The 71315-nt window shown below is 33.6% G+C and overlaps 8 protein-coding genes across 15 annotated transcripts in view; 4 read left to right on the forward strand and 4 right to left on the reverse strand.

The window, feature by feature from the left end:
- Positions 1 to 1222: 1222 nt before the first annotated feature.
- Positions 1223 to 10983, reverse strand: LOC133313020 (IQ domain-containing protein IQM1-like). Of its 2 annotated transcripts, none has more exons than XM_061514321.1 (9): positions 10795 to 10983; positions 3874 to 4253; positions 3626 to 3740; positions 3286 to 3351; positions 3090 to 3178; positions 2888 to 2975; positions 2272 to 2502; positions 1977 to 2078; positions 1223 to 1803 (listed from the first exon to the last, which is right to left on the reverse strand). In XM_061514321.1, exons 1-9 carry the CDS (start codon positions 10843 to 10845, stop codon positions 1438 to 1440), a joined length of 1488 nt encoding a protein of 495 aa, XP_061370305.1. In that variant the 5' UTR covers positions 10846 to 10983; the 3' UTR covers positions 1223 to 1437. The 2 variants fall into 2 exon arrangements, with proteins under 2 accessions (XP_061370305.1, XP_061370304.1); XM_061514320.1 differs by having other exon boundaries at positions 1223 to 1857.
- Positions 9776 to 10873, forward strand: LOC133313021 (uncharacterized). Its single transcript, XM_061514322.1, has 2 exons — positions 9776 to 9892; positions 10530 to 10873. Exons 1-2 carry the CDS (start codon positions 9853 to 9855, stop codon positions 10778 to 10780), a joined length of 291 nt encoding a protein of 96 aa, XP_061370306.1. The 5' UTR covers positions 9776 to 9852; the 3' UTR covers positions 10781 to 10873.
- Positions 10984 to 13851: 2868 nt separating the features above from the next.
- Positions 13852 to 14656, forward strand: LOC133313048 (EPIDERMAL PATTERNING FACTOR-like protein 6). Its single transcript, XM_061514354.1, has 3 exons — positions 13852 to 13954; positions 14271 to 14320; positions 14429 to 14656. The coding sequence occupies exons 1-3, from the start codon at positions 13852 to 13854 to the stop codon at positions 14654 to 14656; spliced, it is 381 nt and encodes a 126-aa protein (XP_061370338.1).
- Positions 14657 to 20819: 6163 nt separating this feature from the next.
- Positions 20820 to 23846, forward strand: LOC133313033 (coatomer subunit zeta-1-like). The gene is made up of 6 exons (XM_061514339.1): positions 20820 to 20910; positions 21751 to 21910; positions 22831 to 22978; positions 23075 to 23152; positions 23233 to 23317; positions 23582 to 23846. Exons 1-6 carry the CDS (start codon positions 20899 to 20901, stop codon positions 23639 to 23641), a joined length of 543 nt encoding a protein of 180 aa, XP_061370323.1. The 5' UTR covers positions 20820 to 20898; the 3' UTR covers positions 23642 to 23846.
- A 2728-nt stretch (positions 23847 to 26574) lies between these two features.
- LOC133313031 (disease resistance protein RPV1-like) lies at positions 26575 to 30876 on the reverse strand. The gene is made up of 4 exons (XM_061514337.1): positions 30398 to 30876; positions 28681 to 29761; positions 28261 to 28584; positions 26575 to 28171 (listed from the first exon to the last, which is right to left on the reverse strand). Exons 1-4 carry the CDS (start codon positions 30874 to 30876, stop codon positions 26819 to 26821), a joined length of 3237 nt encoding a protein of 1078 aa, XP_061370321.1. The 3' UTR covers positions 26575 to 26818.
- A 12039-nt stretch (positions 30877 to 42915) lies between these two features.
- Positions 42916 to 49095, forward strand: LOC133313018 (disease resistance protein RPV1-like). Its single transcript, XM_061514312.1, has 6 exons — positions 42916 to 43594; positions 43981 to 45061; positions 45161 to 45463; positions 45559 to 47279; positions 47463 to 47527; positions 48410 to 49095. Exons 1-4 carry the CDS (start codon positions 43116 to 43118, stop codon positions 47266 to 47268), a joined length of 3573 nt encoding a protein of 1190 aa, XP_061370296.1. The 5' UTR covers positions 42916 to 43115; the 3' UTR covers positions 47269 to 47279; positions 47463 to 47527; positions 48410 to 49095.
- Positions 49096 to 52220: 3125 nt separating this feature from the next.
- LOC133313019 (uncharacterized) lies at positions 52221 to 68444 on the reverse strand. Of its 7 annotated transcripts, XM_061514318.1 has the most exons (12): positions 68371 to 68444; positions 68187 to 68287; positions 68024 to 68107; positions 66384 to 66450; positions 66110 to 66270; positions 65171 to 65210; positions 64960 to 65053; positions 64696 to 64755; positions 64495 to 64586; positions 53093 to 53168; positions 52926 to 52992; positions 52221 to 52494 (listed from the first exon to the last, which is right to left on the reverse strand). In XM_061514318.1, the coding sequence occupies exons 2-10, from the start codon at positions 68201 to 68203 to the stop codon at positions 53163 to 53165; spliced, it is 621 nt and encodes a 206-aa protein (XP_061370302.1). In that variant the 5' UTR covers positions 68204 to 68287; positions 68371 to 68444; the 3' UTR covers positions 52221 to 52494; positions 52926 to 52992; positions 53093 to 53162. The 7 variants fall into 7 exon arrangements, with proteins under 7 accessions (XP_061370302.1, XP_061370300.1, XP_061370301.1 ...); XM_061514316.1 differs by lacking the exons at positions 52926 to 52992; positions 53093 to 53168; XM_061514317.1 differs by lacking the exons at positions 52221 to 52494; positions 52926 to 52992; positions 53093 to 53168 and adding an exon at positions 57188 to 57290.
- Positions 68445 to 70812: 2368 nt separating this feature from the next.
- The window catches only part of LOC133313049 (disease resistance protein RPV1-like), a 7037-nt gene continuing 6534 nt past the window's right edge, over positions 70813 to 71315 (reverse strand). The window contains exon 4 of the mRNA XM_061514355.1: positions 70813 to 71315. This exon is cut by the window's right edge and continues 958 nt beyond it. Coding sequence (XP_061370339.1) covers positions 70813 to 71315 — 503 coding nt within the window.

The raw sequence follows: 71315 nt of genomic DNA on the forward strand, positions 1-71315 counted from the left end.
ACTTTGACCAAATAGGGTGTTTGACCTTTAAATGTAACAATTTGATTTTTGGTTGACATATTTTTAATTTCCCCTTGGGGGAGGGGCTAGTGAGTTTGAGTCCTGTATTCCTTCCTCCACGAAACTCTTTTTCTTTTCTTTTCAGATGAGTGTTGCAACCCCATTCACGAAATTTATACGGATGTGTTAAGTGATACAATCTCATTACTGTAAGCAATATCATCATCGTAAAACTTTAGAAGACTATAATTTTTTATTTGGGTATTCAAATTAGATATTTTTTTTATTTCACATAACTTTTTGAAATTTACACAATGACACCTCATTTGACATATTTCATCTCTTACAAACATAATTCGAATTTGTAACAATGGTACCAAAATCACAATAACATTTAAATCCAGAAGCTCCTGAGTTCTTTCCGAACCAACATATTAGCTTCAACACATGCCTTCGATTGATCCATTTTATCTATGTGAATGATGTTATTTAATTCATTTTCTTATTTTTCAACTATCCAACAATAACAAATCGCTCAGAGGCTACTAAACGCTCTTGTGATTATGAAACTATTGTTACACATTTGAACTATGTTCGTGGAAGATAAAATATGTCAAATGAATGCATCATTGCGTAGATCTTGAAAAGTTAAATGAAATAAAAAAATATCTAATTTGAATATCCGAGTAAAAAATTATGGCATTCCGAAGTTTTATAGTAACTGAACTGTATGTGGTAATGAGATAGTGTCACTTGACATATCCGTGTAAGTTCTTCAAAAATAGTCACGACTCTAACCTAAAAAAAAATGAGTTCCTTAAAAAAGAGAGTGCACGACTCAAACCCGCTTGGCCCCCACGCAACTTCGAGACCCCGTTGATAAAATATATTAACCATATACCAAATTGATACATTAAGTGTTTAAAGACCCCCTTGGGGTCAAAGAGCCGACAGAACATAGAATAGCTTGCTCTTTGTATATCCATATTATCTGTATGTGGAATATGATGCCAATTTCTTGCTAAACTGACGTAATGCCTCATCTTTACACTTAATGACTGGTCAGTGGTGGGGAATACTTCATGAGTAAGAATGAGGGAGGAAGAGTTATTGTGAGAATAAAAAAAATTAATTTTAAATATTATTTGACTTACAGGAATGGAAGATTGACCCAACTCCCAAAATACAATCGGGTAAACATGAGGAGATGGAAAAAAAAATGATTCATCAGAAGCTAAATGACCAAAAGAATTGGCCAAGAAAAAACTTAAAATGAAAAAATAAATCTTGGGTTAGATCCTTTGTATTGTGACCTTTATTCTAAGTTCTGTACTAATAGTCAAAATTAAAAGGAGTGCCTATGCCTACGCACCTTATTTACCTTAATTGCTCAAATATTGAACACATACCCTGAATAGGTATGTGATTTTGGGCAAACTAATTTGCTGGAGTAACATGTACTCTTGGGCTAGGAATTCCCATATGCACAAGCCTAGGGGACAGGTGTATCTTTGGACTAGGTCTAGGGGAGGGTATTGGTGCCCTGGCAGCAACTTTTCCAAGGTTGACTCTTGGTGATAGATTGAGTTGTTCAAGTGCCTTGACTTGGAGTTTTGCAGGGTACTCTCTCACACAACCAATCCTAGGGCCTGCTCCAGTAGTCCATTTGCTTGATAATGGTTTTTTCTCTTTAAGTTGTGAAGTTTCCACATTGGCACCAAAATGACCCACATTAAGTTGATTACAATTATTGGCAGTGGCAGAATCACTGGAACCAGCAGTAGCCACTGTGAGCTCAAGTTGCTGCTTCTCTTCAACAGGATTAGTAGGTGGGACATCATCATCAATTGCATAATTCTGCAAAAGGAAACCATGAAATTATTAAAGGTTACACGTAAGTTCAACAGGTTGATGCTTAGTGACTTCAAATCAAGACCAAATAGCCCAAGAAAAATAATGCCTTTAATGTGATTCACCTTTACATTTGTCAAGTCCACATTATTTTCCATCAAGAAGCCAATGAATTCCATAAAGTTCTTCTTTGTAGGACAGTAATGACCGCTATAGGGCCATATAGCCTGAATAAGATTTAATGAACATCAATTTGCATATAAAGGAAGTGAAAAGCTTTTCAACTTTTTTCCCTATTTTCTCTTTTGGGATGTGAGGCTTTCCTTTTATCACAAAATTGTAATTGTAATAGAAAGTAAATTCTTTTTATGTTATCATGAAAATTATCAATGGTATGTATGTATAAAACACGGATCATACATCAAGAACTCCATTTTGGGCAACCAATCTTCCAGATGCAATAGTAGCACCCCCAGCTAGAAAACTTGAGTGTTGAAACTGGCCTTTCTTCTTCTCCCCAACGTACAAAATTCTAGATGAGCTAAGAACAAAAATCCACTTAGATCCTTCAGTAGTGTGTACAAGGTCCTGGCTTTTTCTATAAATAAGCCTTCCTCCCTCCACAATTACTTCATATGCTTCCCTTTGTTTCTGCATTTGCAAGCAACAAAGTTGGACCTCTTAAAATAAAGAATATTATTGGTGGCTGCGCAATATTATATAAAGTCAAAACTATTAAAAAACATTACAAAAATTATTTGCCAAAAAATAATATTCGTAACAAACTCAAAGCATTATAGATGTAGTCTTTAGTGCCTTGGAAGTTGGAAGTGCAATGCACAGATACCAATGCCCAGTTGGTATTTTACTAATCAATGCAATTTGTACCTAAATTTAATTTAATACTCAACAAAGCTAGGCAGGTCCCTGATGCACTACTGGCACTCTAGAATTCACCAAGCATTGCATAAAAATGCATATAAGTCCCATTATATGTTATGTGGCATTGTCAATATCATGATGTGACACAACTTACGGGTCCAAGGTACTTTATGCATTGCCTCTGTAATTCGCTTTTTGGGCACTCCTCAAGATTTATTTCTTTTCCATCTCCAACATCCAACCTTCATTTCACCAATATGCAATAATAAAATTAGAAAATTAGTGATGAAAACTTTGCTTAGACATTTAATTTCTACAATAATCTATTTTATTAATTGAATAGTATATATTTTTACCAGTAGAAAAAAGGTTGTGAACTCTGGCTATGAAACCAAACAGCATAGTATAAGTGCAGGTTGTGCCCATAACGGTGACGAGGATCAATCTGCAAAAACACAAGGGAAATCTTAGCTTGGTTTAATCTACTTCCTTGTACTCTTTAAGTGAATTTAAAACTATGATACAATTCAAGATGTAGACATATTAGCTTACAGCTTCAAGCCAGTGCCTTAGAGCTAATTTCTGCGCCTTATCATCTTTGCACAAACCTTTTCCTACCTACCAACAGCCCAAAAAAAGGTATTTTGATAACAAAATCCCAAAAGAAAATTTTGCTGAAAGAGAATGATAACTTTGAATTCGTCTCTATGGTCCCAGTCATATATATAATTAGAAAAGCCAAATTATGTCCAGTCAATTATTTTCCAGGCAACTAATAGAGTTTACAGGAAACAAATATAATGGCCCAATTATTAAAGCAAACAAAAATAAAAATGATATTCAAGTCTTCATAATTCATTCAAAGATTCTAGCTTCTGGCATGAAAGGGTACCTTAGCAGCCTTCGTCCTAGCTCTTGCCCATTTTGAAATAGCTGTTTCTGATTTGACAGAATCAAAATATGATATAGAGCACCGGCTAAGAGCAGCATAATCTAAAGCCTTCCACCTTCAAGAGTTAAGAGAAAACATTAAATCAGTTATTGGGGAAAGTTTATTAAGCACTAATCACTGAATTATAATTGCTCATTAAATTCCTTAGCCATAAAAAAATATATTATAAACTTGGATAATGAACAAACCATAGCTCCTCACAAACAACTGCACAATCTGCTAAGTTTCTTCTAGTTCTGTAGCTCTTGTAAACCTTCTGCAGCTTTATTGCAGCAACATCAAGCTCGCCAATGGACTTTGGTGAAAACCAAGTTTCTGGTTTTGGAAACAAGATTGTGGGGCTTTGTTTGTTGAACAAGTCATCAACTTCCTCCTTCTTTGAACCAGAATTATCTGAAACTAGATATTTGAATGAGAATGTGGTTTGCAGCTTCAGATTTCCCACTTTCCTTCTCTTTGAGCATGTAGATTCTTCTGTGATAACCTTATCCAACTCATCAGGTTTATACAAGTCATCGAAATTTCTTCCTTTCTTGAAGCTCATTGTTCTGAAGGTGATCTCTCCTTCCTTGGGCTCATAATCGATTGGTCTTAATGTTACCATTTGCACTTCACTGCAAAAATAAGAAACAATGGGGCTTTAGAGTTTCACAAGTAATGGTGGCAATTTAAGGAGAAGATATATCCTTGTCTTCAATGACTTATTTAATGCATCAAATTGCTCCAAGAAGACTGAATAGTACATTTACATGGAAGTTGCAGAACCTTATATTATAAACATGCAATTCTCATAAGATAAAACATTCAGTACCCCAGGAAAAATAGTTCTAGAAAGAAATGAAGAAAAAAAGAAAAAGAAAAAGAAAAATCAAAGAAGACCAAGTCAAGCATTAAAAAAGCTTTAATGACATTCCGTACCTCTTCACTCTAGCATTTGAATCTTTTTTTTTTCTATCAGAATTTTTTTATAGCAACAAAAGAAAAGCATAAAAGAAATGTTGACGTCGTTAAACACGCCACAACTTAAATAAAAACACAATTATTCACCTTCAATTAAGGAGTAAAAATATATCACAATACAATCTTGTAAACTTCTAAAAGTCATTTAATGCATTTCCAACTGAAAAATGATATAGAAAATGAATAGAGGGTCACCTTAAGCTTCTTTATGATTCTCTCTATTCAAAGCTAGCACTTGAGTTTTAGTCTTTGAATTAAATGGGCACTTACCCACTCATTTTTATAAGGCACAAGTTTGGAAGACATGAAAGGAGTCGAAGTTTATTTTGGTGACCCGTTGGAATTTTGGTGCCACCAATGGAAACAGTTTGGTTTGAATAGAAAACAAGAAAATTTGTATGACCAGCAAGTCCCTCAAAATGGGTTGTTTTGAATAGAAATATTGGAATATTATGGTGTGACTTACAGAAAGTGTTGTGTGAGTACGTACGTGAAAAGTTAACACTTTTTCACGCGGAGATGTGAAAGATACAGAATCAGTCAAAAGCTTAGAAAAGGAAGTGCTCATAAAAATCATAATGGCATTTATTTCACAAACATAGAATTGGATTTTGTTTTGGTTAGCTCCGACAAGTACTCTTATAGTAGGATTTACTACTTCTATCTGTTCATTTAAGCCGAATTGTTATTTGCTTTAATATCCATAGTGTTATAACAACATAATAATTATACATGCTAATTTAAATCCAGTTTAAAATGTTATACATAAAATATCGATTAAAATGTTCAATAAAAAGACTGATTAAAATATTAAGCTTTTGATTTTTAAATAAAATGTTCACTTTTAAAACTTACCAAAAATAAAAGGCAATACATATGTATAATTGTATACACACACAAAATTCACTTTTGTTCTAAATGGATGGGCATATTGATAATTTCAAATAATAACATTAGCATTTCATAAATTTTAAATAAATTTATCGAAGTATTAATGTTACAAAAATAAATTTCAAAACATAAAAAACTAACTTTTTGATAGATATATAAAAAATTGATTTAATTTGATGCATAAACATAAAAAAATAACAAAAATCTCGAATCTGATTATAATCAGAGCAATAATAACAAAAAGACCATTTACATACTATTATTGGTTTGTATTCAATTTAACTTCGGTATCCCGTTTTAAAATATCAATTTGGCCAACAAAATATTAGAGACATAAAATTAATTTTAGAATAATTTTTTGATAATCACATAATATTAATTGTCTTAATAAATAGTGTTGTTTTACTATTTTTATGTAAAAAATTATAAGTTGAGAATAAAATTGATGTTCCAAGAATCTTTTGAAGATCAAAATGAGGACTTATACTCTCTCTTTTTTTTTTGGGTAAACAAAGCCTTATGCTTTTTGTTAAGAAACAATTTAAGCAATCAATTTCGTAATTCCCTCTTTACATTTACTATTTTGTTATTGCAAATTATTTAAGGAATAAAATTGTAAACTTAGTCTTTTCAAATTAATTATATTAAATAAAGTATTCAATATATAATTGAATATTGAAATTTATAAATTAATTCATTTAAATTTCAATAACATAATTAATATTTAAAAAATAATAATTATTTTAATATAAAAATTTTAATAATTTTTTTTAAATATTTATTATATTAAAGATTAAATAAGTAATTTTTATCTTGTGGAAAGCAAATTTTAAATAAATAATTTCATTGTTTAAATATATTTTTTTGATACAATTTTATTTAAATACTAATTATGGTATTGAAAATTAATTCAATTAAATTTCAATAGCATAATTAATATTTAAATAAAATTGTATCAAAAATAATAATATTTTTCAGTTAATAAAAATTTATATATATATATATATATATATATATATATATATATATATATATATATATGAGATATGATCCTTTGATACTGGTGTCAAATTTGATACCAAATCCTAACGGTTGATTTCCGTCAATCAACGGTTACCATTTATTGGAATCAAACTTATTAATTAACTATTAATTCTCAATAAATGATAATCGTTGATTGGTGGAGATCAACAGTTATGATTTGATGTCAAATTTTAAAGTTTGACAGCAGTATAAAATGATCATATATATATATATATATAGGAAAAAAATATTTCTACAGTTACTGCAGATAAGTTATCTGCATTTTTCCAAAACGATGTCGTTTTAATATTGAAATCTTAAAAAATTATAAATATAAAGAGTATTATAACCCTGAAATAAATTAAAATTACAAAATACCATGATTTCTGCCCCAAAATGACGTCGTATTAGACTTACTGCAGATAACTTATCTGCAGTAACTGCAGAAAAAGCGAACTCATATATATATTATCGAAGACTTGATATATTTATACAAGCTAATAAGTATAAATCAAACATTTTGATTTTTAAATATAGGAGAAGTTAAGTCTAGAGTATAGCCTATATTAGGTTAATAAGTCATACGAGACTCAAAATATTTTACTTAGGCCTTACTTATTTAAATCATAGTCTAATCTGACCTAGCCAAACTCAGTTCAGATCATTTACACTGCTAATTCAAAATTGTCTCAGCGATGCTTACACATGGAGGGGGGATAATTAAAAGATGGAAAAGAAGTTAAATAGTACATTAAGAGAGTTTGAATTTGTGCACTATTTTTTTTTTTTAATTTTGAGTGACGAAATTATGGTTATTTGGTTTTCAAGTGTGTTTTCATCTCAATAAAGTTGAATTTAGATTCTCTGAATTTTCTCTATAATGTTTTTTTTAAGGTGAATCAGACTATCTTTGTGTTGTTCTTAGTTTTAAATCAATTATATAGTAAATTAGATGGCACGTGAAAGAAAAACGCAAAAGCTTACTTGTACTAGGGATGAATATATAAAGACTAAGAAAATCAAACATAGAGATATATATATATATATATATATATATATATATATATATATATATATATATATATATATATATATAAATAAATGTGACAATAAAATCCAAATAGCCATGAAGCGTCAAACAAGTGTTTCCTTGGACCAACGCAAGCTGCTACACATCATTTTCATATTTCAATTTCAAACATAGCGTTTTTGGGATGTGATTTAGTCGAAGTTCATGCAATTGAAAACTTGATCGTTTTTCTTTATTTTCAGTTTTCCCCTTGTAGAACTGAGCTTTCAACGCGGTTCATCTTCATATATATGGTCATCACGAACTGTTCTGTGTGTCCCGAACAACTTTTCTTAGCTTTAAGTTATAACTTTCTTTAATTTCTCGTACAAAACGTTCAACTACGTGACTCGATCCGACCTTGACTCAGTTTCATACGCACCGTCCCATTTTTCTATCGAGCCCTGTCGTGAATTATCAGTTTCACTTTGAGCATGCACAATTTTGTGTGGTCCACGTTGTGCACTGCCACCTACATATATGTTACCTAAAATGAGTAATGAAACTTACATAACAAGTACTCACATAATCATGATTATAACTGCATAAGTAGCCCTGCCCTTTAAAGATTAGGTGAGGCTAGAGATGTAAATGGATCATTTGGCCTAATAGGAACCTACGACTCAGCTTATTATATATAGTTAAATAGAACATGTTTGAGCTTAAAAAAAAAACTATTAAAAAGTATGTCATGAGCTTTTTTTTTTACATGCCGGGTTTATAAGCCTGCAAGTTGGCTTATATTATATTTTGAATAAAATAAATATATTATTATTTTAATTATTTGAATAATAAAGTAATATTTTTTTAATTATTGAATGTCTAATAGGTTTAAACAAGCTAACTGACCTTGATCGAGATTTTTATTTTTTAAATATAGATTAGACAACACTTATAATTTGGACCTACACAGATCAACAGACCAGGTTTAACTTAAAATATTTTACACAAGCCTGATTTATTTAACCCAAAGTCTAACCTAACCTAGCCCAACCTATTTATAATCCTAAGTGAGGCAGTATGAACTCATATAAATGATACATAATATTATACTTTTAGCACTATATTAAAATATCTCACACTACCAATAAAACCTTGCAGAGTTGGTATGAATCTCTTGAACATGCTAACCAGAGTTCGATTCTGATCATATATATGTATAGAAAATTTTTTATTGGGAGGGACTATATATACCTACTTCATATTCACCGTTGGGCGTAGCAAATGATTCGGCAATAACATTACTTCATTCAAAGTGATCACTGTACATAGGTCAATTCTAAAGTCTAATATTAATTTGATTGCAATGATGTACATGTTAGTATAGACTTAGAGAAGCTTCTTCTAATAAAAAATAGTATACAAGCTCTGAATTAATGAAAGAATCTTTTTATCAAATTCCAACAATTGAGAAAATTCTAAATTGCTATATATTTGTTGTATGAGAAAAATGTTTGTCCTTCTAAATGACATAATTTATGTTATTTCATTCTCACAAAGAAGTGAGACTCACATCTTTATATTTTTTTATCACTCTCTCTCCTCTTTTATTTATTTCTTTCTCTAATTTAAAATAATATATTTTATATCTTTTAAAATGATACACATTTTTCTCTTGTTATATTATGTGTGAAAAGCCAAGAACATTTGCCTTGTGTACACATTAAACAAATTTGTTGGACTAACACAAGAAGAACACCGCACAATGAGCAAACCTAACCATGTCAACATGTGATGTGATATTGGGTGTGCAAGAGTACAAGGGCTTGGTCGTTTTGGGCCCAAAATGGAACCGAGTAACCGACTACAATTCTTCAAGTCATGAAGTACCAATGTTGCCCCTAGTTGTATAGTGCATTTGAAAAATTGTAAAAAAATTAATAATTAATAATTATATTGAAATATATACACATATTATAAATTTTGAAATTTATTTTAGTTAATAATTTTAATTGGGAGAATTGATTGATACCTATAACTTCTTTATTTTACCATCTTTTAAAACCATTTTATTATGATTGAATCAAAAGTAGATTAATGAATTTCACTCGATATCATTTTATAATTGTTAATTTAATTTTGATTAAATGATAATTAAAATAATTATAAGATAAAATAATTAATAACGAAGAAACAGCGAAACAGGTACATGGTTTTAGGAAGATGGGAAAGTACATCATCGTTTTTTTATAGCCTCAACTAGAGCGTGTCTTAAGTCACTTCAATGGCGGAAATGGAACCCAAGCCAAAAGACTCGATTTCAGGTATCATCATCCAAAAACTCTCATCTTTTTGTATTTTTCGTTTACAATATTATTGTACTTGGTGCTGTTATGGAGCTTGGTTTTTCATCTGTTGGCATTTCTGATTTTGATGACCTTCGTTTCAAAAGATAGCATTTTGATCTGTTAAAAGTTCTTATTGAAATTGATTACAATACGTTAATACCCTTTGAGTTCTAGAGTTAGAACATGCGGTGGTTTCAACTATGATGAAGAGAGAGAGAGAGAGAGAGAGAGAGAGAGAGAGAGAGAGAGAGAACTGTGAGAATAGAGAAAAATGCAAACTTTCTTATAACAGCCACTTAACAGAAGAATCCATTTATGGCTCTCTCTCTTTTTTTATTATTTTAAATTCTAATTAGTTTATTCTGCTTCCCCATTGCTGAAAGTTCTTTTCTTTTTGGTTGTGGACTTGTGGGGAAGTTGTGGAGTTTATTTGATTTCTTATGTATCTTATCTTAGGTATTACTAGAACATGGTGTGTGTAATTTTTGGTTCATATTTCTTGAGATATATGTGGACCAATTCTTGTACATTCCAAGCATATGTGATATGACAATTGATGTATTTATTTTTTCAAATTTTGGTTTGAACCCCTTTGTATTTTGCTTTTTAAAAGAAAATGATGTCAAATCTCCAAACATTTTTGAGCGAGCTAAGGAGGAGATTGAGGCAGTTTTTCATCATGACAAATCGCCTCACCATCACAAAGAAACTCATGGGAGAAGTGATGACATTGATGAGGAAACTTCAGTTGAAGAAGTCAAAGCGCCCAGTGTGTTTGCACGGGTGAAGGAGGAGATTGAAGCTGTAGTTGAGGCCATTCATCCCAAGAAAGAATCTGGCACTCAAGACTCGCCATCAAAATGATGGGTGGGATGTACCTTTATTTTGTAACAAAGACTGTGAAGACTTGTCTCAATGGTGTTAAGCATCAAAACTACTATGTTTGTTTTGTCAACTTAATTTTTCTTTTGTTGTTGTTTCCTTTAGATATGAAAAGGAAATTATTCTTTTTTTTATTAAATTGGTTATTTGAATGCTGAATCCTTTTTCTTTTTAGGAAAAAAAAAATCGCCATTGGCTAATTCTATCTGTTGACGTTGTATTTTCCTATTGCCAATTTACATCTTTGCTGATCGAAATCTAAATCTTACCAAGAATGATAAAGCTGATTTTACTGGAAAATTCACTTTACATTATAATTTCAATCCAAAAGTACCTTTGGGCATTAAAAAAGGTTTGCCTGACTTATGGTTTTGTATTCAAGATGGGTATCATTGATGGAGCAGTGGCATTTTGATGCCATAAGTTGGGTTCTTAGTGGCTCTAGTTATTGGTCGGTGCTAGGAAGGTTGGTACGGGTTGTTATGTATTTCATTCAAGAATATATTAGGCTGATAGGTTCTCCATTCTTCTGCTGTTCCCTCATTATCTGGTAAGATTACTTATATGTTTATGCACATCCATCAATAAAATATGTTAGTAACAATAATTTATTTGATGAAAAATCAAGGCAATACTGACAAGAACTAATTTCCACGTCAAATGATATGAAAGTGAATATCTGCAATATCTTTTCCTGCTTTCTTTAGTACTTACATCTTTTGCCATTCTCAATTCTAAGCAATGCTCTAATGGAGCACAAGAGCAAAGAAGCTTTATAGTTTATACATAAGCGGTGCCAGAAACTAGAAAAATTGCACCTAAGCATAGTTTATCGGTCTTGCAGACTCAACCTATTTACAAGGCTGCATTGATGATTTCCTTTCCCATTTAACGTCACCGGAATAGCCAAACATTCATGCACAAGATCCAAGCCATAATACTTACTATCTTTATTCTACCTCATTTTTTTTTCTTAACTCCTTTTTCAGTAGCCCTAAACCCTATGTAATTTACTAGGGGCCTTTTCTGTCACTTTCTTGGCAACTGTCTGTAGCTTAGTAGGTAGATAACATCAGCTTCCTTGACCATATAGCACATCAACTTACGAAAGAAACTTTTACTCAAATCACACAACTGCCCTATAACTATACTTAATAATTCCCAGATAATAGTGTATACCCACCTTGCAGAAAAGGGTATATATAGGTGTATTTGTTGTTTAGCAGTGCCTTCCTCTGATTGGCCTTTAACGTGATTGATTGATGACCTACTCATGTCATTTTGACTAACCTTTATATAATATCACCGTGCTTTTATCTATTGTCTATCTCATTGAAATGCTTATCATCACACAAACTGGACTGGCCGCATTCAATTACAGTACACGAATGTTTACTTTATAATAATGCCTACTAAGCTTAGCAGAAACAATAGGTTGTGTTTGATAGGAGGTTTCTTCAAATATAGCTAGATATCTGATATTGGAATTTTGTGTTATCTATGTTTGGTATGGTAGAGGATATCAAATTTTTTTGCTAGCTAACCTATTTCCCCAGCCATTGAAAATTGTGTGTAAAATTGGTCAAAATGGATGGTGCTCAAATCCCACTTTCAAAGTGGTATATCACATGTCTAGATAAGTGAATTTTTTTTGACATAATAGCTTCCAAAAATAACCTCTTTGTAACTCTGCTGAATGTAAGTTAACTGGTTGGACTGTTAAGAAATATTGGACGTGACAAGAACAACAGTGTAACTCTGGAGGTGGAAGGAGTTGATTTGATGAGCAATGAGAGAGTTTTGAAGGAGAAAGGGGAGAAGAATTTAATAAAGTATTTTAATAAAGGGTTATTTTCGTTATTTCAATCATTTTTCTCATCAATATTCTATCATCAACCAAACATAGACTTTATAAATCTTACCTAATTTGTCCGGTAAATTTTTTTCTAATCAAACAACTTTTTTTACATTTTCCTACCAAACTCACTTTCCAACCATTTCTCTATCAATTACATTTTTCTAGTATTCAAAAAATTTCTCATCGAACAAATATCCGTAAGAGAAATAATAGTAAATGACTACCTCACCTATGGTGAACCGAATCCTGCGTGTTTAATAATGCCTTGTTAGCTGCTCTTTCATCAAAGGTCTATTTTTTTTTGAAAATTTTTGAACCATAATAAATAATGTAACCGGAATATGCTTTTCATTAACTTTTGAAAATATCCAGCAACCAAATTCAATGCCATGTTCTCCAACAACCAGCCCTTAGAAAGTTGAGAATAGTAACTTATTCAATTAAGTAACTCATTAAATGTTTTTTCCTGCAGAACTGAATGTCTCAGACGCTTTCCACAATATATAACTGGCACTCTGTCGTTGATTTCTTTCTTCCCTATAAATGGCAATGAAAGCATCAGGAAAAGGGAAAGGGTGTGTATGTGTGTAGTCTATGCATCAAAGTTTTTATTGAAAAAAAAAAAAAAATCTGAAATATCAGATAATTATAAGGGTCTTGCAGGTGCTGCAGACAATCAGACCCAAAAAGGGTGCTGTTATTCTGAATTTGTGGACCACAATATATAGTACTACTACTTTAGATTGATTTGAGAGAGAAAGCTTTGGCTTGTATTAAAAGGTAAGTTATCCAAGGTCAGAGGCAGAAAGACAGTGGAAAAAAGACTAGTCTTTGGAATTCCTAGTGTGTTGTCAAATGAAGGTGAAACTTGTTAAGGTTTTCAACTGTGTGACAAGTAACCAAAATCACTTGTTTGTGAATCAAAATCTCTCGGCCAATGCAAAGGTTTTAAAGAGTAACCTTAGAATGTTTGGAGGTCCTGGTCTGCTTTTTGGGATTTGCAGCTGCAAGCTCCTTTGGTAGCCTTTTATCCCCTTCATATATTCCAGCAATCATGCCTAGCCACTTATTGTGAGTGTATCAAAATCTGCACCTCTCTCACAAATATTATCATCAACAACAAACATCACCATAAACGTTACCACCAAACAACAGAAATCACCACGATAATCATTTGGGCTTTTGAAGAAAGAAAATGAAGGGAAAATTCTTCTGCTTTCTGCTAGCTTTGCAAATATTGAGTTGGGTTTCTACAGCAAGGAGGCCATTTCTTCCAGCTGATGGCATTTCACACCCAGGTTAGTTACCAAACACCATTTTGAAGATTGGCTTCTTTCTATTACAGCTAAACCCAGAATTTTTCTCCCAATCATGAGTTTGTAATACCTCAGCTTCAACTTAGTAATTGGCAGTGACATTCTTAAAAGATTTTTCAAACATTTGTTGCAAGAAAAATGACATTTATAATGCTTGCCCGTGTTTGCCCTCAAACCTTTCTACCACACTGGACATTTTTCTAACATTTTTCTTAGACTCTTGATCATCTCATTTTGCTCTAGATTGTAGGCTTTATTCTTTCTCTCCTATGTTGACTCTTCTCACTCTTCTTTTCAGCTCGAGAAGAGGCTCTACAGTCTTCACCACACACTAAAGAATCAAAAAAGGTATGTCTTATCCCTATCTATATGTTTGGAGCTGGCTTGGTCTCTTTGGTGTCCTAGTGACTAACATATTGTTGCACTGTGTGTGTTTTTTCAATCTATGTTTTAAAGGGTTTGATTGGCACAGAAGGTATGTCAGAGACAAGGCAGGAAGCATATGATAGAGGAGTCAGCAAAATAGGGTCAAGTCCACCAAGCTGTGAGCACAAGTGCTATGGTTGTGTGCCATGTGAAGCCATCCAAGTCCCCAGCACTAGCAGCCATTTGGGCATCCAGTATGCCAATTATGAGCCCGAGAGCTGGAAATGCAAGTGTGGTCCCTCCTTCTATAGCCCATGAACATTGTTCATATCCATTGGTTTTTATTGATCTGATGTATTCCTATCAAGTTCATATTTAATATTTCTTGATAATTTGTACTCGCCTCATATTCAAAGAATTTTCGTAAATCATCATTATGATTACAACAAGTGGCTATTAGATAAACCTATAAGGCTAATCTCAAAAGAATGTGCTTCAACCATCTGAACACATACTTAAACACATACTTATAAACTATTAGCACTTATATACCAAAAAAAAAAAATCATTTCAAATTGTTAAGAAAGTGAGTTACCTTCACTTTATCATAAAATGTAGGAAAGAAATTCCTTTGTTTATTATTACATGGTTATGATCCCGTTGGTCAAGTGTTACTTAATGAGTTAAAGCACAAATTAATTGGCTTTTTGAGAATTGTACCCAGTCAAGGGTCTCCACAGTTAGGTAAGATTTTGTTCCAGATTAAATAAAACAATCCAGAGCATCCAACCAATGTCTCGGTCTCTAATGAGTCATCTTTGGCCATTTTGGGCTGCTTTAGGCATAGTTCAATATTCACTCTGTCAAATTCGTTAAGATTTCTACTGTTTTTGTTCACTCACACAGGCCATTTTGGTAAAGAGACAAAGTCTATGGAAGCTTAGCGCCTTGATTCCATTCTGTTCTGAATACAAAGGATGGTCCTGATATGCTATTGTCTCCAAGTTTATAGCCAAGAGTCCAAGACAACTGCCACCTAAACCTACGCACCACAACCGAAACTGAAACTTATCAAGCCAATAGGCTAGCCCTCTACATTAAGAAGCAAGTAATTGTAATACCTGCAGAATGAGGTGACAAGATATTGCATACATATTTGGTTATATGTCTGAGTTAGTTCCTTAAAACAAGTCCCAAATCCAAACAATCAAAGGCAAAATGTAAAAAGGCCTTTCAATTCCAAAGCGATATAACCAATAGATGTTTTAACAATTCACCTGTTATTAGGATGTGAAAGTTCGAAATGGCTTTGAAGGCCGATGCATGCGAGAGGGAAAAACAAAATTTTTCTTTGCGAAATATACATGCACATCAAGATCATGCTTTAGGAAAACCTTGTTCGTGAAATCACCAGATGATCAAGGCCGGTCTGAAGGGTTTAGACCCTCTAACGTTGATCCACACCACCCACCCGTCTAGGTGCAAGAACTCCTTCTTGTGAAGCCACCGGATGATCACCACAAAGAGGCTTGCTAGGCGCTCTATGTGTGAAGATGGAGGCTAGGTGAAAGTGTTTGAAAAAGTGAAGCTCTCAATGTGAAAGCTTCACAAGTGGCGCAGGAGAGAGGAGAGAATAGGCTAGGTTTTCAGAAAAATCCTTGGAGGAACAACTACCACATAGGTGCATAAGAGGAGAGTATTTAAAATAAAATACCAATCAAATTTTTCTCCTAAAAATCTGATCATTAGGCACCAGATTGGAGAAAGAGAAGTAGAGCTGTTTTATTTCAAAAATTGCTAACAGTCTCCTAGAATATTCTCTTGAGAATTAGTTCAAAAACCTATTTAAAATTCTGATCAGAAATCTTCATAAGATCAGCTATATGGTGCGCCCCATATAGCCCAAAAAGGTGACCAGATACATATGAGTAGTTGCATTCAAATTTGAATCAACTCACTCAGATTTTCTCTCAACTGACTGAATCTTCTAGAGCTGATTTTGATGAGCAAATCTTGCTCACCAACAACCCAAATCAGCGCCATATATGGCCTTGGATCTTGTCCAAAAGATTCTCTCATGATACTAGTGATTTGTTCCAACAAGATCTCATCTTATACTTTTGTTATGAAACAACCTTTCATAGGCAATTCAAATTCAAATATTTGAATTCAAACATTCAAATATTCAAATTCAAATGTTCAAACATTCAAATTCAAAATTCAAATTTTCAAATTTCAAATTTCAAATTTCAAAATTCGAATTCAAAATCCAAATTTCAAAATTCAAATTCAAAATTCGAATTTCGAAATTCAAATTCAAATTTCAAAATTCAAATTTCGAATTCCAAAATTCAAAATTTAAATGTTTGATAATTAATTTAACTAATTAAATTAATTAGTAATGTCTTGGACTATCCAAGCCCATTACAATGAACCATGCGCCCTCCACCCCTTTAGGTGGAGTTCCAAACAACTTCTTGGGCTAATAACTATTATTAGGCCCAATACCTTTAATGCTAGAGCATCTAGACAATTAGGTGTTTGTGTGTGACCCATTAGGTCTAACTTAGCCACTGACATAAATGGGCTTGGGCCCAATAAGCCCACAACTCATCTAATGACAACACAGAGCACTAGCAATGCTTTGTTGCCCCAGAACTAGTTAGATTAATGATTTGATCATCATATTAAACATATTTGGTTGCCGTACATATTTCCTTTCGTCTCGGTTACCTTCCCATAAAACCTAGGGTAAGGAAGCGTATCAACCCCTGCGGTTTAGGGTGAGCTTTATTCGAAATAGGGAATCTTCAATTTACAGACTCTAAAGGCAGATCATCTCATGATCTCTTTTACTATGCATAGATTCCCGAGTCCCTGTAAATGTCATCCCGATTTCTTCGGTTTACAGATAACCTAATCTCTCACAGAGATTTGACGAATTCCTTCAGCTTATCACTCTAGCCCTGTGTTCTTTCAGGACAAGCCCAACAGTATACCTATGAGTCTCCATGTTTCAGGCAGACGAGGTGCACAATCAAAGCATGTCTTCTAGAACACAGTCTAGGTAATAACTTCTGGTCTTAGGAAAGACATACCCAAATATAAAGAGAATACTCTAATGATACTCTCTGTGAGAGTTCCTCATAGAGTCTCTTTGTGGATCCGTTCAGTGCGAGCTATACCCTTATAGGTCCACCCACGACTTTAGCTAAGACATCTCCATATGTAGCACATGAGGTCTATACCTTGTATCCATATACAAATAGATAAGTCGTGCTAGTCTTACCCGAGATTACTGACCCCATTCTCAGTATCTCTAGACTAGGAACATAAAATTAGGAATAAACATCCGGTATTCTTGAATCCTCATGATTGTGATCTCATCACAGATACTCAAGAGTTATTCCACGGGGTTTATCAAGTTATTCATAATATATTAATATTAATATCGAGACATAATTATGAAACAAGATAAAGAGTGCTTTTATTTATTTGCGACAATATTAAAAAGGTATACATCTTGTCTTATTTAATCATAAGATTGTCTCTAGGACACCCAAATACTAACAGGATGAGGAAAAAAATTGTTATGTTATAGGAGAATTCTTTCTCCCACTAGTAATACATTAAAATGTGTGCAACAACTTTTTTTTGTTTTTATTTTTTAATGAGATGCGAGACTCATCACATTTTGTATCTATCTATAATAGGAGAAAGAATTTTTCTACAACATGAAAAAAAGAGAAACTCTATTAAGATATGCGTTAGAACCCCTCAAAATCCGGTCTCCTAGGGACATCATTATAAGCAGTATATATTTTGTAGCTAAGTACTCCTCCATTTTTAATATTATAAGAATCGCTCAACCATGGTCACAACGAACTCAGACAAAAACTTGGGCAAACCTCCACAAGCCTCGGAACAAATGAACCTCAGTTTATGTCCACTTTTGTGTGTATCAATAATGCTATTACACAATCTAAATTCCTAATTGTCCAAAATATGTTCCGTACTCAAGTAATACTTCAGTATATTTTTTATTACTTTTTTTTATAAGTGACTTTTTATATTTTACTCACTCATTTATGTTCATCTAGTCTTACCTTTTCCTAATTTTGGTAAAAGAGAATATGCTTATATAGTACCAAAGATATGCATCTAAATTTCATACAAACATGCAGAAGATATTCCACGTAAACATCTAGATTTCCCTCTCTCAAGGCTGGGTTACACACACACACACACAAAAACAATCAGCTATGTCTTGATTGGTGTAAGTGGGCTCACTTAGATTCAAGGGGTGTTTAGATTAGGATTTTAAAAGACCTTTTTTAAGATAATTTTTTTTTACAGATTTTAAAAAATTATTTAGGATGGGAGGGATTTAAAAAAAAAAAAAAAAGACTTTTTTTACAAACAAGATTTCATAAGATTGGATTTTAAAGGATCTTAATAGAATTTATAAGATTTTAAAGGATAATATGAATTTATAAGATTTTAAAAAATCATATGAATTTTTAACAAACATTCAAAATTACAAGAATCAATAAAAAGTAACAAAGAAATGCAATCATATTAATAAAAAAAGTAAAACCTAATATAATTTTCTCAATTAGTAAAATTCATGATAAAATGTCTTTTGGAATTTTTTGCAATTGATCTTGTAAACCTTGAGATTTTTGTTCTGTGTGACGAGAGTTTTTTAACCATATATCATAAGGGAAGGATCCGTTTATAAAATTTTTTTACAAATTTTTGCAAATTAGATTATGTACTCCCGAAAGTACTTAGTGTAACCTAGTGTACTTCCGAGAGTACATAGTGTAGTTTGTAAATATAACATCTCATATATTATATGCATGTTTTCATTGAGTATTTTAAGAAAATTTTGAATTTGAATTTCTGGATTTTATTACATGAAAGCTTAGAAAATTTCTCAAATTATTTTCAATCGATACATTGAAATCTTAAATTGCTTTGAGCTTTTGAAAAACAAGTTTTTAGTGATCTATTGACACAAAAATTGTTTGAATTCGTTTCATATAACGAAGAAATTTCGTTCATGAATATATTATTATGAAACATAGGATTCATATTATGAAAGCTTCAATTTTTCTTTAAATTGATCTTGTTTTATTGAAGTAAAACAATAATTGGTTTGAGAATTTTTGTTCCCATGTAGTTTTTAATAAAAAAATCACACATTTTTGTGTCAAGAAAAATCGCGACCAATAGCTTAAAAAATTATTTTTTAAACTTTCAAAAACTCTTAAAAATCTGCTATTTTTTAGATGGATTAGATTAAAATCTTATTGGGTTATTGCTTCTGGGTTGTTTTGTTATGAAAATCGCTCAAAAATTTGTTATTTTTTAGCTTTGACGAAGATCCTCCCAAGGCGGAACCTGATTTCGAGCGGGTCAACCCACCAAAGGAAGAAGAAGACGCTGCAATAGAGAAATCTCAAGAAATCTTAAGAATTATGGTGAGATTGTGAGAGAGACATCCTATTTATATTTATCACAAAAAAGTTACACGAAATCTGCACCAATAGAAAATCTATTAAGTCATCAGATTTTTGAATACTGCAAGATTATTTTTCCTTTGTTTAAAATCCTGGTTGAATACCAACGAATTTGGACGGACTCTAAAATAATCTTTTAAAATCCCAATCGAATACCACGACTTTTTTCAATCCTTTAAAATTTCAATTGAATGCTAATGAGTTTTTTTGTCCAAAAATATTTCATTAAAATCCTTTGAAATCGCAATCCAATACACCCTAAACTTGGACAAAATTCTTTAAACTAATTATATAAAATATATTAAGTATTAAATAAAGGTTAAATTTAAAAATTTAAAAAAATCTGACATAGATTTGTTAACTTATGTAAGCTTGCCTACCTAGAACCTTTTATTTTTGGTTTTCTATTTGATTTTGTGTGTATCGATAGGAGTGTAAATGAGCTATGTTAGGCTTTACTTTAAATAGTTTAAACACATGTGTAAAATACCTTAATCTTGACCTGACTTGTTAGTCTTGTGTAGACCTAAATTATAAGTCTGATCTAACTTATATGACTAAGGCTTTTTAGTATGTGTAAGCCTATTAAATATTTAATAATTAAAATAATATTACTTTATTATTAAAATAATAATTTTTTTTAATAAATAATATGATATAAGACATCATGTAAATTTATCGGCCGAGCATGTAAAAAAAAATCTAAAACCTACTTTTTGACATAAATATGTTAAAAAGACTATAGCTACTTTATTTACCTACATGTAATAGGACAAAAGTTAGGCCATAGACCTTTACTCGATGGCCTGACCCATTTAAATGTCGCTATTGGCAAAAATAAATAAATAAACTTTTGCTTTTATTATAACAAGTCACAACCACAGGGTAAAAACTTTAGAATTGTTACGTTAAAGTGGCATATTTTCCATTTACCAAATTGCCCTTCATACTTAACAACTATTCCCTCAATTCCTACTTCTAATCGCAGATCTCCAAAGTTCAGGCACTGCAACTTCTTGTTTTCGCTTCTCAGACATGGTATCCTATGTAAGCCACTTTCTCTCTCTTTCAACTTCTTCATGTCATATATCATATCATGCTCTGCACACAAATCACAATGTAATGGCTAAACATCATAGTTTCATGAAGAAATATGAAATGGATGAAATTTTGAGCTTCTTTTCTGTTATATTGGATCTGTAAGCTCATGAATCCTGGTTTAGCTTATTCCCGTAAATCTAGGAATTGGGTTTCAAAAAAGTTTGTATTTTGTTTTTGTTGGTTGGATCATCAAGTGATTTGGAGTTTGAATTAGGATATACCGGTGAATGGGTGTTTAAATGTGAGATATCTGTTTATCTCATTTCAGATCCGTTTAGAACATTTATCCTCCGAGTTTTTAATCGTGAAGCTTTGGCTAGTAAACTTGTTTGGCATCAATGTATGTATGTAGTTACTGATTTTTCATCAATTTTTGGAAGCATGGCACCTGCTACTGGGAGAATTGATGAGAAGGGAAAAGGATTTTATATTTTTTAATTTTTTTTTTGTCTTGGTGTACACTAAATCAGATGATTGGTGATAATTAAATATGCTGGAAATCATGCTTTAACTTTAACTCTACTTTATGAAGTAAATACTCTATGTATTGCTACTTTGTGGGAAGTGGGAACTAAACTAATAAAAGAAACGTGTTGATCATGAAATTTTGTTTTCCTATGAATGGTGTGTGGAACTGAATAAGTTGTACAGCACGCATCCTGCTTTTCAGTTTACCTGTTTTGACAATTTGAGAGAGAGGGGGGGAGCTTCCAATATTTGTGCAAGGTATTTGTGATAAATACAGTTCTCCTTTTTTGACTTCTTGTTATATTGTTACATCTGTAGGGCTTGTGTCCTACAATAAAAAATATTCTTCTTTTAGATTCTGAAGGGAAGCGTGTGGCAGTCAAGTATTACTCAGATGACTGGCCTACAAACAATGCAAAGTTAGCTTTTGAGAAGTTTGTATTCACTAAGACTGTAAAGACAAATGCTCGGACAGAAGGTAAGCAACAGAGTTTGAAAAACACTCATCACAATATGCTGTCACTTAATTTTGTATTTGGTGCTAATGCCCTAGGGATGGCTATATCAATTTAACATGATTCTTGATGTAGCAAATATGTAATTTTGTTGATAGGTTGTTCTATTTTGCATTTTTGTCTTAATACGTTTTGTTTGTAGGCATTTCTGCTCAAGCATTCTATTTACTTTCATTTCAGAATTTCTTAACCTCATTAGAAATTAAGTCATATGTTGGACCTTGGACTAAATTATAAATTGAAGGGATTTTGTGACTTCTTTTCTATATCATGGACGAAAGTAGATCTTGTGTCTCGCATGGTCATATCAGTTGGTGTCTCGCATCAATAAACCAAAAATTCAATGAATTCTTTTGAAACATTCTGGCGAGCCAGCATTCTTCTGCAGCATACCATGTTTAGAAAGAGATTGTGCTATTCTATACTTCAGTTCTGCATTCCTGTCTGACAATGCTTAAACACCCATATAGTATAGCCAAAAGAATAATGCTTATAAAAAGCCTTTTGAGTTTGAAAGTATCAAAATTTTGATGCAGATCAGCCATACCACCAAACATTAGTATTTGAGTTTGTCCCTTTGATTTTTATTAATTGATAAACAGTACGATTGAGAAGTTAATTAACCAGTCACTAGTTGGTAAGAGTAGTCCATTTTACTGATTTCCAACATATGATGGGAACATGCGGAACGGCCTTAAGCATGATTGCTGTTTCTTCTGTTTCCCTTTTGTGCAATCAAAATGCAGCCATCAAAAATACTTTTCAACCTACCACACTACTGATGGTATTTGTTGTTATTATTGCATAAACGAACAAACTTTTGTTAGCACTTGTGTTTATCATGTTTCTTTTGAAACTGATATTTTGTTTACAATATCTACAGCTGAGGTAACACTGCTTGAGAACAATATCATTATTTACAAATTTGTACAAGACCTGCATTTCTTTGTCACTGGTGGTGATGATGAAAATGAGCTCATTTTAGCATCAGTTCTTCAAGGTTTCTTTGATGCAGTCACGCTTCTGTTGAGGTATTTTTTGTTGTATTTTGCTATCTGGATTTAAAACCAGATGCACCTTTACTCATCATGCTTTGCTTTGTTTATTTCTTTGTGTGCCTTTTTCAGGAACAATGTTGACAAAAGAGAGGCACTTGAGAACTTGGATCTCATTCTTTTATGTGTTGATGAGATTGTTGATGGAGGGTGTGCATATGTCTTAGCTACAAATTTTCTTTTCCATAAAAGTTTAATTTATTATTTTAATAGTTCATTTTTTCTTGAAGGATTATACTTGAAACAAATGGACCTGTTATTGCTGAAAAAGTGACCTCCCATAACTTGGATGCTGATGCCCCCTTGTCAGAGCAGGTAATGCAACTCTATTGCAGCTTAGTTTCTGTCAGTATTGTGTATTTTCTGTTGGATTTTACAACACAAACGCACAAAAACTTTCCATAGAGACCAAAGATGGCTAGATTGTTCCTCGGAACTTACATTATCCTTGATGGCAGTTATATAACTGACATTTTTGCAAAATTCTGAATCAGTTTTAACTTTTGATGGATTCAATTTTAGAATAACAATGACATGTTACTTGATCTTCAATCTAATAGTGAGTTTCTGATATTGTAGACACTAACTCAAGCATGGGCTACAGCGAGAGAGCATCTGACAAGAACCCTTTTACAATGATGATTGCATGCACTGAAATGAGCTAGTTATATTTGAGTATTTAATTTTTGTCCTTTAATGAGAGTTGTTTTGTCCCCTAATTTGTTGGGTTACTGAGTTATGAGCACCATACCATTTTGCTGACAATGGTCTTCCTCCTGTATCTGCTCATATTTGACAAAAGGCAAGCCAGATATTGTGATATTCAAGTTACGGTTAAGATGTGTTTCCATAAGATTTACTAATCAAGTACGTATAATCCAATATCGAGATACTCATGCATCAATAGGTATCGTAGGGCATATACACATCCGTGTGAGACTCGTTGTTTCCACCTTAGATATCGTAAGTATTCACAAGAAATTTTCCCCGGCACGTTTTGACCAGACACTCTTAAGGACGTTTTCGTACAACTCTCCAAAATTAAATCTTCAAGGATGTTGTTCATCTTAAATTTCAAGCTTCTAGTTTATTAATGATAGGAAATGCAAGGGTCGCAGCCTTTTTTACTAACTGTTTTCATAAAAATACAAGGATTTAAGTAGTAAGCTATTATTCGAGGAAAAAAATATTTGAAAGATCCCCAACTTGTTTCCCATAAATTCATAAGACCGTACGCTGCTAGACCAATTCTTACTAAACTTTTGTAGATTAACAGCCTGTTTGTTTGGACTTTTTTGAAAGTAATTTCTATCTCTTCTTTATTTTAGAAGTATTTTTTATAAAAGTTAAAGCTATTTATATTATTATAAAAATATTTAACTTTTGAAAAAAATATTGGGTTTTTGACCTCTGCTTTTTTTAAAAATTAAAATTTTTAGCTTCTGAAAAAAGTAGATTTTTAATTTTTTTAGTGACTTCTGTTTTTTTTAAAAGCAAATATCCAAACAAACTAAAAACGAGAAGTATTTTTTTTTGAAGAAAAAAATAGCTTTTGGAGAAAAAAAAAATCCATCCAAACGGGCCCTAAGAATATTATAGATCAAAAGTTCTGTCGGCTTGCATTCTATACAAAAGATATTTGAAAGATCTCCAACTTGTTTCTTTTTTATTATTTTAGTTACAGTTGATGGAGTGGATTTTCTCATATCATATTTAACATCATATAAAAAAAATTATAATTATACAAAAATAAAAATATTTGAATAAATAATTATAAAATCATTATCATTAGTTTTTATGTGACCATATCATATTAAACAAAACTTGAGATGATTATCGGCAAAAAAAAGTAATTTATTGCAAATTAAATAAAAAAATACGAATTTATTGTTGTTTTTAAATTATTTACGAGTGTATTGCAAGATGTCACTTCTCGATTGAACGTGACTATTCACTCCCAATGTAAGGTTATGCTTAAAAAAGACGTCATAAAAACACCTGAAAAATAACCCAAGCATCAATCAGCCTGAGGGGTGACCTTGTTAGTTGCAAAACAAAACGAAAAGCAGTCTGTGATGTCATATAATGTCATATAAAATTAAGATTTTATGTTTATTATTTTACATAATATAACTTCATTTTCTTACACACACGTTAAGGATGTTGGATCCACATATTTTTCTTTCTCTTTCATCATTTCACTTTATCTCTCTCTATTATTATGTGTGCTGGAAACTAAACTTATGTTATGTAACATAACATTAATAAAATCCATAAAATTAAGCCAAGGCAATGTGTCTCACTCTCGGACGAGTATCAAATAAAGGAAAATATTTATTATGCTCCAAAATCACTTAATAATTTGGTGCTCTCTCTTACAACACTAATTTTTTCTTTCTTTTTTTACCCCTGTTATTTTTTTTCTTTTCTAATTTTACCCTCCTATTTACACTAAAAGACCACTTAAAAAATAGTGGTCCCGGTTCACCATAAATTCTCTCCAAATAAATGGCATCTTTGAAATGTTATACAACATAATATCAAAGGAATGAAGCATAGATCAGAAACCTCTCAAATCTTCTTCTGATAAATATCGTATATTCTTCTAAAAAAAAAAATCGTCTTCCTCCTTTTTTTTTTTTTAACTGTTTTTACGTTTTTTTTTTTCTTTTAGATTTGGTAGTGAAATCCAGCTTCCCAGTGTAAATTACTACATTTAAATCTTAGGGGCATTTGGTACGGGGGATATTTTTTTTATCGAGAAAAAAAAAAGTTACCTAGATTATAGCAGGTTTTTTTTATCTCAAACGAGTTACAAAAAAATATTTAGTAGGTTAAACTTGTTTAAAGAACATGTCATCTTGTTTAACAAACCAAGACGGAGACATCCTATTGTAAAAAGAACGTTTAAAACAAATTTTCAAATATGGTGGATAATTTTGTAATCTCATTCCACATTCCAACATATATTTCATAACTAACCAAACATAGCATTATAAAAATAACTCAATATTCCCAACAAAAATTTTAACCTACCAAATATTTTTTTTTTAACTTGTTAAAGATAAAAAAAAATCCCACCATATTTGGATTTGGATTTGCAACCTCTCAAACTTTCCAAGAACGTGATTATGCAACCTCTGTCAACTTGCTGTGGGTGGAAAAAATGGTTCCTCACTTTTAACTCTCCATATCTCTTTTTTGGACTTGTCCGTTTAATGCCAAGTGAGGTAACATATTAACCTTTGTTTATTCAACGACTTAATACACAAAGTGGTGGAGAACTTTTGGCACCATGTATTGTGGTATTTTATATGACATTAAATGAAATCACATATCGCTTTTCGTTTTGTTTCGCAACTAACAAGGTCACGCTTCTTATAGGCGTGACTAATGCTTGGGTTATGCTTTTTTTAAGCGTACTTTTATGATGCCTTTTAGGTGTGTTTTTTTATGGAGTATGACATCTACATTGGACGTGATATCCTGCAATAGACTCATAAATAATTTGAAAACAACAATGAATTTATAATTTTTTATTTAATTTGCAATAAATTAATTTTTTTGCCGATAATTATAGTATGAAGAGTAAACACCCTTTTTAGTCCCTGTCAATATCTACGAAGTCCTTTTTAGTCCCTGGCAATAAAAAATGACCAAATTGGTCCCTGAAATTACAAAAAAGGACCATGTTAGTCCTTATCTCAACTCCCAAATATGTAGAGTGGCCCTTTTCTTGTAACCAATTTGGTCTTTTTTTATTGCCAGGGACTGAAAATTCGTAGATATTGCCAGTGACTAAAAAGAGCGTTTACTCTAGTATGAATATAAGTGACGGACCCCACATTTGTTTGGACCGAACAAGCCATGGCGTTCCCCAGTATCAGTTGTAACACTGAATTCAAAAGAAACCATTTTTTCATCACTGCCGAGAATGCTGTCAAAATGGAACGGATCATACCATACATAAACATGATCGTACTTCATATTCATAGCAGTTTTATTATGCCATGTAGATGCATATCCCACCTTTCTTCCATCTTTAGAGTAGCTTTGACATTGGATTTTAGCACCATTACCATAGGATGGAGAAACAACGACCGCGAAAATGAATCCCAACGAGTAGGAACGGATAAGAACTCCAGTAGTTCTGGTTGATGAACCTGTTGTTTGGTAACGAAAGTACCGTGGGACGCTGCTTCCTGGTAAACAAACCTCAACACTGCTATAATAACTGTAGCTTTGGTTTCGCACAACGCTTGTTCTTAATTGTACATTGTGTATTGCAGCAATCTTCATTGTTGATAGTGCACCTTCCATAAAAAGGTCGAGTGATGATTCATCCAATCTCATAACATTCTTGAAAGAAATGTATTTCTCCCTTCCGTTCATTTTTTCTGAAAATGTCCCTAAAGTGGATACTGTCATCAATGATGTGCAGTTATCTGCATAAAACTCCTTTATGTTTTCAGGAAGCTCTGGCAGATGCCAAAGCTCCGTGCAATTCTCTAAGGACAGAATTTCTAGCCCTGAGAGATCCTTGATACTTGAAGGTAAACTCATCACACTGCTTCCATCTAGTCTTAATTCGTATAATGATAATAAGTCACTGATATTGTCAGGGAGTGCAAACAAATTAAGACAGTCTTTCAAATATAGTATTTGTAAAGATCGAAGGCCGCCAAATAGCACATGTAACTTGTCTTTAATTACTATGCTGCATTTTGAAATCCAAAGCTCAGTAAGTGATGTCAGGCAAGACAACTCATTTGGAAGATTTTCAAGTCTTAAACCTTCTAGGTTGAGCCACACAAGCTTTCTTAGACGACCGATTGATGGGTGCAATATTTCGATTCCTGCGTTGCTTAAATTCAACCTTTCAATTGAATCCGAGGACAATGAAATTTCCTTCAGACTTGAGCAGCCGTTGACACTGATCTTCTCCAGAGATCTTAAATGCTTCTCACATATAAGGCTTTTCAGTTTTGTGCACCTATCCAATAGCAAGGTAACAAGTGTGTCGTTAGAAAAAACAGATGGGTGAACATGGCGTAAACTTTCACAGCCAGAGAGATACAGCCATTTAAGTTTTGAAGCGCCAGACAAATCTGGGAGCTTTATTAACTGCTTGCATTCACTTAGGTCCATTCCTTCTAAATTCACAAGTTCCTGTTACAATTCAAAAATGAGAAGTCAAAATGGAATATCATAAAATTTCATTTCAAACCGAAATCATAAACGTACACACATGCACCCACCTGCATGTCGCGCCAAAGATATTTGACATCGCTATGTGGCAAGCGAATCTCAACAAGCAGCTTAGCACAAAAATGTGGTGGAAGAGACTTCAAGGGGTATCCATGCCATTCAAGGTACCTCAATTTATCCGAAAATGGCAAACGATAATGCATCCACATAAAAACTTTATGAGGAGGGTACACAGTCGTTGACCTCTTCTTACCCAATGGGACATATAATTTAAGATATCTTAGACTAGTCATCATGTTGAATGTGTCAGCTCTCAAGTGTAAATCTACTTTTTGAGACAAATCTAATGTTATGCCTACAACTGCATCAGTCCCCTGCCAAAACAAGCAATAATTAAATAAACCTGTAGCAAATTAGCTATAATTTATATCTAAAATCATGTTTAGAAAAAGGCCAGCTCTTTTTCTTACCTTGTTATTGTTAATTACATCACAAACTTCTTCAATATCCCTTAGTCGGCTATGTCTTCCTGGGTCTCTGCTAAATTCTTTCCGAACTATATCAAAACCCATTTCTTGTAGCAGGTCATGCATTTGTATTCTATTGCTCTTTGAAATAGTTATAAGGGCTTTATCTTCAAGGACTTTTATTCCACTAGCAGGGTAGAAACCACACGCATCTAGTATCCTTACGACTTCATCTTTATTTTCATCTTTGAAAAAGAATGCAATGTCCAGAAAGATTTCCCGTTGTAGCTCTTGTAATCCATTATAGCTTACTTGTAACATGTTTTGAATTTCCTTGAAGGATTCCTTCTTGCTCTCAAATTTATTCAATTCACATTTCCAAAATTCAGTATCTCTGGAATGAAAATGTAAACCCAATACTTTTAAAGCTAATGGAATGCCTCCTGCATATGCAACTGCCCTTTCTGAAAGATCCTCAAAACCATCTTTAGGACGAATTTGCTCGAAAGCTCCCAAGCTAAAAAGCTTTACAGATTCTGGAAACTCCCATTTAGTGACCTCATATACCTCATCAACTCTTCCACTAAGCATATGCCTATTTCTTGTTGTTATAATGAGTCTACTATCATGTTCAAGGTCATCTAATTCATCACACAAATATTCTAATTGAGCAGAACTATCCACATCATCAAGTACAATGAAAACTTTATTGCTGCTAAGCCTTCTCTTAATGAATGTGGATCCAGTAACATGAGATGTTGTAATTGGTTCCTTTAGTAGCTCAAAGAGAAGCTTATCACGTGTATATGTTAGTCCAAACTTTTCTGATTCTTCTCTTACATTTGCCAGGAAGCATACACTGTCATATTGTGGAAAGTGTTTGGCAAACATGTGTCTAGCTATGGTTGTCTTACCTATACCACCCATGCCCCAAATTCCAATTCTTGGAACTTTATTGAGTAATGAATCAATGGATTTACTGTTCTCATCAATTTCAACAAGGCCTTTCAGTTCATTAGGATACATCAGGGACAGCTTTTGCCAAACATCTTTCACAATGTTTTGGATGACTTCAGAATCATCCCTAGCCAAAAATAAAATAAAATAAAAAATAAGAAATAAAGAATAAACAATTCTAAAGGAATAATTCAATTTAGTGCCGGTGCTTTTACTCATGGCCACTCATCTCTCCTATATCGCCTCTGTGATCATTCTCTCTTGGGCAAATTCGTCATCATACTCATTTTTATTGCTTCTACAGGCTTTTGGTGTTTGCATAACATGTCTGACCTTGCTATTTTGAAATTTAAATTAAAATAAATTGCTGGTTTTATAGTCATTTAAAAAGTGGAGCTTATTGTTATGCAGGAAGTCATTGAAATTGAGAATGAATCAACCATCAGATCTCTATCAATTTCTTTTCAACATGAGAGACGACTTCGTGAAAATCAGGGTAAATTAAACAAACAAAATTTATGAAAGTTGGAATTTATGCAGCAGACCATATATTATGGGATGGGATGATTAATAATATATAGTAGATTGGGATAGAAAAGAAAAGCATATATACCGTTGTTTGGAGTGGGAACTTAAACCACTCTATATATGCGGGAAGTCTAATCTATACCATCAATTAGAATTGTCATGTTCATCACATATTCAGTATATATTGTTTCAGAAAATTACTTGTATAAAATAAGAACATATATATAATAGTTACCTATGGGTACGAGAGTCCCATCCAGATATATTAGCGGCTACAGTGAGAGCAGCTTTCCACTTAGACACTTTATCATGGTAGAATTTATTGTTCCTTAGATCTCTCTCATGTTTTGCGAACGCTTTCTCGTAACTCCCTTTCTGATGACGTACATCCGATGGATCTGTTTCATAGAACACAGGTATAACTACCTGTCCTTGATGTTTTCTGCACTCGAGTATTTGGAGGAGTTCTTCCAAGCACCACTTTGATGTAGCATAGTTTATCGAGAAAACGATGAGTGATATATGTGAGTCCCTGATTGCTTCGTTAAGTGCAGGCCCAACCTCATCTCCTTTTTTAAGATTATAATCAATGTATGCTTCGATTTTGCTGTGGCAGAGAGCACTATGAAGATGGCTAGTGAAATTGGTTCGGGTGTCCTCACCCCTGAAGCTAATGAATACATCGTACTTTTTGGCAAAGGAAGAAGAAGACATATTGCGAATGCAAAGGACTATCACACTTTCCTTCCTTTTAATGGCTTAGAATTTATACAGAAGATAACATAACAGGACTACAGGAACAAAGGATGGTTGCATTTTTTGCATTTTACCGGTCAACGCTGTCTCGGGCATTGGATTAGTAACAAGCGATAGAAAAAAATAGTAGAAGTATGATTACGACAAGAGGTGGCAAAGTTGGCGCCTGCTCCGCCATCAATCTGTCAAAAAATGAGTTAGTTAGTTTCGCCCCGTTTTTGAAAGTGGGCTCAAAAACTCAGCCCGTCCCGTCCCGTTGGGCGGGTTGGCCCGCCAGCCCGAATCTATTTTACACTGACCCGCCTCGGTCCGTCTATACCCGCTATCAACTCGCCAAAAAATGAGTCTGTCTCATCCCGCCCCGCCCCGCTTTTGAGATGAGTTGAAAAACTCAGCACGCCCCGCCCCGTTTAGCAGGTTGGGCGGATTGGTCCGCCGAGCTGAGCCCGTTTTGCCGGCTCTTTACGACCACTTTGGTTTTGAATCTTAGAAATTTTTAAATTAAGAGTAAATATTTTTAGATCCCTAACAAAAAAATATGATCTCCACTATAGTCTCTTACAAAAAAAATTAGTCAGCTGGTCCCTATCAAATTCAAAGTAGACCCATTTTAGTCCTTTTGAGGGACTAATATTATTAATTTTTTTGAATTTGTGAGAGATCACGATTTCAACTAAATGAACCCACTTTGAATTTTTTAGGGACCTCGATACTAATGTTTTTTATAAGTAACTAAAGTGGAGACCGTATTTTTTGTTATGGACAAAAAATATATTTACTCTTAAATTAATAGTGTTAATTAATATTTCAATTTCAATTTTTTTTTAATCCATTGTGATGACGATGATGATGAGTTAAGCATTTGACATTTATTGATATTGTGCCTAGTTATTATAACTCTAATTTTTATGATGATTGGACCTAATGAACACAAAGTCTGTTTATAATTTTTAACTAGGTCATTTTTCTAACTTATTTATACTAGAGTTAAGTGTTATAACCAATGTAATGTCCCACATCAGTTGGAGAGGGGAACGAAACATGCCTTATAAGGGTGTGGATACCTCTTCTAGTGTGAGGCCTTTTGTGGGGTGTCCCAAGAAACAAAACCGTGAGCTCGACGGTGCTTGTGCGCGGGGCAAAGCGGACAATATCATGCTATAGGGTTTTGGGCTATTACATATTGTAACATCCCCGTCTCGAGCCGGTTCAATTAACATACATATGATAAAACAGAAAACAACGGAAGACTTAACTTACGAAAATATGAGCTAACTTTTTCTTTTTCTTTTTAAATTCTCATTCGTCGTAAACGAAAATCGGACAGAGTTTTCTCTATAAATCGGACAACTGGGGATTTTCCAATCCCACTCAGAAGCATTTCCTGATAAACAGTTTATACAAATATAATCAAATGCTCATCCATGGGCGCATGCATAACTTGGCTCAGTGCCACTATATCTAATAGCATGCAATCCAACATGTAATCATAAACTGAATAATACATCATCATATAACGTGCCTGAATACCCAAATGTACATGCCTCCAAGTGACAGACATGTACAAAACATATACAGGCCATATACAAAATAAAGGATCAATATCGTGATCCATCAAATGCGGAAATACTAAAAGACATCAAACACTCCAAAAGGTAGTAGCCTACAACCACTCAAAATCCGATCTGTCAACTGCCTCAACCACGTGTCGTGTCCCTGCCTAGTGAGGACTCACCGGGAATCTGGGCACCTGAAAATATGTCCCCGAAGAGGGGTGAGATTACAAATCTCAGTAAGCTCCAGGTTTATAGAGAATTCTCCATACCCCTGGCTCACTCCTGCATGAAAGTCAGATACAGAGTATACAAATACAACATATAACAGATATCATAACAGAACAGAGCATATATCCATATCATATCAGAGATGTGGGCCGTCATTCCCAAGGGAGGACCCCAAGCGGAAATCAACGCACGTGTTCCCGAGGGAGGACCCCAAAGCGGAACCAGACATATCAGAGGCGTACACCATCAGTCCCGAGGGAGGACCCCAAAGCGGACATCCGGGTACTATACAATCAATGGCCAGAGATTGTTACAGAAATCATATTACAGAAGTCATATCAGAGCAAAACATATCATGTTATCAAATAACTCTATATGAATGCATCTATACAAAGCATCTAAATCACAGTCATACAGTCCAACCATAGTTCACTAACCATGGTGGAGCACTCAAGCAGGAAAAGACTCCTTAAACATAGAGCTTACCTCTTGAAGCTTTACCAATACCCTTACTTGTTGCACAAGTTACTTATATATCTTCAAGAGATTCTGATTCCTTTTTAGTCCCTAGGTACACCTAGAGCAAGAATCCACAAATACCAATTAATAAAATGCCATCATGCCTAGCTTTCACATAAGGCACACATTTTATCGCTTCTTTTCATTTCTTTGCATTTTTGCCAATCCTATGCCAATACACAAGTCTAGACCTCTTTATAACCGTTGGTGTTCTTTAATTTAATCATCCATTTCCTTACGAATTTCCAACATAAATCATAGCATTTTACTTTAAAGGACCGTGGGCCTAAAATTAGGAAATCAATATATTTTTCCATGATTTCTTTTCAAACCATTTCATTTCATGACTTATCATTTTCATACTTTGAAACACACATATTTTATTAAAATAAAATATGACAACATCTTTCCCTAAACACCCTATATGTCGAATCCTTTAAGGGGATTTCCAAGGATCCTTCTCTTTTACAATACATTTTCCTCACTTAATTTAACAACTACACGTACATAAATATATAATATATACCAAGTTCCTATTTAATTTTTGGGAATCTCAAGCTCTTTAAATCCTTCAAGGCCGAAACATCAAGGGTATGTTTCAAAGGATTTTCTTTCAAATTTAACATTCTTACTAACTCATCAAATTTCCTCTTTTTCAAGCACATTAAATCTTCCCAATACATACAATAAATCTTTGTGCATCACCCCTAATTACCCTATCAAGGCCGAAATCTAGGGTATGTCACCATGGGATTTTTTTTCCAATTTTTATACATGTTCATATGCTTATTCCACATTCCTATATCCAACACATCATCAATCCATCATCAATTCAAATTTTAAACTAATTTATTTCACACCAACACATGCTCACAATTTCTATGACACAAACCATCAAAATAACATCATGGAAACAAAGGTTTCTTACCACTAATCAACTTCCCAAAGCCTAGAAAGCAACCTCCAAGCCAAGCTCCATCAAAAACTCACTTTTTCCACCTTGGATGAATAGTGCACGAAAATGGGGTGATGAATATCTCCCTCCACAAACGAAATCAGCTCAAATGGAGGGGTGGAATGGCTTCCTTAGGTGATTTCCTATGGAATTGGTATAATGGGTCAATGATTTAGTGTAGGATTTATGGAGAAATCAAGAAATGAAACAAAGCAAACCCAATCCCTTCCCATGGCTGATCCTCGGGTAGAAGAGAGAGAAGAGAGCAGTTTTTTTAAATGTGAATAGTGATTTTTGTAAGCCACTTATGTTTTATAAATACTTGTGGCTTTATCGGATGTTTTTCTATCGCGTATTTTTACTTGAATTGACCCGGAACCAACTTAAAGCTACTGACATATTTTTATTTTTCTAAAATCATTTACATTACTTTTTAATTCTTACAAAACAATATTCATAATTCACAGTATGATTTTTGCACCATTTTTGACGAAATGCACTGTGAATCACTAATTGTACTTCATTTACTTATGAAACTTAAAACTTATAAACTTATCATTTTCTTGGGCCTATATTGACTTGCTTGGCATATATTGGACTTCCTTATTCTTATTTCATCAATTATTTATTTCTGGACTCTACCGGTTGCTTAAACAGCAGTACAAAATACCCGGTAGAAACACTATTCACGAGATTTTCACGGAAAGTGCCAGACTATACAATTTTTCGTTCTGAACTCATATTTGTCGTCAGAATTATCAAATTATGTCTCTAAAATTATTTTGCTCTTTTAAGCTCTACCGGTTAATTCACATAACTGTAAATTCTCCGGTAGAACGCACTGTTCATACCATAGTCATGATTACAGTCAAAATACTCGGAATCATTCACTGAATCTAATTATGGCATTTAAATCCTTAAATTAAATCTCTAATTAAGATTTACCATTTAGGGTCATTATACATATGGTATCAGAGCCTGGCCCTGGACCGGTGTGTACAGCGGGGACGCTGTATTCCCAGTGGGGGAGGATGTAATGTCCCACATCGGTTGGAGAGGGGAACGAAGCATGCCTTATAAGGGTGTGGATACCTCTTCTAGTGTGAGGTCTTTTGTGGGGTGTCCCAAGAAACAAAACCGTGAGCTCGACGGTGCTTGTGCGCGGGGCAAAGCGGACAATATCATGCTACAGGGTTTTGGGCTGTTACATATCACTGCTATGCACGGACACACATTATTCTGAAAAAAAAGGCGTGTCGGACATGTGTCCGTGTCGGATACGCTCCGACACGCAGTCAATATTTTAGGACACGCGGTCAATGCTCTGACACATTTTTTCAATACGCAGTCAACTTTTTTCGACACGCGATCAATGTTTCGACACGCATCTGACAAGTTTTATTTTTTTTTAAAGCTAAATTTTATTTTATTAGCTAAACATGAAAAAATAATTTCTAAATTAATTTTTTTTGTTATGAAATTTGACATGAAAAATTAACAAGGTACGAAAAATTATTTTTGTTTATATTTATGTTATAAAATTTGAAAATTTGATTGGTTATATGATTTATTATGGGCTGTTATATGTATTAAATATAAATTATATTATATATATTAAAAATATTATTTAATATCAAAACGTGTTCCAACGTGTCAAAATATGATATTTTTTAAAATTTACGTGTCGGCGTGTCATGTCGTGTCACGTGTCAGTGTCGGTGAATCATAGACCAATCATACTCTCATCGAATATCTTAGCATAAGTTGTTTCATTTCCTATGATTCTATTATGGCCTAACAAAGCATATATATTCACAACTGTAATTTTATTATTATTTGAATATTTTATAATCATATCCATAATTCAAAATTCAAATTTTATCATCGAAGACCAAAGAATTGGACGCTTTCTTTAGGGCTTTTTTTTACCACTATAGCCTTTTTTTAATAATTAATTATCAAATTGATCTTATTTATAAACTATTTCAAAAATTTAACCTCTCCATAAAATATAACATTAATCTGCCTCTGTTTGACCGTTGACCATGAAGTCTATCCGGGTAGCTCCATCCCTACCCCAGATATTTTTTGAAAATTTTATCCTACCCAAGTAGAGAAGGAGATACCCGGTATATTTCATAAATCTGAAAAAATGTTTGGATTATTTACCCGGGTAGGTAGGGTCTACCCATAATCATCTGAACAATCACCACTTAATAAAATAACTCAATCGAACTTTTGAGTGTTTCATATTTACCTGAACTTTTGATGCTTTAATAGACTTATCATGTGATTTTGCGCAGATGTTTGTTACATCTGTGAACGCTGCCCTTTTCTTAGGCTGAAGAATAGCAAGAACAACCTCGGAATTTTTGTTCTAGGAAGCTACTCTTTTTGGATTTACTCGAAGTGCGTTTTTTTGTTCATTTTTAAAGGATGGTCTTGAGTAAGGGGGAATCCCTCCCAAGGCTCTAGCCCTTGCTCTAGTGATTCTGAGTGGACGCTCTTCGTCTTTGGCACAAACTGTAATTACTTTATTCATTGTGCGTGCCTCGAAGAAGAGCAACCCAATTGCTTTAAATGAAAACAGTGCCTGAGATGCAAACAAACCAACAAAACAAAGCCTTTGATGCTGCAGTAAAAGAAGAATGGCATGATATATCATATATGTTATGTTCAACAATGGGCTTCATCTTTTTAAATTTTTCCTCTGTTTATCTAATGTATCAATCGCACAGATTAAGGTACTCTTCAAACATCCTGTTCTTGATATTTACTTGTAGGAACAGCTCGGGCATCCCCGATCTCCATACAATTATACCTAATGAAAAGCTTAAAAATGAAAGCTACACAATTTTTGAATTTGTTCGGTTGAGTTCTTTTATTAAGTGGTGTTTCTTCGGATGATTATTTACACAAGTAAACCCCCTACTTATTCGGGTAAATAATTCAAACATTTTTTTAGATTTATGAAATATACCCGGGTATCCCCCTCCTTACCCGGGTAGGATAAAATTTTCAAAAAATACCCGGGTAAGGAGGGAGCTACCCGGGTAGGTTTCATGGTCAACGGTCAAATAGGGGCAGATTGGTGTTATGTTTTTCAAAGAGGTTAAATTTTTGAAATAGTTTATAAATAGGATCAATTTGGTAATTAATTATTAAAAAAAGGCTATAGCGGTAAAAAAAAAACCCTTTCTTTAGTCCTTAGCTTCAAATTTATTATAAAACAAAGAAAAAAAATGTGGCACGCTTGTTGCTTCAATCAGCAATCTATCTTACTTTATTTCATATAATTAGTCTTATACCAAAATTTTGACCTTTTTTAAGCCTTTAGATGAGGAGTGAGGATGGCTAGATAGAGTTGATCTTTTTCAGTCTTTCATGTCTTTGTTGAAGGACAGGGGTCAGGGTAGGTAAGTTCCAAGAAGCAGCCCCGTTATATCATGTAAGTTTCATGGAATTAATAGACGTTGCAAGTCACTTTCCTTACCTAGTCATTGCCAATTGCGAATACACAAGAAAACCGGCCATTTACATTAGATTATTCCTTTTCTAAAGACTAAGTATTCTACTATATATTCTTTCAATCTAATCTTTGGTTGGACAATTTTTCTTTTGGTCAATGGTTTGACGAATTAAAATACTATGTTAACAACGATTAGTTGGTTGGATGGATTCAAATGTATATCCAAATGAACCCATAAGCTGAGCCAGTGGTGGAGCCAGGATTCTTCATTAGAGGGGGCAAAAATAATCAGAAATTTATTACCATCAAATTTAGATTATGTTCACTCAATTTTCCATCCAAGATAAACAAGATGGTTTTTTTCCTCCCCTAAAATTTGACAGTGTCACGAGAATGAATGTAATATTATACATTAGATTAAAAGTTTGTTCTGCGCTTTACTAAAAAGGATCCTCATACAGACACATAGACATAACTATAATTGCTGCTTGATGTGAATGCTGATAGGAAAAAAGTTAAAAAAAACTTTACAATGCAGACAAATAATTTTTCTTGTGAAAAATCTTGCTTTCCAATTCCAAAGAGATAAAACTGAGCAGAGGAGGGAATGAGCTTTCCAATAATCTTGCTTGCAAATTGGTTGGTAGTAAGGCTTCTGAAGGATTTTATGGAACCACTCGCTTTTCCCCCACCACCTTCAGACTTTATTGAATGTTAATTCCCCTACCAATATTTCTCTGTTTGCTTGTCTTACGCATCCATGAACACCATGGATCTTCCTGCCGCTACAAGCATTTTGATTTTTGTATCTGACAAAAAAAAAGATACAAATAAGCTATGATAAATGGGAACTCCATTACTTGTGTATTTGACAAGAAAGATATAGATATACTTCTCGAGTGAGCTCACAAAGAATAGAAAGTTAGGAAAGATGCATCGAAATTTCTGAGTGTTGATCCAACGGGTATTCTATAAATTGGATATCTGGACCAAGTTCAATTCATCATGAGGACAAAGAATAATTTAGGGAATTGCTGGTGAACTTTTTGACACCTACCAAGCCACAGAAAACCAACTGGACGGTGACAGATCACAGAAAACTCAGAAGCAAGTGTAGAAATCTGAGGGGAAAAAGAAATCACTAGTGTCCAATTAGTCAGTCCGCTAAGTCTTGAGAAATTGCAGAGGAAGCAACGTATGTCTTGAGAAATTGCAGGATAAGTGATCCTCTATTTTCCCACCGGTACGAAAAAATAAAATATCATGCCTTCAATGATATTTTTAAATGGGGTAGTATAAAACAAAATGATGGAAAAAAAATTTTTCCAAGATTATTTTTATTCTTTCTCTTACCAAACACAAAAAATTAATTTTCCTCAACCCACTTTCTCACTATTCTCAAAAAAATTCTTGTATCAAACAACACCTTTAAAATGATATACAATTTTTTCATATATATTATGGGTTAAACGAGTGTCCTTTTAAAGAACACAAATTGTATCATTTTAATTTTTTTTACTATGTATTACGAGAGTACATAGTTATAATATGAAAAGTGCTAAATTTTTGGTTGGGGTTCATTGTGGAGTGAGATATTTCTTGGAGTTGGGGTTCAAAGTGAGATTTTTTTTTACCATCCAAGATAAACCACTTCAAATCTTCTCCTTTTTCTAACCCGTAGCTCATTTTTTGTTGGGGTTCATTGTGGAGTGAGATATTTCTTCCTCAAAGCCACGAGTTTGTGAGAATTTTGATGATTTTGGGGGTGTTTCAAGTGCAAGAAAGCTTTGGGACTCCTCCCCCTTCGTTCTAGGTCAGATTGTATGGTGAACCAAGCAAAGTGATGATAGAGGAATTCTCATTAGAACCACCAAGTGACCAAGCCTACGTTCTTGAATTTCTAAGAATTTGGTTGCATTGGTGACATTATCTTGTGTGAATAAGTCACTTGGACTTGGGATCTTAAGTTGTCAAGCGTAGGGCGTTTTGGTGTAAAATTCTTGTGGGCTTAATTGCTTGGACTGCAATAAAGTGTAAAAGAGGAAGCCTACTTGAGGTAAGTTTTCGGTCTTTGGGATTAACCCCCTTTCTGTTCCACCAGACTCTGAAGAAGGATGGTTCTTTGATATATGGTATGTTGTAAAAGATTGTTATATGATGCATGTATACGTATGTATGTTTGTGTGCCACACAATACGAGTTTCCTTGTGTGAGAGGCATAAGACGGGTTTCCTTATGCGTAGTACAAGACAAATTTCCTTGTACTGGTATGTTGCAAGACGGGTTTCCTTGCGTAATGCATACATATTGTATTCTCTGGCAAATATGATTCGTTATTGCACATATTCATTGACATACACATTCTTATGCATACATTGATTTTATATTGAGTTGTGCCTGAAGTGAACCTAGGGATGGATGAGCCCTCTAAGGACCCCTAGTTTGCTGAGATGATTATCTCAGCCCGCATTATGGGGATTACCATTTCAGGTATAATGGTTGATGGTGCTGAGGCATCGCATGACAGGAGGCCATGAGAGGGTTATTATTTGACCTGACAGTCATGACTTTGACTGCTATTTTGATATGTACATGACATGTTATTATTTTGAGTTATATATGCCATATTATTTTTTGGAGAGCTTAGAAGATGTCTATGCCATATTGATAGTATGTATATGTTATCAGTGATGATTGTACATGTCTATGTTACTTATTTAATTACATCTCTTGTGTGGTTGATGTAATCATTTAAGTAACATTATGGACATTGCTTTAGAGACCTGATATTTATGTGATAGCCTATGTCATGGATGACTGAGTAATATGATGTATGCTTAAATTATATTAAACTGTTAATTAGGTTGAAATTATCATGGTAAGAATTATCCTTAGTGGTTCATAATACAGACGAAATGTCATCCGTTTCATTTTAACCCAAGAGGCAATAAAAAATGCAATACATAAGAAAAAAGAAAAAATTAATCACGTTTTTATACTAGGTCTAATATAATGATTTATGGAAAGAGCTTTCACATTTGATTATTTAACTATATTGCGCTTATTATCATATATTGCGCTTATTATCATATATATATATATATATATATATATGGGAAAACACTTTCTCTTTTAATAGGAGAATTATTTTATCATGTTAGTGAGAGATCGTTTTGCATGTAATATTTTTTTCATTTTTCATTTTTTGTTTATGGTAGGACCAATTTAAATTATGTAGTGTAGGAATTTTTCTAACCTCATGTTAAATGAGAAATACAAAGCCCTATATATATATATATATATATATATATATATATATATTAATATATCGGGTGTACACTTACCATCATTTTTAATGTGATTCTTATTTTCTACAACTTGTTAATATATTCTCTTATGTTAATGCGACTAAGCTTTTAGGAATTAATATAGGGTTTTATAAAAGTTATGTTGTAGGAAAAATGGTTGTGTTATGTTATATAAATTCGTTTTTCGTGCCGTAGTTTTTTTTTTTCTTTAAAAAATGTGAGCTCCACAAAATATTATGTATGTAGAAAACTTTTTGTGGCTTGATAAATGAAACCATTAATATATGTATTTGGATTTGGTGCATTCAGATTCTCTTTGTAATGTTGACTAGATGTTTCGTGGTAAGTCCATCGCTCAACTATAGAGGTTTAAATCCGTCATATTATAAAGAAAGATTTTCAATATTTTTTTTTTGGAAATATTTCAAATGATTTGTTGCTTTGCAACTAATCCAATTCGGGGCGGGTTCAGGATTAAGACTTTAAACTTCTCTTAAAGGTGGTACTAGGAAGATTTGAACACATGCTCTCATTTTCACCTGCTTAGCTCTCATGCGCCAATTGAGCTACTAACATTTGATAAAAGATTTCCAATGTTAGATGTGAAACTTCACTATAATTTATATTTGAATATTGTAAAGGAATTTATATCCCTATAACAAAGATTTTCAATGTACAGCAAAGAGAACAAATGGCGGAGCCACTGTGTTCTTTTTTTAAAAAAAATAAAATAAAAATCAAAGGCACTACTTACGGTGTTTATAAAGGACAAAGAAATTCTTTCGACTATTTTCCCTATTTTAAATAACGAAACTATTTAATTTGATTAGATTTTTCACATCTTATAGAGAAAATAAACGGCCGAATTATTGCCACAGATAAAAATAAAAGAAATCCTAATTTCATAAATTAATCTTATCTAATAAGATAAGAATAAGTTCATTTATCAAAAAAAAAAAAAAAGATAAGAATAAGTTACTACAATACTATGGGAAAATTATTTATCATTTTAAATGACACAACTTATATCATTTCACTCTCACAAAGAGGTGGGTCCCACGTCTTTATTTTTTTTGTCAACTCTCTTTCCACCTTTATCTATCTCTTTCTCTCTCTTAAAATGACACAACTTTACATCCTTTGAAATGACACAAACTTTATCCTAATACTATATCTAAGAAGATTAAGGATATGTTTGATTGTGTTTTAATTATTTTATTCTTAAAATTACTTTAAAGAATAATTATAAAAATAATGTTTTTTATGTTTCTTTTTTTTAATTTCGCTTTTTCTATGATTAATGTAGATAAATTATTTATATTAAATCCAAAATGATGTCGTTTTGAGACGGAAATCAATGTATTTTTGAAATTATAATTTATTCTAGAATTATAATAGTCTTTTTTGTTATAATTTTTAACACAAAACGATATCATTTTAAGAGTAAATATAGATAAATTATCTACTTAACTGTAAAAATATTAAAATTTTTATTTTTATACTAAGAATTAAAAATTAAAACAGAAAATAAAAATAAATTACAGATGTTCTTTAATTCTAAAAAAAAAAGTAATTAACAAACAAAGCCTAAGTATGTGTGCTGAACAAATTTCCAGATTCCTATGGACACAATTCTCCTCGGGGCTCACTGTTTTTTTCTTATAAAAAAAAATAAAAAGTCTGTCACGCTTCCCCATGGTCAGTAGGTAAATGATTTCAACATAAGAATTGAATTTCCCTATATCTAATGCTAATAATTGAAAATTCTTCTAAGGCTGCCATAAGATTGAGCTTCTATTTCGTGTAGTCCAATAAATATGTTTCACGTGTGAGCCGTTAGATGAGGAGCCAGAGTGGCTATAGATGGGGTGTGAGCCATTAGATGAGGAGGATGAGGAGCGAGGGTGGCTATAATGAGGTGTGAGCCATTTGATATTTTGCGGACATTGGAGAAAAAAGCACATCCGTTGGGTTCCTCCAGCTATAAATCAGCTTGGAAATCCTGTGGTACACAAATCGCCGACACCAGATAATTCATCTCGTCCGTCGCTGCTCTTGATCTGTTTTTCTTCTGTACAAATTGCAAGCAGAGAAAGGAAGAAGAAAAGTGTGTTGGTTTTCCTTAGCACTCGCAAATCGCAATAGCTAGTCACAGTCAGAATATGTCTTCTTCTTCCTTTGCCAAAAAGAACGATGTATTCATTAGCTTCAGGGGTGAGGACACCCGAACCAATTTCACTAGCCATCTTCATAATGCTCTCTGCAACAACAACATCGAAACATACATTGATTATGAGCTTAAAAAGGGAGATGAAGTTGGGCCTGCACTTGAAAAAGCAATCAAGGACTCAAGTATATCCATCATCGTTTTCTCAGAAAACTATGCTACATCAAAATGGTGCTTGGAAGAACTCCTCAAAATACTCGAGTGCAGAAAATATCATGGACAGGTAGTTATACCTGTTTTCTATGAAACGGATCCATCACATGTACGTAAACAGAAGGGGAGTTACGAGAAAGCATTCGCCAAATATGAGACAGATCTCACAAATAGCGGATCCAACCAAGACAAAGTGTCTGAGTGGAAAGCTGCTCTCGCTGAAGCCGCCAATATATCTGGATGGGACTCTCGTACCCATAGGTAACTGTTATATATATGTTCTTATTTTATACAAGTAATTTTTTGAAATAGTATATGCTGAATTTGTTATGTACATGATTATTCAAGAGGCGACTAATTTTTACATGTCATCTCATGTTGTAAAGAAATTGATAGAGATCTGATTGGTTGAGCATCTTCAAGATTTATTCTCAATTTTGATGATTTGCTGCAAAACAATAAACTCCACTTTTTAAACTACGGATAAAACCAGCATATTCATAATATTTCTTCAGTTTAAATATCAAGAGAGAGAGCAAGGACAGACATGTTATTCAAACACCAAAAACTAAAGCACTCACGCGATATTAAATATTTAGTTTTGTTTGTTTTTTATACCTTATTATTTATTTACTTTTTTGGGCTAGGGATGATTCTGAAGCCGTCCAAAACATTGTGAAAGATGTTTGGCAAAAGCTGTCCCTGATGTACCCGAATGAACTGAAAGGCCTTGTTCAAATTGACAAAAATGGTAAATCCATTGAATCATTACTCAAGAAAGTTCCAAGAATTGGAATTTGGGGAATGGGCGGCATAGGTAAGACAACCATAGCTAGACACATGTTTGCCGAACACTTTCCACAATTTGACAGTGTGTGCTTCCTGGCAAATGTAAGAGAAGAATCAGAGAAGTTCGGACTAACGTATACACGTGATAAACTTCTCTCTGAGTTACTAAAGGAACCAATCACCACATCTCATGTTACTGGATCCACATTCATTAAGAGGAGGCTCAGTAGTAAAAAGGTTTTCATTGTACTTGATGATGTTGATAGTTCTACTCAACTAGAAGAATTATTGTGTGAACTAGATGACCTTGGACTAGACAGTAGACTCATTATAACAACGAGAAATAGGCATATGCTTAGTGGAAGAGTTGATGTGATATATGACGTCACAGAATGGAAGTTTCCAGAATCTCTAAAGCTTTTTAGCTTAGCAGCCTTCAAGCAAAGCCATCCTAAAGAAGGTTATGAGCATCTTGCAGAAAGGGCAGTTGCCTGTGCAGGAGGCGTTCCCTTAGCTTTAAAAATTTTGGGTTCACATTTTCATTCCAGAGATACTGAATTTTGGAAATGTGATTTGGATAAATTTGAGAGCAAGAAGGAATCCTTTAAGGAAATTCAAAACGTGTTACAAGTGAGCTATAATGGATTATCAGAGCTAAACCAGGCAATATTTCTGGACATTGCATTCTTTTTCAAAGATGAAAATAAAGACCACGTCATAAGGATACTAGATGCCTGTGATTTCTTCGCTACTAGTGGAATAAGAGTCCTCGAAGATAAAGCCCTTATAACTATTTCAAAGAGCAATAGAATAGAAATGCATGACTTGCTACAAGAAATGGGTTTGGATATAGTTCGGAAAGAATTTAGCAGACACCCAGGAAGACGTAGCCGATTGAGGGATATTGGAGAAGTTCGTGATGTACTTAACAAAAACAAGGTACGGAAAAGTGCTGGCCTTTTACAAGACTTGAAATTTTGAGATAGAAATTATAATTAATTTGCTACAGATTTATTTAATTATTTCTTGTTTTGGCAGGGGACTGATGCAGTTGAAGGCATGACATTAGATTTGTCTCAAAAAGTAGATTTACACATAAGTGCTGCTACATTCAACATAATGACCGGTTTAAGATTGCTTAAATTATATGTTCCCTTGGATAAGAAGAGATCAACGACTGTGAAGCATCCTCCAGCTCTTATGCCATTTTCGGATAAAATGAGGTACCTTGAGTGGTATGGATACCCTTTGAAGTCTCTTCCACCACCTTTTTGTGCTGAGCTGCTTGTTGAGATTCGTTTGCCTTACAGCGATGTTGAATATCTTTGGGGTGGCATGCAGGTGTGTGTGTGTACATGTATATGTACGCTTATGATTTCAGTTTAAATGAAATTTTAGGATATTATATTTTGATGTCTCCTTTTGAATTGTAACAGGAACTTAAGAATTTAGAAAGAATGGACCTAAGTGAATGCAAACAGTTGATCAAGCTCCCAGATTTATCTGGCGCGTCAAAACTCAAATTGTTGTTTCTCTCCGGTTGTGAAAGTTTATGCGTTGTTCACCCATCTGTTCTTTCTAAGGACACACTTGTTACTCTGCTACTCGATAGGTGCAAAAAACTTGAAAGTGTAATATGTGAGAAGCATTTAAGATCTCTAGAGAAGTTCAGTGTCAATGGCTGCTCAAGGCTGAAGGAATTCTCATTGTCCTCGGATTTAATTGAAAGGTTGGATTTAAGCGATACAGGAATCGAAATATTGCCCTCATCTATCGGTCGTCTAAGAAAGCTTGTGTCCCTCAATCTAGAAGGTTTAAGACTTCAGAATCTTCCAAATGAGTTGTCTGACCTGACGTGTCTTACTGAGCTTTGGATTTCAAACTGCAATATAGTAACTAAACAGAAGTTACATGTTCTGTTTGACGGCCTGCGATCTTTACGAAAACTATATTTGAAAGAATGTTGTAACTTATCTGAACTCCCAAACAACATCAGTGGATTATCATCATTATACGAATTAAGACTAGATGGAAGTAGTGTGGAGACGTTGCCTGAAAGCATCAAGGACCTCTCAAAGCTAGAAATTTTGTCCTTAGAGAATTGCAGGAAGCTTCGGTGTTTGCCAGAGCTTCCTTGGAACATAAAGGAGTTTAATGCAGATGACTGCACATCATTGGTAAGAGTATCCATTTTAAAGACTTATTCAGAAGAAATGATAGAAAAGGCGAAATCCATTTCTTTCAAGAATGCTATGAAATTGGATGGACCTTCGATTGACAGCATTGTTGAAGCTGCTCTATTAACAATGAAGTTTTCTTTTGGATATGACAATTACAACAGTTCTGGGGTTTGTTTACCAGGAAGCAGAGTCCCATTGCAGTTCAAATACCGAAAACCACATTCCTCCATAACTATTGGAATTCCTAACCTTTCCAACTTGCAGGGATTCATTTTTTCGGTAGTTGTTTCTCCATCCTGTGGAATGGAGAAATATGATAATGGTGCTAAAATCCAATATCAATGCTACTCGGAAGATGGCAAAAAGGTGAGATATGCGTATACATGTCATTATAAAAATGTTAAGGATTTGAAATGTGATCATGTTTATGTATGGTATGATCCTTTCAGTTCTGACAGCATTCCCGGCAGGGATGAAACAAAGGTTTGTTTTGAATTCAGTGTTAGAACTGATACTGGGGAGTGCCATGGCTTGTTCCGTGTGAAAGAATGTGGGGTCTTTCCTTTACATTCGTCAGAATCTTGGATAGGGAAAAGTTACATGGACTTGGGAAGGGAGTGGATAATGAGGGAGTCAGGATCAGATTTGTCTGAGGAAATGGAAGTTGACTTGGAAAGGGAGTGGATGATGAGGAAGTCAGGATCAGATTTGTCTGAGGAAATGGAAGTTGACTCGGAAACAGAGTTGCAATGGGAATCGCTAAAGCAGTTAGGATTAGGTTTGTATGAGGAAATGGAATTTGAGTCAGAAACAAGTGACGGATCTGATGAGAGGAAAGGCAAAGGAGTAGAATCAGTTGAAAAAGAGACACAGAAATCCATTAATTTCGTCTTCCCACCTCGTCCAACTGGTATATGGAAGAACACAACACAGGGTTTGAAAGATATAGTCTCTCTATTCCCTTGAATGCATAAAAGGTATCAACCACCTCATCTCTCTCTCTGTCTCTCTCTTCTTATAGTGACATATATAGGTTTTTGTAAAAATGTTTGAATCACTGGCTTGTGTTTGAACCATTGTGCTATTTTTGACTCAGAAATTGACTTTGGTGGCAATTCTTAATGCTACTGATGAGTTGTATGTATCTTTATTTTCTGTAGGCATCTGCATTGGAGATCATGTTTTCTCAAGCGACCAAGTTTTGCCATTTAACAGCATGCCGCAGGTAAATCTTAGCTTTCATTTTGGGGAACTTGACTGCAGGTTGAAAATCAACCCAATCACTGGACATATAACTAGTTTGTACAATTGTATAGTTGACAAGAATATGAAGCATTTAAGTTTGCATGTGTCTTGAAATTTTTCATGTTACTAACTCAGCTCTCCCCATTCCCTTAAGAGGGCAATACTACATCTCCTTAGTAATCTTTTTTTTTCTTCCTTTTTTTTTTTTTTTTGGTTTTTGTTGGGGGGGTTGAGATTTCTCCACCTTGGTTTTTTTTTTTTTTTTTTTTTAATATTTCTTTGTGCTTTCAATTTTCCATTTAGATATTTTTTTTTCATAGCAAACTATTGATATCATTTCTCCACCTTGCTGATAAATCACATTTGTCAGATATGCTTCATGCTATGTACAACTTTTCATATATCGGTTGAATTCCTTCTGCCATCTGATCCTAGGGGGCATTTGGTTGATGAGAAATTTTTTGAATACTAGAGAAATGTAATTGATAGGGAAATAGTTGGAAAATAAGTTTGGTAGGAAAATTTAAAAAAAGTTGTTTGGTACACTAAAATATTAGTGGGGAAATTGAGTTAAATATGTTGAGTGTATGTTTGGTTGAAAATAAAAGTTTGATGGGGAAATAAATAGAAATTACAGAAGTAACCTTTTTATAAAATTTTGAATGTTACATGTGGTTAAGAAGAGGGGTATTTTTGTCTTTATTTTCATCCACTTTTTCAATTTCCCCATCTTTCCAAGAAATACCATGTTGCAAATAACATTCTTTAACAGTGTAAAAGTTCCTTTTTTAGTGCATTTGTAATTTAGATAGGCAACTCATTTTCATAGGTAAAAATTGTGATTCCATTCAACCAAACGCAGGAAACGAGAATGCAACATCTACTTCCCTAGGCAAATTTTGAGATACTCTGAAACAAACACCCCCCTAGTTCAATTTTCTTATCCTTTCTCTGCAGCATTGAGTGTGAGGTCAGTTAGAAAAATAACTTACTCTTGTCATGTACTTTCTTATGTAGTTATCCTCAGTCAGCAATTTTTGATTTTTGTATTCTTGTAGACATTGCAAGCACAATCTTTTTCAACTTTGCTCTTTCATCTTTCCTTCTTTGCCTCTCTCCAGTTTTCCGGTGATTGAGTAACAACATTCCAATTCCTACAAGATGACCAAAAGTATTGGAATAGCTGTTTTTGCTTCACAAGAAGAATAACATTGCTGTCTTCGAGCCAGCACAGCAAAAAGCAATGACCATGGGGAAAATTATTTGTAGGAATCAAAAGATAAAATGTATATGTTTTAAAAAAAAGAAAAGAAAAGAAAGAAAGAAAGAAAAAATGTATTGGAAAATGGCCGCATTGTTTTATGTAATTAAGGAAAAGTGGGTTTATTAAAGCCGACAGAAAGGACCGCTGTATTAAATCTCTCACGTTTCACCTGACTTATTGTATGAAGGGGTAATTATGTATTAGAGTGAGACAGCTGAGTACTAAATCAATGGTAGTTTTGTATATAATGCAAACCTGATATAGAACTGATCTTATAATATTCTTCATCTACAAATGAGGTTATCAGCAGACTCTTACCACACTGGAATTAATCTTATTTTTCTCTACCAACTTTCCGTTTATCTATGTTTCTTTGAAATTAAACTAGCTTAATTTTCTACACCTACTCCATATATCTATTTTTTAAAATTAAACTACCTTTATTTTTCTGGAAAAACCAGCGCTCAAAAGAGAAAGAGTCTAATTGATTGTGTGTTTTTTTTTTAAAAAAAATATTTTGTATAATAATTAATGAAATAAGTAGTTTCTGTACCTTTTTTAAAGTTAAAAATCAAAACAAAGAATACAAATAACTGAGATATATATGTTTTCTAAATTTGATTCTAAAAGTTAAAAAATAATTATAATTTTTAGAATTATTTTTTTATTTAATTTTAAAACTTTTTTTTAAAAAAAAAGCCTTATTAAATAAGTTTTTATTTTATTTTTTCTTAAAATAAAAATATGATTTTTAAAAATAGAATTCAAACAGCCCAAAGTTATCTTTTTTATGTTAAATTATGTTTTGAGCGTGATACTCTTATTACCTATATTGGTGTTCTAACATTCTCTGTTAATATTTGATTTATATATATAAATTATATTTATAATATCTTTTCCTCCCATGTTCTTATAATTATTTCAATTATCATTTCATCAAAATAAATATATTTAAAACTTCTTTTAAAAATAACATAGACACAAATCGGGTACATTATCTTTTGATCTGAAACATTTCTTTATCTATTCAATAAGTAGTTGAAGTTTTATTAAAATTTTCTGAATATCCATAAAAAAATACAAATACAAAGTTTTCAGATGAAAAAATTATATGAAAATTTAACATAAAAGAATTCACTCATGAAAAAAAAAAATTGTCTTTTTTTATTTAGAATGCAAAGACTTAGTCCTTTCCTCTACCAATTTTTATAATATTGACTTCCCCCCCTTTCTACATCATTTTAGCATTCACATATCTACTCAAAATCATTTTGATTTCATAGATAACATAATTTGTGCTGTGGATGATAGGCCGAATAAATTTATAAAATATTAAAATGAAATAAAATAAATCTAAGCAACTAAAATGAAAATGAAGACCTCAATGATGAAGCAAAATGCAATATAATAAAAAAATTGAAATCAGAATTAATTCAGTTGTGAGGAATAAAAAAAGAAAAAATTTATTCGGTGGAGAAACTTTTGTTTATTTTTATTTTTTTGAGAGTAGTAGGTGTTGGGAATGACAAATTTATTAACATTTGTAAAATAACAGCACTAAGAATGAATATTCATATCATAAATGAGGATGAGTGCAGAGATTAAATAATGGAACGGTACTTTTTCTGCTGTTACTGCAGATAAGTTATCTGTAGTAAGCCCAATACGACGTTGTTTTGGAGCAGAAATCAATGTGTTTTTGTAATTTTAATTTATTTTAGGGTTATAATAGTCTTTATATTTATAATTTTTTAAGATTTCAATTCCAAAACGACGTCGTTTTGAAAATAAATGCAGATAATTTATCTGCATTAACTGCAGAAACATTTTTCCCTTTTATAAATGTTAAAATTTATTTTATGGAATACACTATTGTGGTAGCTGAAATAGCGGAAAGCTTTTAAATAATCATGATTCACAAATTCACACCATACAGATGTTCAAACATGGCGGCATAGGCAACCATGATTAATTATACAATTTTATCCCTAAGGTTGTTTATTTTTTTGGTTTTTTTAGTGAATGCAGATATGTTATTTCCATTGAGTTCAAAACGACTTTGTTTTAGGACCAAAATTAAGATATTTTTATAACTACAATTTATTTTAAAATTATAATAGTCTTTATTATTATAATTTTAAAGTTTCAAAAGCTTATCAAAAAGAAAATGTTATACTTACAACTTGTCTATATATTTGGAAGAGTACAAACATCAACTTATTTATTCCTAGGAGTATATAGACAAGGTTGTAAGAAAAAAAAAAATAAGTATAATCTCTCTAAAAAATAAAGCTTGACAGGTCTCCCCAACTCTGTTTTTTCTTACTGGAAGTGATATAAAATAATATCTCCATATATATATATATATTTAGTTTACTAATCAATAATTTAAAAGGAAATATTCTACTGTGACACTAAAATTAAGTTGATATGAACATTTATAAAACTTGTTGTATTTGGTTTTTAAACATCTTTATATTTTTTGAAAATGAAATTTAACATTTACAAATATTAAGCGCAGTTACAATCACATTGGCTCAATTAAAAATCCGGATAAGTTTTTCTTTTTAAAACGACGCCGAATTTAAAATATCCAATTGCGTGATCATAACCATATTACCTTGCGGAATCAGATAAACCAAGCTTAACATCATGTTCTTATTCCATTTTTAAACCATTAATTTACTTCTTGTTTATTTCACAACTTCTACTATATTGTAGATCTCTTCGTTAGCTACGCGTGGGTTCAAACCGCGCTCAAATCGGAGCACTGTAGCCCAAGTTATGGGTTTTCTACGAAACGAGCGCGTGAATCTTGCTGATCCCGGCGCGACCGGCGCCAGCTGTGGCGCGGCGGGCGCCAACGAAACAGAAGCTCCCCATCGAAATGGCGCTGGAGGCGCCAAGGTTGGCGCCAGGTGCGCCGGCTGGTGATCCCGGCGCGATTTGCGCCAACTCCGGCGCGATTTGCGCCACGAAACAGAAGCTTTCGAGCAAAATGGCATGATGTGGGCCAAGTTTGGCGCCAGGTGCGCCAAAGCTCTGAAGGTTTCACCAATTCTTAGTATTTTACCTCTAACTAGAGTTATACATGTCCAATTCACACAATATTGGTCTCTATGGAAAGCTAAGAAAAATATCTACAACTTCCATACATACACCACCGTCCAAATCTATCATATAAATTTCTCTCCATAATTGGTTCTTAGTTCATGCATAATACAAACACATCTAAAGGGACATACATGCCCTTTTCCTCATGGCTTGTACTAAAATTTGGGCAGCATAATCCTTGTTTTCTCAACAATTCCCAATTTAGAACTAAAGGTACCTAATTGATTTTCAGCCCAACCAATTCAATAACTCAATACATCATAAGCATGCATATGTTGAATTTCAAGTAGGCATCATTTACAGTACATATCCATTACAAATCATGGAACTTAGCTTACAAAACACTATGATCATTCCCTTGGCTCCCATCAACAAAAGAGATGACCAAAGGCATGAGCATAGGCTAAGTCCATTCCAATATACAAATCATAAATCTAGCATTGCCTATTCATTACAATTCTATACATGTGAGCTACAAAACAACATGTATAATCTCAAAAGAAATGCCACATTTCATGCATAATCCAGATATGGCCACTTGCCACCAGAGGCTCCTGCAGCATCCTTACCTGAAAGGGGGTCCCCACAACACGGGGTGAGATATACGAATATATCCAGTAAACCAGGGGTCCTTGGAGCATCTCTCCACCCCACGGTTCCATATCAGTGTAATAGCAATAACAATAATAATGCAGTAAATACATATCTATGCAAAGTGCAATAACATCTCCAGGAGAAATCCCTCGAGCTCTCAAGCTGTCCTAAGGAACTCAGATGCAAATAGTCCTACTGGCCAGCTAACTACCAAGTATGATTTACGCATCGTCATGCCACATACCAACATAGGGAAACACCATCCTATGCGACACCAAATGCATACACATACGTATAACAAAGCATTACACTATTTTATTGCATTTATATACACAATCACAACCTCTACCCTTTCAGGGCTTGGTGGAACAGTCAAGGGAATTACACCCAAGGTCCGAAGGCTTACCTCAATGCTTCAGTCGACCTTTGTTCTTCACCAACAGTTTCAGCAATCAACTTTTACAAACATACACCTATACAAGGGTAATGCAATTAACATATTGCATTCAAGGATAACTCATCATCATCAATCCAAGCTATCCTATTCATACCACAACACAAGGATGAACTTACCCATTTCAAGGACTAATCCATCTCCATTGCTTGCTCCAAAGGTTGGTCAATTAAGGTTGATCCAATTGCCTCAATCCTAGACAACACAAGGATACAATCAATGACCAACCAAACAATGGCTCAACAATGCAAGAAAACTCATGACCAAGTGTCATATTCTTGCAATTTTACAAGTATACTCATTTAGCTATCTAAGCTCATTTTCACCGATTAAATGACATTCCTAGCATTTTCCATAACATGCTCTAAGCTCCATTCTTCCTAGAACATAGCTAATTTAATAACATTTCATCAAAATCCCTAAAACACTATTCATAAACCCTAACTCATGCAATTTTCAAGGAATCATGAGGTTCAAGGGTTAGAATCTTACCACCAATGGTCACACAACCAAGCAAGGAGCGTTCCTCAAGCTCCCATGGAGGTTGAAGCCCACAAAACCCCAATTTTCACCAAAGGGCCGAATTTTTGAGAGCCAAAATATCTCTCCACAAAGCTCCCCACTAAGAACTAAGCAAGGATTATGAAAGAGGGCGAGATTCTAAGCGATTTAGGCTTTTGAATCACCCAAAACCATCAAGGTTTCCTCCCTCCTCTCTCTCTTCTTCTCTCTCCCTTTCTTCTCCTTCTCCTTCTTCTTCTTTTCTTCTCTTCTGGCGTCGACGAGGGATGGGTGGGAAATGGGTTCTCTTTTGGCTTTTAGTCACTTAACATAGGTTAAGTGGCTTTAAGCGGGTATTGGTTCATCTATCTATTCAACTCCATTAATTACCAAACTTTACCCAAAAGTCTGGAATATTATTCTAGGAATATTACTATTTTTATTTTTATATTTTGGGCACTTTCGCCAGTACCTATTTATACCCCTTAATTTTCATTGAGTACACTTTTTAACTCCAAAGTGACTCAGATTCATTTAATTAAGCATTATACTTAATCTTACTCAGTAAAACATGCTTAATTAATTAATTACACTAGATTTACTAATTGATTAAGATGGACTATTATATTGAAGATAAAGCCCTTATAACTATTTCAAAGAGCAATACAATACAAATGCATGATTTGCTACAGGAAATGGGTTCGGATATAGTTCGAAAAGAATTTAGCAGAGACCCAGGAAGACGTAGCCGACTGAGGGATATTGAAGAAGTTCGTGATGTAATTAACAAAAACAAGGTACGGAAAAGAGCTGGCCTTTTACAAGACTTGAAATTTTGAGATAGAAATTATAATTAATTTGCTACAGGTTAGGTTTATTAATTATTTCTTGTTTTGGCAGGGGACTGATGCAGTTGAAGGCATGACATTAGATTTGTCTCAAAGATTAGCTTTACACATAAGTGCCGACACATTCAACTTGATGACCAGTTTAAGATTGCTTAAATTATATGTCCCCTTGGGTAAGAAGATATCAACTACTGTGAACCATCCTCCAGCTCTTATGCCATTTTCGGATAAATTGACATACCTTGAGTGGTATGGATACCCTTTGAAATCTCTTCCATCACCTATTTGTGCTGAACTGCTTCTTGAGATTCGCTTGCAGCACAGCCATGTTGAGTATCTTTGGGACGACATGCAGGTGTTTGTGTGTGTGTGTGTGCATGTATATGTACGCTTATTATTTTAGTTTAAATGAAATTTTAGGATATTCTATTTTGACACCTCCTTTTGATTTGTTACAGGAACTTGTGAATTTAGAAGGAATGGACCTAAGTGAATGCAAACAGTTGATGAAGCTCCCAGATTTATCTGGCGCATCAAAACTCAAATGGTTGTATCTCTCCGGTTGTGGAAGTTTATGCGATGTTCACCCATCTGTTTTTTCTAAGGACACGCTTGTTACTTTGCTACTCGATAAGTGCAAAAAATTGGAAAGTCTAACATGTGAGAAGCATTTGAGATCTCTGGAGAAGATCAGGGTCAATGGCTGCTTAAGTCTGAAGGAATTTTCATTGTCCTCGGACTCAATTGAAAGGTTGAATTTAAGCAATACAGGAATCGAAATATTGCACTCATCAATCGGTTGTCTAAGAAAGCTTGTGTGGCTCAATCTAGAAGGTTTAAGACTTCAGAATCTTCCAAATGAGTTGTCTCACCTGACATGTCTTACTGAGCTTTGGATTTCAAACTGCAATATAGTAACTAAACAGAAGTTACATGTTCTGTTTGATGGCCTGCCATCTTTACAAAAACTATATTTGAAAGAATGTTGTAACTTATCTGAACTCCCAGACAACATCAGTGGCTTATCATCATTGTATGAATTAAGACTAGACGGAAGCAGTGTGGAGAGGTTGCCTGAAAGCATCAAGGACCTCTCAAACCTACAAATTCTGACCTTAGAGAATTGCAGGAAGCTTCGGTGTCTGCCAAAGCTTCCTCAGAACATAAAGGTGTTTGATGCAGATAATTGCACATCATTGGTGAGAGTATCCATTTTAAAGACTTCTCCAGAAACAACGTATGGAAAGGAGAAATGCATTTCTTTCAAGAATGCTATGCAATTGGATGGAACTTCACTCGATTGCATTGTTGAAGATGCTTTATTAACAATGAATAATGCTGTATATGACAATACATTTGTAAGCAAATACAGTTCGGTAATCCACAGCTACAATTATAGCAGTGCTGAAGTTTGTTTACCAGGAAGCAGAGTCCCAGTGCAGTTCATAAACCGAAGAACATCTTGCTGCATAACTATTGAAATTGATGACAATTTCTACTTGATGGGATTAATTTTTTCGGTAGTTGTTTCTCCATCCTCTGGAATGGAGAAGTATGATAATGGTGCTAAAATCCAATGTCAATGCTACTCGAGATATGGCACTAAGGTGGGAAATGCATCTACAGGGCATTATAAAAATGTTACGGATTTGAACTGTGATCATGTTTATGTATGGTATGATTCATTCCATTCTGACAGAATTCGCGGCACATTTCCCCAAGTGTATTTTTTTGAATTTAGTGTTAGAACTGATACCGGGGAGTGTCATGGCTCTTTCAATGTGAAAGAATGTGGGGTCTTTCCTTTGTGCACGGAAAGGGAGGTCGTGGAAAGGGAGTTGCGAATGCAAAGAGTAGAATCAGTTGAAAAAGAGACAGAAAAATGCATTGAGGTTGTCTTCCCACCCTATCCAACAGGTATATGGAAGAACAGAACACAAGGTTTGAAAGATATAGCACAACAGGTATGTGGGGTCTCTCTCTCTCTCTCTCTCTCTCTCTTCATATAGCCCTTAAATTCTTCAAGTGACATATGCAGGTGTTTGTAAAAAATGTTTGAATCACTGGCTTGTGTTTGAACCTAATTAGATTGCAGTTGTGCTATCTTTGTCTCAGAAATTGACTTTGTTGGCATTTCTTAATGCTACTGATGACTGATGAGTTGTATGTGTCTTTATTTTCTATAGGCATCTGCATTGGAGATCATGTTTTCTCAAGCTCCACACTATACGACCAAGTTTTTCCATTTAACAGCATGCCGCAGGTAAATCTTAGCTTTCATTTTGGGGAACTTGACTGCAGGTTGAAAATCAACTGAATCCCTCGACATATAACTAGTTTGTACAATTGTATAGTTGACAAGAATATGAAGCATTTAAGTTTGCCTGTGTCTTGAAATTTTCCATGTCACTAACTCAGCTTTCTACCCTCTCCCCATCCCCTTAAGAGGGAAATACTATGTCTCTTTAGTTATCTTTTTTTTTCTTCTTTTTTTTTGGATTTCTCCACCTTGGTTTTTTTTTTCCCCTTCTTTTAAATAGTTCTTCACTTCTTTATGCTGTCACTTTTCCATTTATATTTTTTTTCATAGCAAACTATTGATATCATGTTCCACCTTCTATCTTGCAGATGAATCACATTTGTCAGATATGCATCATGCTATGTACAATTTTTCCTATATCGATTGAATTCCTTCTGTCATCTGATCCTAGTTGAATTTTCTTACCCTTTCTGCAGCATTGAGTGTGAGGTCAGTTAGAAAAATAACTTACTCGTGTCATGAACTTTCTTATGAATTTCTGTTCAGTCAGCAATTTTAGATTTTTGTATTCTTGCTGATATTGCAAGCACATCCTTTTTCATCTTTCCTTCTTGCCTCTCCAGTTTTCCGGTGATTGAGTAACAACATTCCAATTCTTTCAAGATGAAAGTAGCTGTTTTAGCTTCACAAGAAGAATAACATTGTTGTCTACAAGCCAGCACGACAAAAGGCAATGACCATTAGGAAAATGATTTGTATGAATCGAAAAGATAAAATGTACTGGCAAGTGGCTGCATTGTCTAAGGAAAACTTCAAAAAAATCTCTGGAAATTTTCTCTTAATCAGTTACTTCTTCTGAAATTTTGAATCATTTTCCTTCTTAATTTAAAATTTTTTTTATCACTTACCCCTTAAGTTAAGGGGTAAGTAATAAAGAGATTTTAAATTAAAGGGATAAATGATAAAAAAATTTAAATAAAAATATAAATAATTTAAAATTTTGGAAAGAAATAAGTGATTTATGAAAAAAATTATAGGATGTTGTTGAAGTTTTTCCTTCCTTTTAAATTAAGGAAAAGTGGGTTTATAAAGCCGACAGATAGGACTGCTGTATTGAATCTCTGACGTTTCGCCTGACTTATTGTATGAAGGGATAAGGATGTATCAGAGTGAGACAACTGTGTACTAAATGGTAGTTTTGTACATAATGCAAACCCGATATAGAAGTTACTGATCTTATAATATTCTTAAACTACATATGAGGTCATGAGCACAGTCTTATCACGCTGGAATCAATCTTATTAAAATCGAGAATGAATCTTGAAGAGATAAGCACAACCTTACCGAAGTTGATAAAATATATGAGGTCAAAAAATGAAAGTTTCCAAAGGTAGTGTTTGGTTGAGGGGTTTTTTAAATTACTCCATGCAAATGAAGTTGACAATCTGCTTTGCACTTGTTTGGTAGACAGAGATTTGGTTGATTCCCCAGGCAATCATGATGCATAGCATTTTCAATTTTGTGAAAGAATACTAGACTTTGGCACTATTTAGAAAGCATTGTTGGAGGTGGTTTTTGCTTTGATAGCCGGCTAAACCACATGGCCCCACAACATCATGAAGGATTGTTTAAAAAATCAGACCATAATACCCTCATCATTATACATGCACATCGTCGGAGCCAAACGCCGCCTTGCTCCGATCTTCCTCCACCACCCTCGATCCCAAAAAGCGACTGTGAGAGTAATAGAAGAAATACCCGGAACCCTTTTTTTTCTTAGCTGTAAAGACATAGTGTTGCCTTCACGTTCTTATTTGAATCAGTGGGTGTTCCATTCGTGCTCCGTTCTTTCCATTATTCCTTGCCTCATTATAATTCGTTCTTCCTTTTTTCTGCTTTTCCCCCTTTTCTCTTTTCTCTTTTGTCCTCATTTTTTTTTTTTGAAATTAAGAGGCAACTATTTAGTTAAAAATGTTGTTAGGTTGGTAGAGTAACGAGAGAAAAGAAGGTCTTTCCTTCCCTCAGCCATGGCTCCAGCTGGGAAGCTTTTTGGGTTTCGTCGAGAATGGAAATGAATGCTATTTTAAAAAAGGATATTTTCGTAATTGACACTTATTTTCCCATCTATATTTTACTACCTCAAACCAAACATAGATTTTATAAATCTTACCTAATTTGCCCGGTAAATTTTTTTTCAACCAAACAACTTTTTTTACATTTTCCTACCAAACTCACTTTCCAACCATTTTCTTATTAATTATATTTTCCAAGTATTCAAAAAATATCTCCTCAACTTTTCAGCTTAGCAGCCTTCAAACGAAACCATCCTAAAACTTTTGGGTTCACATTTTTGTTCCACTGGACTTTGGAAATGTAAATTGAATAAATTTGAAAACAAGAAGGAATATAATAACCCGTTCCCGTGAAATAAGTAATTATGGAATTTTTTCATGACAATATGAGATTAATTAGATAAGAAATCTAATTATGTAATATAAGTCATTTTTCAGATAAAAGTATAATTAGGGTGAATTTTCGGTAAAAAGTCAGTATTTCATAAATTACCGAAAATTTGAAAATTAGTTAGTAAGAGACTACCTCATGAGAATAGTTAATGTTAAAATTCATAATAAATGAGTAAATTTACGGATTATATGTAGGTCACACATTTTATGATATTAAGTCATAGCTAGTTTATATGAGTAAAACAAGGTAAGATAATAAGCTATCTTGTTTAAACTAATTACCAAAGTCAATAGATGACTTAAGGGAGCGTTTGGTAGGAGAGAAATTTTATTTTATCCGAAAATCATGATTTTCGAAAATATAGTTGGAAATTAATTTTTTCGGAAAAGTTACGAAAAAGCTGTTTGGTAGGCCCAATTTTTTTTGGGATTATTTGGTTAAGTTTACTGAGTTTGTGTTTGGTTGATTGTGAAATATTAGTGGGAACGTGAACTAACCGAATTTTCAAAATTAACCTTTCATCATTTTTGTCTTTCAACCTCCCCTTATCAGCTCTCTCTCTCCATTTCAATCTCGTTTTTGTCTCTTTCCATCGTTTTTGTCTTTCATCATCTCTTATCATCGTTCCCTTACCACAAAAGAAAGCCAAGTTTCAGCATAAAAGCAAATCCATTTTCAGAAAAGCAACGAGCAAATCGATGAGCAAAGCTTAGTGAGAAAATCAACGAGCAAAATGAAGCCAAGCTTCAGGGAGCTATTCGATTTTCTGAGTCACAAAGCAAAGTTAGGACATTTTATGTGGGGGTATTTTGGTCCAGAATTTCATGTTTCTTCCCCGGGGAAGGAAGAATTCTAACTAATGTGTGGTATTTTTTGGTTGGTAAAAATTGTAACTTTTGTTATCAAAAAAAAAAAAAAAATTGTAACTTTTACACAACAGGAGAAAATTCAGGCATAAAGCTTGTCCGGAAATTTTTTTTGTTTTTGGCCTACCAAACGTTGCCTTTTAATTTATCCAATCTGACTTTCCCAAGTTTTTAAAAATAAACCCGGTACCAAACACGTCCTAAGAAAATTAAGTCCCCTCACTTAGTGATTACTTTCCCACACAATAAGCCTCTTCTTCTTCATACCAACGAGGGAAGCCATTGGAGAGTGGAGAGAAATTTCTAAGAAAACCTAGTTCTCTCATTTCTTGGCCAAATCAAACAATTTCAAAGCCAAAACCACTTCAAATCTCGTCCTCTTCATAGTCCACATCTCATTTTCGTGTAAGGAAGGTTGTGGAATGAGATATTGCACCTCTTCCATTTCGAGTTAGTGAAGGGTTTTGGCGATTTTTGGCGTTTTGAGTGCATTAGAGCTTGGAGTCTCCTTCCTCTTGCATTCTAGGATGATTCATGATAAGTGTCCACCATCCACCTCAAGTTTTCGTGGAATTTTATGAATCTTAGGTTTCACATGAATAGTAACTCAAAATTTTGATGGTTGGGTGTGTTAGAAGATGATTTGGGTATGATATCCTTTGTTAATTATGCTTAGAAATGCTTCTTGTGAGAGGACAAGAGAAATCACCATACACTTTGATAATTTAGTCATGAAAAAATGTTGAAATCTTAAGCATTGTGAGGTTGATGAATAGGACATGTATTATAATAACATGCACCATTAAATTGAATAATTAAGAATCTTCCATAATTAAGAGAGATTAATTAGATAAGAAACCTAATTATTCAACAGGTTGTTCCTGTAGTGGAAATGACATTCAACAAGTTGTTCCTGGAGTGGAAGAATCCTCTAAAGACCCCTGGTTTACTGAGATGTTTATCTCACCCTGTGTTGTGGGGACCCCCTTTCACGTACGGAGGGTGTAGGAGCATTCATTGTTAGGAGGCAACAATAGACCTAGATTGATGCAAGCTACTGTTGTTATTTTTGAGATGCATATATATATATATATATATATATATATATATATATATATATATATATATATATATAGGTAGGATCCTTTAACACCGGTGTCAAATTTGAAGTTTGACACCTCACCTGAGAGCCGTTAGATCAAAAAAAGATCAACGACTCTGATTTGTAAGCATATGATACCATTGATCTTTTTGATCTAATGGCTTTTATATGAGGTGTCAAATTTTAAATTTGACACCGGTGTCAAAGGATCTTGCCTCATATATATATATATATATGGTCAGGATCATTTTATACCAGTGTAAGTTACACTCTTAATCTTGTCATTTGATCCCACTTATATCTAAGGGCTCTAATTTTTTAGTAATGTGAGCCATTGGATACAAGTGAATCAATGGTCAATATTGAGTGTAAAACTTCTAACTCTTACACTGGTGTAAGAATATCCTCCTCCATATATATATATATATATATATATATATATATATATTGTGGAATTAGATGGTTAATAGTAGACTGGAAAGGAAAAGCATGTATCCATCGTTTGGAGTAGGAACTCAAACCACTCTAACCAATGCTGCATCAAATTTTCATACCCTGTGGAATTCTAATATATACCATTAACTAGAATAATCATGTTCATCACAAATTCAGCATATACTATTTCAAAAATTTACTTGTATAACATAAAAACATGGTAGGAGAGTCCCATCCAGATATATTGGCAGCTTCGGTGAGAGCATCTTTCCACTAAAGTACTTTTTCTTGGTGTGACCAGCTTCCCATCTAGATATATTTCCAGAGATCTCATACGTTTTGCAAATATATTGTTATAAAATTAAGGATTTAATGTTTATCATGTTGTAGAAGATAAATTTATCTCCTTCGCACATATAAAAGTATGTGAGACTTGTACTTTTTTATCTCTCTTTTCTTCACATGGGTCTCACACACTTTTATATGTGTATAAAAGATAATTTTATTTTCTATAACATGAGAAACATTAATCTCTAAAATTAATCTCTCATGTTTCACAAATCCTGTCTGGTGCCATACATCTGATGGATCTATTTTATAAAACACAGGTATAATTACCTGTCCATATTGTTTTCCGCACTCAGTATTTTGAGTTCTTTCAAGCACCATGTTGAGAAAACATAGATTTTTTAGAACACAGGTATGTAAGTCCTGTATTGCTTATCCAAGTGCAGGCTTGCCTCATCTCCCTTTTTAAGATAATAATCAATGAATGTTTCGATTTTGTTCTGGCAGAGAGCACTACGAAGATGGCTAGTGAAATTGGTTCGTGTATCTTCACCTCTGAAACTAATGAATACATCGTACTTTTTGGGAGTAGGACACATTCTGCGAGTGCAAAGGACCGACACAATTTCCTTCCTCTGATGGCTTGGAATTTATATAGAAGAAAACAGAACAGGAGTGGTTGCGTTATATCATATGCGCATCTTATGGGTTAACGCGATCTCAGGCATTGATCAATAACAAACATCAGATAAAACAATGCCCAAAATATGATTGGGACCCCTTCGATTTTGAATGGAGTTGTTGCGAAATTTTTAATATATTACCGTAGTACCTATATCCATCTAATAAAAATACAACACCTATACTAACATATTTCCTAAAATTTACGGATCCGCCCACAGCATTATGTATTTGACCCTAATTTATTAGGTCCTTTTATTCTAGGATTTTTTCTGAACCCTAACCCCAAAAATTAAGGCTTATCCGCAAGTCAATTTTTTTATCAGAATTTTCATATTTAAAAAATAATAAATTTAAATATTTATAGATATAAATTAAATTATAAACATAATATGATAATAAAAATATACTTTTAGATATATAAATCTATAGAATACATACATATAATAAAAATATTTTAATGAATAGTATCAGTGAATAATATTTTACCTAAATATATTTTAATTCTATTATGAATTTGACCTATATATTTGCATTTCCTTTCTTATATAATCAAAGAGAATGGAAAAGTTGGTGAAGGAACATGGTGCATAAAATTGGTCTAAACTTGCCGAGAAATTGGATGGAAGGGACGCAAGGCAGTGTCAAGATAGATGACTTTATCATCTGCTGGTATCAAAGTTTGTTACTCTTAGTCCTTCTTAATGAGCGCTAATTTATATTCATGCATGATTGATATATATACACTTATTATATGTCCTCGTTTGAAAAATCCCTTGTCCCTTGGGTTGATTGCAAGATCAATTCAAATATTTTCTCTACAAAGTTTAGAGCAATCAAATTGAAACAAGTAATTAGGGTTTAACAAAGATTTTTCAAGATATTGTGAGCATAAACAAATAGATTCACATTGTCAACAATCTATCTTTGCTATCTGCACGTTAATCATTGCAGATATTGCATGCATATCTTTATATTGATAGCATGAGGACTCGACCGTGATTTTTGGAGGAAAATAAGAAATTGTGACATGAAGCAAGATCTGAATTGTAAAATAGTAAACATGTAATGACTAATTAGGAATACATTAGGAAATTTAGATGCTAACTATTTAGAATATCAACATCAGCAATACCTCTATCCCAAACTAATTGGGGTCGGTCTAGAGAAACCCAAATAAAAGATACGAAGGGATTGAAAAAAGGTAAAAATGAAATTTAAGTATATATATATATATATATATATATATATATATATATAAGTAAACAATTGAAACCCAAATTAGGAATACATTAGGGAAAGCTAAACCCAAATATATATATATATATATATATATATATATATATATATATATATATATAAAGAGGTAAACAATTGAAAGGGAATGCTAACAATTCATAAGATATCGATAGGAAATATAAGAGGAATGATTAACATGCACATAGCAAAGATAGATCATTGACAATCTGAGTATATTTGTTTATGCTCTCACAATATCTTGGAAAATCTTTGTTAACCCCTAATTACTTGTTACAATTCGATTGCTGTAAACTTTGTAGAGAAAATATTTAAATTGATCTTGCAATCAACCCAAGGGACAGGGGATTTTTTAAACGGTGACATATAATAAGTGTATATATATCAAATGTGCATGAACATAAATTAGCACCCATTGAGAAGGACTAAGAGTAACAAACCTTGATACCAGGTTGCAGATGATAAAGCCATCTCTCTCGACACTGCTTCCATCCAATTTCTCAACAAGTTTAGACCAATTTTGTGTACCATGTTCCTTCACCAACTTTTCCAGTTCACTTTGATTATACACTTTTACATTTCCAATGAAGTGAATAGTATCAATGATTGTGACTAAATAAAAAGATCTCCGTGTTTTCCAGTCTTCAATCATCAGATGGACCAAGAGTTTTCTTTAGAATGCTGAAAGTTTCATCATCCTTCGACCAAAAATAATCAGTAAGAAATGCTTGTACCTATGTGAGTACATGAGCGTGTGAATCTGAGAGAGACAAGGTCAGAATGCTGCTGAAAATCTAGATCATGCTGCTTAGTATACCTGTTTCTTCTTTTTCAATGACTCTTCCAGTTGAGCAATTTTATCATTGCAGGTTTTTTCTTGTTCAGATATGATGACTCTTTCCTTCTTCCCTGAAATATTCATAATGTTGTAAAGATAAGGCTATAGCAAAATAAAATCATTGAATTCGGGTTGCAGTTTTTATATATCCATAAAGACGGATTAAATCGAATAGCTTACTCAGTTGTTCATATCTCATGAATAGCTTTTCCTTTTCCTCTTCAAATTTAGAGACAATATCTATCAATGGGCAGCACTAATTAGCATCTAACCAGCAAAGAGTACAATTATATCACAGAAAACAGATTAATTACCACTATATATTTCAAATGTAGCACTTTATTTCATAGGATTACTAGTTACTACTATATATTTCAGCTGCTGTCAAAAAATCATATTAAGATAACACCAGTAATCCATCAATGAAAATGTTACAAGGAGTACCTTCCAAGGCCTGCAGAGAAGTGGCTTTCTCCTTGGAAAATTTCTCATAAAGTGCTTGAAACTTGACAGATTCATTTTTGAACGAAATTTCACACTGCATGTTTGTAATCCCAAATTAGTAATTAACCAAGTTTTGGGTAACACTTAACTCTCTTCCTATTTATGACTCAGTTATCCATATCATACGTAAAACATTTTGTCATCTACAGACCTCTTTGGAACTCTTTGAAAGCGCCTTAGCAAAACTTTGCCTGACATTGGAAGAACAATCTACTTTTTAATACAGTGAATTAATAAAAAAAAAGGGACGTGCAGGATGCTATAGCACATTCTAAACTTGGGATTTGGACTTCAAATGTACCTGTCCTTCTCAAATTGGGACCTAAATTCATGAGTATATGCTCAAGTGTTGGTGTTTGAGCACAGTGGCCTTATCTCACAATCAGTCCTTCATGCCCGCACCAAGCATATGGAACTTGATATATTCTTTGTTCGTGAAAGGGTTCTAGCAAAAGAATTGATTGTCTCTCATGTTCCCTCTCAAGACCAAGTTGCGGATAGTCTCACTAAGGCTCTTCCATCTACCAGATTTTTTGAGTTGAGACACAAACTCAGAGTTTTGGATACTGCCCAAAATCTCTGAGTTTGAGGGGGTGTATTAGGAGTATATAGAATATTGCTCCTTAGCTTAGTTTAATTGTGTTGATGTACTGTTGATAGCCTACACCTGATGTATGTGATTATCTCTCTCTTTAATATTCTGTTAGACGTTACGTTTCCGTTACTGTTAGTAACGGTCTGTTAATTAGTCACTGAGTATAAATAGTAGTTCTCTGTAATCTCTCAATAATAAATTCCTAATCTCAAGATCTAGAATATTCTCAATGGCTTTTTCTCTCTTCTCTCTCTTCCTTTCTCTGAACGCTATTATTGGCTAAATTATTTTGTTTATTCCTAAGCATATGAGAAAGCTAAAAAGTATTTCTTTATGCTAGAGATATAAAATACTAGAATTAGTGAAATGATGAGATCCTTCCAATAGACCAACACACTTGTCAAAGAAAAACAGGACAGTGGAAGCCACATCTGAACGAGCAGATTCATGGTTACATAGGAATTTACTATGAAAAAAGACAATGTCAATCAATACCTGCAAAACTTTCTTTCCATGATATGGTACATACGTCCAGCTGCATAAAGCCTCCTTGGATCCCTAAGCTTTCTACCCTCAGGTATGAAGGTATCCCTCAGGCAAACCAAGAATATTAAGCAAGGCAAGCTGTTCAAATCATCAAGGCCTGGTTTAAGAAACTGCAATGATAATTTACTCAACTCATTCAACATAAAATAATTACACACACACACACACTGGAAACATGATGGTGATGCCCTTATTGCCATACTACAGAAAAGCGAGAACTAACCAGAAGATTGATTCGAATATATCTTCCAAGGGAGTTGCAGACTTGCAGTTCTTGGTAAGAAATCATCCTTCACAAAAATTGAAGCATATAATTTGGACCAGCACCATCAGCAAAACAACAAAAAAGGGGAGGAAACGACAAATACCCTCTGGTCAAATTGATTAAAGATCTCATACCACAGATATTATAACAACCAATGAAACAAGAGAAAACATGAAAACAATAAAAACAGAGAGAAGCAAGCAAAATTGTACTAGTTAACAATGACAAGTTCACCTACAGCACAACGGAATGTACAGTATCAGCATATTTGACAGCCAAATTGAGGGACATGCACCTTGCAGGTGCAATTGTGTAACACCGAATCAAATCCCTGGATATCCCTCCCAAATGTTCCCTATGATTCAAAACGAGTATGGTCAACAAGGACACCACACCCGAACCCAAAGAATGACCACAAAACAGAGAGAAGCACTAGCACCTAAAGTCTTTTAGGGTTAATACAAGTGACATGTGTGATTAAATCACCATTCATCTATCTACCTCCTATTTGTCTGAGTATAAATATTTACAGCTTGAAATCTAATGGGTTTATGGAAACTATCTAAAGAAGAAAAAAATGCCATAGACAATGGCACAGTTTCTAATCAACTACTTTGTCGTCAGAGCTTGTCCAACAGTAATCCAGATAGCAAAGAGTGATCAAAAGATGAAACAAAATGAAGAAATTTGATAATTAACACAACATTTCCCTCTACAAGTAATTTGTAGGCCAACCAGATGAATCATGAAAAAGTAAAAGTAAACAGAAAAATATAAAGAAATATACAAAGGTGTTATTATTCATTAGTGATGAATAAAACAGCAGATTAGATATAACAAGAGTTAAGATACATCATGAACAACTCAAAACATGGCAAGTAAGTAGCAGGCTAGCAGTACATAATTCTATGCTAATCATCACTAAAAGCTAATAAAAAATAAGAAGTAGCGTGACTGGTGTATGGAGAAGCTGAAGCAATTAGGGAACACTTAACACTTTAACAACTCCCAAAGAAACCCCACTTGCGAGGGTAGGCAAAGCAATTAGGGAACATGTCAAAGCAAAAAAGACTTAGCTCTACTCAGTACTTGTTACTCAATGCTCGAAGCAAAATGTGTTCTAACCACCAATACACAATGAAAGTCTAATTTATGAATTCCATAGAAAAAACTGTCTCTCTCTGGCACCCATGCTTCTTTCTAGCAACAAAAGGAAGAAGAATCGATACATTAAGAGCTCTGCTCCACTGTTCCAAGTATACTAAATCTTTTATTAACCAACACAAAGTTCTACATTTTACAAAAATTAATCATAAAGGTCCCAATAAGAAATATACAAAGGTGTTATTCGCGAGAGAGGCAACTTCACCAAAGAAAGCCCTAAACTAACAGAACGAAAGAATAAATCGCATGAGTGAAAACGAAACCACATAAGAAAAATGCGGAATCCCAATTAAGCGTACAAAAATATAAACTGAAATTGTTACAAAAAGAACTATTAAGTTTTGCAATTGAGACATGAATAAGAAGCATATTGAAGGTAAATGTAGTAATGAAATCGAAATTGAGGCAAATTATGATGAAGCTTCGCTACTTACTCAAGCTCAGAATGAATTAATACATGGTCTTGGACGAGGCAGCAACCTTCTTCCTCTTGGTGCGGTAAAGAAGCTGACAGATTCCTACAAGGAGGATGTTAATAACCAATTCCTTTTCGAGCCATGAAGAAGCATTTCTCTGGATTTAGTGGTTATTGAGTACCTAATCGAATCGCTCATTACATTTCTTACTTGCCAAGATACTATACTTCGGCATCTGGTACGAAACCGTTTGGATTGTGGCTACATGTGAAACCTAATTTTCTGCATTCAGTGAGGTGCATAAACAAACAACATAGATTATCACACTGATAAAGAGAGAGAGTGTACCAAAGAAAAGACGATACCACGAGAGGCGAAAGAATCAGGACGCTAGAGAAGACGATAACATATGAAGCAGTAAAACCTAGCTTCGTTGGGGTTTGGGCTGGGTTGGATTTTATGCCAAGTCCGATTTAAGGCATTCTAATTCTCATGTAATTTAGTCAAATCCGGTACTTTTTTTCAAACAAGGCCCACCTAAAAATGTTTGTTCCAGTGACCAAGACAAACGCAGACCACTAAAAAAAAGTGAATTGGTACATAGAAAACGAAATAACATAAATACTAAATTTATTTTTTATGAAGGATGGTATATTTATATTTTCAAATAATTTAAAATAACAAAAATTGTGACAGTTTAAAACCTGCCAAAAGTTATATAATTTATTGGGAGGAGGGGGTGTTATATCATTTATTTGGGGGGTGTTGTTCCAAAATTCACTCATCTATAGTATAAAAAAATTTCAAATGGTCAATCCATCTCACCTCGTCCATCACAATCCATATTTACGCAGGGCAAGATGAATAGAGTTGGTGAATTATAGAGTTAGGACTCGTTTAGATGAATTTTTTTAATTAAAAGTTTCTTTTAAAAAAAAAACACTTCCATTATAAAATGCATTTGGATATTTACTTTTAAAAAAAGCAGAAGTCATAAAAAATAAAAAAGTAAAAACATGTTTATTTCATAAGCCAAGAAATTTAGCTTATCAGAAAAGCAAAAGTCAAAAATCAATTTTTTTTTCAAAAAAATGAATATTCTTTTAAAAATCTAGATAATTTTAAGTTTTAAAATAAGCTCGACATAAAAGTTACTATCTTCCACAATAGAATAATGTTAGCTTCGTATTTTCCAAGAATTTAGCAAATTAGTTCTCAGAGTTTGCTTCTGTAACAAGTAGAATCAGTAGTATATGTATCAAAGATAGTATCGTTCCCCCGGCCCCAAGAAATAGTGTATTGGTTTCTTTTATTTAATTCTCTCATAGCTTCTTGAATTTTAAGCAATTCACTTTTCAACTAAAATTTAATGGATTTATCATCTATCATTTAACATGACCACAAAAAATTTCCTACAACACAACATTTTGTGGGACCCGCAGCAAAAAAAAAAAAAAAACTTCGGCACGCAAAATGAATCTCTATAACATAACACAATCACTTTTCCTACAACATAACTCTTATAAAACCCAAATTTAATTACCACAAACTAAATTCAGTATTGATCATATAAAAGTAGATCCGGATCCTCTTACGTGAAAAATCAACATGACATGGTAAAGTGGAAATCATAATCATACAAAGGTGGATCAATGATAATAAAAGAGGAGAGAGACTAAATAGTAAAATAGATAGTTACAAAATCATAATCATTGATTTAACTTTGTATGGTTGTGATCTTCTCACATGACCGTGTCATGTTTTTTCTCACAGAGGATCCATTTCCTATAAAAGTACTCTAATTACATCTACAATAATTAATAATTGAATATCAACAGCTGGAATTCTGGAATCATTGGTTTTCCCTTTATTATTGCATTCCCGTGTTTTACTTGCTATGGCATTTTTCTTGATGAAATTCGAGTGCTGTGCCTGTAACGTTTTCTGGAATTTTCCCAAACCCAGGATCAAATTGATTCAAACCTGTCCCCTGACATTAAACCAAATTTGTTTGTGTATAATCTCACCTATCACTTCAAATCATCCTTGATCTTAAAGCATTCAATTAACAACATGCTTGTATCTTAATTTCTCAATCAAGATTCACGAAAAACAATCTCAAAGATAATTTCCACAGCCTTAAAACAAAAAGAAATTGTTAACTGAAAATCAAGACTAATTAATGGGCATAAACCAATTCATCCAGATTCCATGAAAAGAATTAGAAATACATGATTGTAGAAGCCTACACAAACAAACTCACAACAAGGATATAAATTGTCATTGCATAACCAAATTCAGAAACAGAAGAGTAAAAGTTAAAGAGGTACAGACCACAAATTCGATAACAGAGTTCAGAATTCTAAATGCTAAACAGAATTAAGATTGAAGATTGAAGCTTTTCAGAATCTTGGATCCCTCCAAGAAATGAGTCTTTGCCACGTGCTTGTTGTCCATCCTTCTTGATCATATCCAACTTTCATTAGCTTGCCACATCAGCCCATTGTTCACACTTATGCCTTCCTATGATGACAAAGTAGAAGAAATGTGAGGAAAATCACGAGTTTGCCATCCACCTATTAAAACAGTTTAGTGGGCCTGTTTTGTACACTCTTAGGACTTTTTCACCTGTTGTAAATCTCTTTCCTTTTTGTAAGATAATTCAAAAACTGCAATTGATTTAATAAGGGAATAAAGAAAAAGCAAATAAGAATAATATGTATGGAAATGAATGAAAGAGAATAAAAAGTTGCATACCGCCCACTAAACCATCATAACTGGAAGATTGTTTATTGCTTTGCTTCTCATCAGATCTTGGATGTTAAGGTTAAGCTACTTCCTGATTCTTTCTCCAATCCCTTCTGCAAGTCCATTTTCTTATCTGAATCCAAGTCCAGTTCCGGTAAAACACTGAGCAATTCTGAAACACTTATGAGGTGTACCCCACACTCTTTAACACGGATGGAACCATCAACTTCCCCCTTATCATTTGCAACTCGGAAGTTAAAACGAACTTTTGGTTCATTAGAATTGAGAATACTGTCACAATGGAATGGATCATACCATACATAAACATGATCCGACTTCAATTCCGTGATATCAGTCTTTAACCATGTAACCTTTGTACCTTCTGCCATGGCGCATTCACATCTTATTTTAGCGCCATGCTTCTTCATTCCATGGGCTGGAGAAAGAACCACAGAGTAAATGAAGCCCTGCAAGTTGGAACGGTGAGGAAGATTGATGGTAATGGATGACTCTGTTGTTGTATTATTGACCTGCCTTGGGACACTGCTTCCTGGTAAACAAA

The sequence above is a fragment of the Gastrolobium bilobum genome, unplaced genomic scaffold (genome assembly GCF_033153095.1).
Source record: "Gastrolobium bilobum isolate Gb01-03AN ecotype WA unplaced genomic scaffold, APGP_CSIRO_Gbil_v1 utg4095, whole genome shotgun sequence".
Lineage (NCBI taxonomy): Eukaryota > Viridiplantae > Streptophyta > Magnoliopsida > Fabales > Fabaceae > Gastrolobium > Gastrolobium bilobum.

Bases quoted from the DNA above. Each gene is read 5' to 3' on its own strand.
- LOC133313021 (XM_061514322.1), top strand. From the start codon at position 9,853: ATGGCGGAAATGGAACCCAAGCCAAAAGACTCGATTTCAG. The intron at 9,893-10,529 runs GTATCATCATCC...GCTTTTTAAAAG, and splicing joins GCCAAAAGACTCGATTTCAG to AAAATGATGTCAAATCTCCA.
- LOC133313020 (XM_061514320.1), bottom strand. From the start codon at position 10,845: ATGCTTAACACCATTGAGACAAGTCTTCACAGTCTTTGTTACAAAATA. The intron at 4,254-10,794 runs GTACATCCCACC...TATGAGCCCAAG, and splicing joins GTCTTTGTTACAAAATAAAG to GAAGGAGAGATCACCTTCAG. The intron at 1,858-1,976 runs GTGAATCACATT...TTCCTTTTGCAG, and splicing joins TGGACTTGACAAATGTAAAG to AATTATGCAATTGATGATGA.
- LOC133313048 (XM_061514354.1), top strand. From the start codon at position 13,852: ATGAAGGGAAAATTCTTCTGCTTTCTGCTAGCTTTGCAAATATTGAGT. The intron at 13,955-14,270 runs GTTAGTTACCAA...TCTTCTTTTCAG, and splicing joins TGATGGCATTTCACACCCAG to CTCGAGAAGAGGCTCTACAG. The intron at 14,321-14,428 runs GTATGTCTTATC...TATGTTTTAAAG, and splicing joins ACACTAAAGAATCAAAAAAG to GGTTTGATTGGCACAGAAGG.
- LOC133313033 (XM_061514339.1), top strand. The intron at 22,979-23,074 runs GTATTTTTTGTT...TGCCTTTTTCAG, and splicing joins GCAGTCACGCTTCTGTTGAG to GAACAATGTTGACAAAAGAG. The intron at 23,318-23,581 runs GTAATGCAACTC...CTGATATTGTAG, and splicing joins ATGCCCCCTTGTCAGAGCAG to ACACTAACTCAAGCATGGGC.
- LOC133313031 (XM_061514337.1), bottom strand. From the start codon at position 30,876: ATGTCTTCTTCTTCCTTTGCCAAAAAGTACGATGTATTCATTAGCTTC. The intron at 28,585-28,680 runs GTAAGAAAAAGA...TTGTTTTGGCAG, and splicing joins ATGTAATTAACAATAACAAG to GGGACTGATGCAGTTGTAGG. The intron at 28,172-28,260 runs GTGGGTGCATGT...GAATTGTAACAG, and splicing joins ATCTTTGGCGCGACATGCAG to GAACTTGTGAATTTAGAAGG.
- LOC133313018 (XM_061514312.1), top strand. From the start codon at position 43,116: ATGTCTTCTTCTTCCTTTGCCAAAAAGAACGATGTATTCATTAGCTTC. The intron at 45,062-45,160 runs GTACGGAAAAGT...TTGTTTTGGCAG, and splicing joins ATGTACTTAACAAAAACAAG to GGGACTGATGCAGTTGAAGG. The intron at 45,464-45,558 runs GTGTGTGTGTGT...GAATTGTAACAG, and splicing joins ATCTTTGGGGTGGCATGCAG to GAACTTAAGAATTTAGAAAG.
- LOC133313019 (XM_061514313.1), bottom strand. The intron at 65,211-66,109 runs GTATTGATTGAC...TTCCAATGTCAG, and splicing joins ATGGAAAGAAAGTTTTGCAG to GCAAAGTTTTGCTAAGGCGC. The intron at 64,587-64,695 runs GTAAGCTATTCG...TGAATATTTCAG, and splicing joins CATGAGATATGAACAACTGA to GGAAGAAGGAAAGAGTCATC.